Source organism: Archocentrus centrarchus, chromosome 4 (genome assembly GCF_007364275.1).
Source record: "Archocentrus centrarchus isolate MPI-CPG fArcCen1 chromosome 4, fArcCen1, whole genome shotgun sequence".
NCBI classification, from domain to species: Eukaryota; Metazoa; Chordata; class Actinopteri; order Cichliformes; family Cichlidae; genus Archocentrus; species Archocentrus centrarchus.
The window spans coordinates 12,856,981-12,917,346 of NC_044349.1; the positions used below are offsets into that span (position 1 = coordinate 12,856,981).

General features: G+C 40.6%; 2 protein-coding genes and 1 pseudogene across 3 annotated transcripts; 2 read left to right on the plus strand and 1 right to left on the minus strand.

Moving 5' to 3' along the window:
- The first annotated feature begins 4,709 nt into the window (after positions 1-4,709).
- Positions 4,710-16,694, plus strand: LOC115778842 (axonemal dynein light chain domain-containing protein 1-like; annotated as a pseudogene).
- A 207-nt stretch (positions 16,695-16,901) lies between these two features.
- Positions 16,902-20,632, minus strand: LOC115779487 (podocin-like). Its single transcript, XM_030728179.1, has 7 exons — positions 20,320-20,632; positions 20,104-20,207; positions 19,645-19,717; positions 18,270-18,352; positions 17,908-18,167; positions 17,507-17,585; positions 16,902-17,373 (listed from the first exon to the last, which is right to left on the minus strand). Exons 1-7 carry the CDS (start codon positions 20,630-20,632, stop codon positions 17,173-17,175), a joined length of 1,113 nt encoding a protein of 370 aa, XP_030584039.1. The 3' UTR covers positions 16,902-17,172.
- Positions 20,633-39,028: 18,396 nt separating this feature from the next.
- On the plus strand, positions 39,029-52,625 carry LOC115779388 (tudor domain-containing protein 5-like). Of its 2 annotated transcripts, none has more exons than XM_030728024.1 (17): positions 39,029-39,073; positions 42,731-42,974; positions 44,773-44,963; positions 45,336-45,621; positions 45,857-46,032; positions 46,317-46,400; positions 46,731-46,787; positions 47,053-47,215; positions 47,387-47,517; positions 47,780-47,994; positions 48,112-48,321; positions 48,451-48,517; positions 48,729-48,929; positions 49,195-49,320; positions 50,644-50,709; positions 50,888-51,065; positions 52,191-52,625. In XM_030728024.1, exons 1-17 carry the CDS (start codon positions 39,056-39,058, stop codon positions 52,217-52,219), a joined length of 2,442 nt encoding a protein of 813 aa, XP_030583884.1. In that variant the 5' UTR covers positions 39,029-39,055; the 3' UTR covers positions 52,220-52,625. The 2 variants fall into 2 exon arrangements, with proteins under 2 accessions (XP_030583884.1, XP_030583885.1); XM_030728025.1 differs by lacking the exon at positions 39,029-39,073 and adding an exon at positions 39,100-39,401.
- The last annotated feature ends 7,741 nt before the right edge of the window (positions 52,626-60,366 follow it).

Consider the following 60,366-nt stretch of genomic DNA (forward strand, 5'->3'; position numbering starts at 1 on the left):
AGCTCTGACCTGGGAACTCTTGACCTGACTGGATTAATGACTTTCTTAACACTCATGATTACCTCCTATTGTTGCCCAGTGCTGTGGGGGCAAAGACTACGGAACTGTTTACTGTGGAAAGTGTGCATAAAGGGCCCAGTGTCTACAAGAGAGCCCTCGGGAGCTTGAAAATTTGAACAGCTCTTACTGTCTTAGCAGGAAGTCACTTTAAAGTGAGTTAGCTCCAATACCTCCTGTTTTGGACACTGTTCCTGAATCAGCTGACATTTCCCCTGTTTCTGAGTCCAATGTTCCCTCTGTTTCCGAATATGATTTCTCCTCTTTTCTTGAGTCAGAGCCAGTTTGCATCCTCTCTGTTCCTGAGTCTGAATTATCCAACGCAAAGATTGTTTTGGAATTCCCTGCTCAATCTAAATTTTCCCTTATGCTCTATATCAAGCTTTCTTCAGAGTTCTCGCTCTCTCTCTCTCTCTCTCTTTCTCTCTTCATTTGCCTCGTTTTACATCAGTTCAGCTGTGTTTGGTGCCTCTGTTCATCCATGGTGCTCTGCCCCATGTTAGAGAAGCTATGGGCTCGTGCTTTTGGATACTTACTTTGGACTGTGTCTTCTGAGTTTTAAGTCTTTCTAAATTCCCATAGTCATAAAAGGTTAGCTATTTTTCTCTGTTTTTTCGGCAACAAGCTTGTCTAAACTCTACATTTGCATGCTGTTTTGAACTGAACCATCTCATAACAGAAGCTGGAGACCATAAATGCTGCTGGTATGATCACAGATTTTACAATAATCTTCACACACCCTTAAAGAGCACAATCAAGCTGAGAGACTATTAAGACACAGGAGAGCGCAATTAGGGTCCACTTGGCGCTATCTTCTCAAACTCAGCTATCAGTCTTCTGTCACTGGTGGAGGTCAATCAGTTTCACAGCCAGACAGCAAGGTTCTCCAGGAGCAGCTTAGACATGTCTAGACTTGGACTCAGTGAGACCAGGCTATGAGCTGCATGCGTCGGGGGTATGATCGAGATCAAGGGTATCAGTGGCAATTCTCTGACCATATGCCTGTATCATTACAAGAACGATCAACCTCTACACTTAGATCAGATTACATCATATATGTTACAGAAACCTTCACTCTGACTCACTCAGTTATTTCAATTATATTAAAAATATTACATAAGTATTATAATTGGCATGTATTTAAATGGTAACAGGTGGTTCCCATTCCACTCTTTATTCAATTCACTGTATTCAGAATGTTCCCTGAGGCAGAGTTCACAGTATTCAGAGCCATTTGTGGCTATTTGAGACACAGCTCCAGCCAACCGCACATCCCCTCCCACAGCATGTAAGGCTTTTTTCATATGCAAATCACATCTAAGGGTCTTTGTCTGGACCTATCTGTAGGCCTTTAAATGGCACATGCGTGGCACCTGACATCTCCTCGGGACTGATGCATGTTGCTGGTGTATATGTCTGTCTGTTTCGGTCGTGATAAGAGGACATGTTGTTACTGGGTGTTTTGGACAGCAGCAGAGACAAATAGCATTGCCTTTTGTCCCATTTTTTGTCCACCCCCAAAACCCACCCCCAGTCTTCCCACCCGCCCTCATGGGTCACTATGCTACCCCCCATTGTTAGAGCTCTTTTAGTCATCTTTAGCTTTTCAATCCTTAGAAACAGTGCAGAGATTAGTATTGTCAATGATGTCACCTCACAAGTCTTGTAATTAAAATTCTGAGCATGGACTAGTTGAAATGCAAGCCCATAACTAAACTTAAATGCAACACATTCCCGCCCCTTTAAAAAAATTAAAAGTTATTGAAAAGGTTTTTGGAAGTATTTACAATCATGCATGGTTTCTTGCAGGTTTCTGAGAATGTATTCTAAATGGATAAATACTAGAATGTCATTTTATCTGACTCTCACTGTGGTTTCAAACTGGACAAGTGCAAAAATCTGATTTAGTGTTTGCACTGAAACTTTAATGAGTGTATCATGAAATTAAACAAAATCTCAGGGTAAACTAAACTGAAATTCAACTCAGACAGCTAGAGATTTAAAAAAAGAGAGAGAAATAAAAAAAAAAAATCCATCACTTACCCTCCGTCACAAACAGTGATGAGATGAGTAGTGTGCAGGCAAGTAATTCAAAATGACGATAACGAATTAAATCCATAATCATGACAGGAAATCATCCTGTTCCTTGTGTTCAAGTCTAGCCATACGCTGTCCTCTTACTGCAGGTTGCTCCGCTTCTGCCTTGCAGTAACGCCGTTGTCAACTCCAGATCCACTTGATGCACACTTGTCCTGCTGGAGCACCATCAAGAGCTCCCATAGCTCAGAAATAAAAAGACAGCGTGCTGTTCAACGGGGCACAGACTGGGCTACACACCCTCCCCTGCAGAGCAGTGACGGATTACCACATGGGAGGGCAATTTCAGTACAGGAAAGGAACTTTTAATAAATTATCAGAAATAATAAATATCACAACAAAGATTAGGATTATAAATTTGTGGGTAATTAAAATCACCTATCAAATCATTTATTCATCTTAATGAGTCAAATAATGAGCAAATGACTTTCAATTTTATTTTATTTATTCATTGTCTAATATCAAGCGTTAGGCTATATTTGTGGTAAATTCATGTCAAAATAATTGATCAATTAAATGAAACTGTTCTCAATAAATCACCATTGTAAACAAACGCAGAAAATCTACATAAATAAGCAGAATATTGACCTGTATAACTGTACAATACGTGCTGTTGGGCCGTCACTAAATGTAGAAACACGCCAAATTACAAGAAATAATTTATGTATATATTGCTCACAAACGCAGATCCAGAGAAATGAACAAATTTGAGTGATCTAACCGCGCAACGCGTTCCCAAGGCGACGCGACCAGGAAGTAGAAGCTCAGAGGAGAAGTGAAAGAGGCAGTTTGTTCAACAGATAAAACTGGCTTCTCGCTTTCACCTTTTACTGTCAAAGTGCAGAGTCTCGCCTCCGAATTTAGTGCAACATCCTCACCGCGGCTCCAGGATGTCTGCGTCAGCGAGAGCCAGTTCAGCGCCACATTCGTCGAGGCCGGAGCAGCCGCTGGACACAGAGGTGACGCTAACAGGCGCAGTTTCAGTGAAAGGGGATAGCTTAACATGGCACTAACTACTGCCCACATAATATGTCATGCATACAAAAAAAAAAAAATTCGGTGCGAGTTTAGGATTTCTGTAGTAGTTTTCTGGTGGTTGGGGACCAGTAAATAGTCATAGGTGAAATAGAAAATTCCTCATTCAGAAATAAATACCAGTAAAACTGGAAGGTTTTGTCGTGCTCTGTTCCCTGAAACAGGGGGGATGACATGAAAATAGTGGGAAAAGTATTTGTTTACTATATTGCAAAGTGTTAGAAATAGTATGAAGACCCTTATATAACGAGAAATACTACAGTGTAAAAGTAAAAGTTGGCATTTAAAACTCTCCTTGAGCAAACTAAAAAGCATTTGCATCAAAAAAAGTCTTAAGTAGCTAAAGTATCCATTGATTCAATAAGTATCTATTATACATCTCAAACATATCTAAAACATTTACATTAATTAATCCAGTCACAGTAAACTTTCTCTTGAAGATCACTACAAGCTACTTATGCCTTATGAAACAATAAATTGAGCTAGTACTTTTATTCTTAGTTTAATAGAAATAGTACATTAGTGTAACTACACACCATGCTTGGACTAACAAGAGTGTCAAACACCCAACAAGGGTGCAAGTGGCCTATGCAATACCTCATAGCTACTTGGCATGATACGTGTGTTCCCTAAAGGCTCTTCTATCCTCTAGACAACAGTATATTAACTAGAACATTAGGCCAATGTTCTACTTTACAGTTATAAACAACAAGCAGTGTACATGTGCATAAAACTTAGTAGGTCCTTCCCTTGTCTATTACCAAATTTCATGAATTCAGCTTGTTGCACATCTGGCAGACAAATATTAAACAATAACTGTTACTGACCATTTTCAGAGCAATGATTTTGTCATGCTTTTTACTGCAATTACTGAACCAAAGAAGCAGCAGACTCAGACCACCAATAAAAGTCTTAAAAGGTTTATTTACAGAATGAATTGAATTAACAACAGGCAAGTGAGCGATTAGGTAGGAACTATTTCCTCCTATTTTTATTTTTTTTATTTGAAAGATAGCAGATTTACTTACAGATACTTATTTCGTTTTCCAGACATCTTCCCAGTTTCCAGTTTTAGTATTTCAAAAATAGTATCTAACCAGCCATCTATTGTAGGGGGGGTTGGGTTTAGCCATTTTCTTGTAATATAGGTAGGAATTTCCATCAGATGAGGGTTTGATGATGAGGATTTGCAAAGGTGTAACGATATTGAACTCTGAGGCCTTACTTGTTAGAATTGGTGTTTGCAGTGTAGGAGGGGTAACAGGTGGGCAGGCTGGAATACAGATAAGATGAAGGAGGCTCTGTAGAAAGTGGGCAGGCAGGTGAGTAGCAGGTATTTAAGTCCTTGTTTCCACAGAGCCGGCTGTGATCTTCAGACTTCTCAAAGAAACACAGGTAAGTTCTTCAGGGAACAAACAGCAAACTCCAGGCGGGGACCTGGGAAACAGCTGAGGAAAGAAGATTACTGAGCAAAGCACATGAGGGCTACAACTAAACTGGAAAGTCAATTTAGCACCACAATGGCGACAACAATTTGGCAGAGAATAGCTGCCACAGCTGGGCCTTATGTACACATCACTTATGAGGCAATCAGCCTCCAGGTGCATGAGAGCAATCCTGGGAAAGGGCAGGTCCACTTGTAGGTGCAGACACAGGTACAGCCCACCTCTCCACCTGATAAACAGAAAGAAAGAGAAAAACAGAGGAAAAAAAAACACACACGTCTGCCCAAACCCTAACAGTTGTTTGTCAACACGGACTTATGAATCATTAAAGGATTGAAAAAAGACACCTAACTCAAGGGATGAACCAGTGTTGTGTCTACACATAGCAGACAACTAAGCAAAGAAGGCAGTTTACTAACAATTTGAAGCAAAAACACATAATTTCTTTAGTTGAATCTACCCCCCCCCCAAAAAAAGCCTAACACAACAGTTTGGCAGCTATAAAATAGTATTTTTGCACCAACAAGATGATTCTCAAAGAACTATTACTGTAAAACTTGGCGTATCTCAGCATGGTGTGCAGTGTGTCCTTAAAAATTTTGAGGAAACTGGGCAAGTGGCAGGACTAAAAACCTATACAGTATATGAACAGTATCTGAAAGTCATGTCCCTGAGAAAGGAAGAAATCCAGCAAAGACCTGACACAGGACCTGAGTGATGCATCTGGCCCTTCAGTTGATCCATTTATTGTTCACTAAAGTCTGATCAGAAATGGTCTCAGTGGAAGGGTGGCTGTCAAGAAATGCCTGAGGTATACCAAATTACAAAAGAACTGGACAGAAAATCCCTGACAACACGTCAGTGAAGAATCCAAATTTGAAACTTTTGGTTCAAATCTTCATCAGTATGTACAAAGGAGGTCAGCAGAGAGCTAAGAGTGAGTGTCTACAGCCATCTGTAAACCAAGGTGGAGGCTCTGTCATGGTTTTGGGCAGCATTTTAGCCACTGGTGTTGGGGATCTTGTCAAAACCGATGGAATTAAGAAACCATAAATATACGGTCAGATTTTGATCCACCATGCAGTACCATCTGGAAAGTGTCTGATTGGCAACGGCTTCATTTTTCAGCATGAAAATGACCTCAAACACATTTCCAATGCAGTGGAAGCTTACCTGGATAGAAAAACACAATTTCTTTTTGTTCTTTATGCACAATGCAAGACAAGACCCTCTATTGTACATGTAAACAAATTGTGAGACCTAGGAGCTTCTAAAATCAGGTCAGAGACAGAGTTATTAAACACATATGATTCTGATGGTTTTGATTTATTTTTCTTAGTGGCAGAACTGAATTTTCAAGTCCCAGTGGAGAGCATCAAGACACAGCCCTCCCGACAGAACCAGATCGTCCCACACGAACTTCTGCTCAGCCTAACCTCCACTGTCTGCAAGAGGAGAACACTGGGGCAATCTGCACATGACCGACACTGCGAGGTAGCTTCAAACCCCATTTACATCTACATGATCATTCCTTATTGGAATATACATTGCTCCATTTGAGTTTCCCGTGCAACACAAGGTATGTGCTAATATAAAATGCATTGATACAGTGAGGTGCGTGTCTGAGAAATCTGGGTTTTTTTTTCTACAATACAATGATGTTATTTTATTTTTTAAAGGAACACAATGCCACTTGTCTTTGTAAGTGTCGTTTGTGACTGGTTCTTATCCAGGGGCTGTGGAATCAGACGCCCAGATTGCAGTCTGGCATCATCCACTTGGACGCAAAAAATACAAATATTTCTGGAGCAGCCAACATCCCTGACTGGAGCCGGCAGGTCAGTTAGACAGACACACACTGCTATAAACTGTTACTGCAGCTGTCGAGTTTCTACAAAATGCTTGGACTGGAACTCAAAAATGATGTTGTATGGTGTCTAATTCATTATTTATGAGCACAGTAAATATCATTTCTTAATTCTTACCTAGATATATTTAAAATAATTTTCTCTGACACTTGGTATTTATAACTCAGTTGAAGTCAGCTATAAATACTGTTTTGGAAAGTATGTTTTTCAGTCTGACAGTAAATCTAAATGGCAGTGACATGAAATGTCCCAGAAAGACTATTTTTTCGGCAATCATTGATAAACTAAGGAACATCTTTTTTTTCTTTTTGCATGGTGTCCATATAGTGATATTTCTTTCCTGTGTGATGCTGTGGTAACTAAAAAGAAGACAACGCCCCCTGCCACCGGTTACTGAAAAGAGTGGCGTTGATGACACAGAGGTGAGCTGCCTCAGCTAATGTTTCTTTGGGCAAAAATAGCATGTGCCTCAGAATGTACCTGTCCTCATTTTCCATTTTAACTCCTCATAGCATAACTGATTATGATCAGGTGGTATGACTGATTTCATACGCCTATTTGCTGCTATTCAGTAAGCATGTGCACAAATATACGGTATAGGTGATAATCGTGGCTGCTTTGTCTTTCAGAACTTGTGTGTCTCCGACAGGTTTATCCCAGAAGAATATCACATAGTGAAAAATAAAGGAATACGGAGCCTTGAGTTCTACGAGGAGTGAGCTTCACTGTGTTCAGTCTGCTTTTTTGATGTTCATTGTGTAATCTGATATTATTATCATTATTAAAGTCAAATTTTCTGTCAACTCTTCTCTTCTGCAGTGCATTCACAGTGCAGCTGAAGGATGATGAACAGAGGCTGCGGGTCCTCCCTTCACTGTGAGTTCATAGATTCAAATTCCTCTTTTTGATAGATAAGCTTAAGAGGTACAGTCTTCGCTGATTAATAATAGTAAGATGTTATACCATACCTGTGTACCATTTAATAGGCAAAGTGTTAGGTAAGGAAAAGGTAACGGAACCCTTACATGTGTAATAATATACCTTTCTGTGTATTTATTGTCTAGAGGCCCAGTGGCAGGCTGGAAGTGGTCCAGCTGATGAAGATGATGGATGATATGCTGGAGAAGGCTGGAGTGGATGAGCAGAATGAGGAGCTGACTGAGGTCTCCCAAGTAGGCAGATAGACATAGAAGGAGAAAGTACACTACCACTGCGCTACATAGAAAAATATACACCGGTACAACCTTTAAGTAGAAAAATGGACAAAATCTTGGAAAAATATTTACTATTTAAATAATTCCGCCTGCCTACACCTGTGAATCTGCAAGACGCTCCTCTTTTTCATGCTGTGTCTAATGTAATCTGTGTTAGCACTATACGGTGGATCTTGGTGTTGCTCTCTTTGCTTATGTAAAAGAAATGGCTTAAGAGGAAAGTGAAAATCTTCTTTTGCCAACCTGTTCCCACCTGAGCTTTTATTAGCATTGCCGTTATAACCGCAATAGATTTAAAGATTTGTGTTGTGTGTGAACACAGAAACGTCAGCAATTGTGGTAAGAATTACTTGGAATATCAGAATGTGTGCAGTGTGAGAACCTGTGTAATGACTTGTCTTTCAGCTGGAGGGTCTGCTTGAGCTCGTGAAGGTTGAGCAGAACATCTACAACATTGTTTTCCATGAACTGATCAGCAGGTCAGTGTGGGCTGTGCTGAGAGAGGACAGCTTCTTGCCAAACTCAGGTTAGCAGCCAACACATCAGAATGGGTGTGTAAGTGGTAAAAAAGAAAAGCCAGAACTCTTATGAGTCTTAAAACGGGTGTATCAAAATATGAATGTCTCCTATAAAATGAAGCACATGTCTGCAGTGGTATTTGTTATTTTCATTAGTATAAGTTAAATATGAAAATTATTTCTACAGAAGACTTGGAGGAATTGTGACATTTTCAGGGACTCTCTTCCATTAATGACCCCCTAGACCCCTTTTTGTCACAGCAGCTCTTGTGTGTGTTTGTGCAGACAGCGCTACCAGTCCCTGCTGGATCGAATTCCACAACGTCTGAAGGCTTTACACACTGAAGTTGTAGCCCAGCGGGCTCTGGATCGTCGGCTCACAGAGGAGATCCATCACATCAAATCATCCATTCAGCAGCTTAGCACGTACGCAAGTCACGATCAGCCGTCCAGTCGCGATAAACGATATTATCATGTGCTGTTAAGGACAAGAAAATGTTGATGGTTTTATTCTGTGTTGTCTTCACAGGGAACTGTCTAAAATCAGAGACCATGATGCCTTTGTTTCCCAGCAGGCGGAGCATGCTCACTGGCAGTTAGCTGAGGCACTCAAGCAGACTCACATCAACTCAAAGTTAGTCTATATGAACCAGGTTTTTGTGTTGTGAAAGAGATAAAAAAGTATTCTTTCTAAACATGGAATATAAGCATGCAGTGCAAAATCAGAAATTATGATCTCTCAAATGATATAAGTGCTCCTCTCAGTGTGGTTCCAGGCTTACCATGAGCTGTATGAGCTCCAGAGGGCTCGCCTGGAGGCTCAGCTGATCCACATGACTGAAGACAGAGACTGCTGGGCTCAGTTTACCCTCTGTCTCGCCCTCAAGGTGTGTGAGGCCATTGTGTAGGTTCATTTGGACTGATCTTGCGTATGTTCTCTCTTCTCTCAAATAATAGTTGCGACGACTTTAATTTAGAATGAGAAAGATGATTGTTATACCGTACTATGTGGTTAACTCTTGTTGAGGTCTAAAGCTAGTAAGATAAAGTGAGGAAGTGGATTGTAGAACACATTTTACTGAGTTGGATTTCACAATATGCTCAAATCTATTCCTAGGTGGTGAAATGTAACTTTGCATTTTTCCATAGTAATATTTAGTAGACTCGACCGATATAGCTGCAAGTCCGATATTAGCCATTTGCCAATATATCAGTTTCTGCATTTATAACAACCAATATATTTTTTTTTAAAAAAAGCAAAGAAGAGATGGGAGAAACTGCAAAGGAGTATTAGGGCCACGTTGAGAAAAAAAATTAAATCGTGCATTTTGAGAATAAGTCAAAATTTTGAGAAAAAAGTCTAAATACTATTTTGAGAAAAAAGTCATAAAAGACACATAAATAACTACACATAAAAAATGTTAGGGGAATCTGTTTTGTGTGTCTGAAAGAAAAAATATTGGTTGATATATAAGGGTTTAAAATCACTAAATATCAGTATCAGTCTTAAAAGTACTATATTGGTCAGTAGACTGTTCAGATTAAATTTCTGCTCAAAGATGCAAAGTCAGAAACAAGTTGGCCTGAAAGATTTTTTTTTTAACTTTTAATTTTTTGTCAGGTGATCAGTGTGAAGAAGCTGCATCTGGTTAGTCATCTGCAAATCTGTGAGCAAAGCTGGTTCAAGACAGCAGAACACTGCATCCTTTTCCTCACATCAAAGGTAAAAATACAGCCACAGGTGCAGATCTGTGGCTGTATTTTTTTTGGGGGGGGGGGGCTGGAGCCTATCGGGTGGCTCAGTTAGACTCAAGCTATAACAGTTCCCTTCCTGCTGTAGGACACAGAATGCCTAAACATTATCATGGACAACACAGACTGCTGGAAAAAGCAGTTGACTGCTTTCATGTCCCAGCTGAAGAAGACTGAACATGCCCACTGTGCACAGATCAGTGCCATCCAGCAAGGCATCAACAACTGGCTTTCCTTCTGCTCCTCAATTAAGAAGTAAGGGAAGTTAAAATACCCCCCAAAAAATAATGTTTTATGTTGTTTTATGTTATCCTAAACTGGCAGTAGCGAAAGAGAATTTTACTTTGATTTACTATAATTTGGCACCTTGACATCTTATATTCACTGTGTGTTCTAACAATGGTGCTCTTCTTTCTTTCTCAAGACATCCTGATCCAAAATACAACAAAACATCGGTGGAAGAAATTCATGCTGATTTGAAGCAGTGGTCAAATGTAAGGCACCACTTTTATTTCCTCTGTGTATTTTCCTTGTTGTCTTGGGTGTTAGTTATGTTACCATCCATCTGAAGGGTCTTATTTCCAGCAGCTTTCTGAATTATTACAGTAATCCCATCATGCGTTTTTTTTTTTTTTTTAGAAAAATCTAAAAAAAAAAAAAAATCTAATCACATAATTTCATCACTTTAGTCTTTAATCACATTTGCCTCTTTTCTCATAATCATCACAACTTGTCAAGTCTTCTGTGTATCATCTGTCATTGTCATCTGTCTGCTGCGTCTCACCTCTGTCATTTTTAAAAAAAATCTTTTCTAACTGGAAATAAACTAACAGCTTGGTGTTTAAACAGTAAGGGCCATTTTAGTAGTCTTTACTTGCATAATATTCCAAAAATCTAGAGGGTATGACACGACATGGTTAAGGCCAGACACTGTAACAGTAAACATTTGTTCTCTGTGTTCTTTTTCTCCAGATGCTGGCACTGCAGTGTGAGCACCACCAAGGCGAGAAACAGCTTAGCTGCCAGCAGACACTTAGCGAACTTGGTCGCATCCAGGAAAAGTGGCTGAATATGAGCCTTCAGCTGTTCAGAAGACACCCCGCTGCTGATGGTGTACCCCTTCAAGGCCAGCAGGCCCAAAGAGAACTGGATAAAATCCTATCTGAGCTCCTGAAAGAGCTGGACATTAAAGTTAATGGGGAGAATGGTGAGAGCCATAAAATGACACTGTCAGAGAAACAGCAATCACAAAATCTTCTGTCTATATCTGTTTCTTGTTTTCTTTGCATTATTTATTAATATCACTCATTTGAGTTAATAAACCTTGAATTATGGACAGACTACATTGCTGAACAATACTGTTGCAGGGTTCCATGGGAATTTGATGTCACTCTGCAGTCTCATGGAGTCCTGGGTTTCCAAACTTGCTGCAGTGATTGAACAGCCAGAACAGATGTCCGTCTCTGATTGGTTAGAGCTGGAGAAAGCACTGCACAATTGGCAGAGTTTGACTGAAGAAGCTCAACAGCACTTCTCCAACAAAAAAGACAACAATAAACCTGACATTTTGTAAGTTTTTCATTCCCTGGTGCAGTTAGGTCCATAACATAAACAGACTACTTTGAGAAAGACTAGTTTATTATTGTAAACTAGTAATACTAGGTTCATAATTTGATGGATACCATTTTCTGATACAATTTCTGTACTTTTGCCTCTGTGCACCACCACACTGGATTTTAAATCAAGCAATCAAGATGTGATTGAAGTGCAGACCCTCAGTTTTAATTCAGTTTTTTACAAAAATTGGAGAAACAGAACTTTAAATATAAGGCTTGTTAGATGAAATCCTTTGCAGTCAGTGACATCATGAAGTCTTGAACACAAATGCTGTTTTGTCCCTTGAGATGCTCCACTAGACCTTTACTGCAGCCACCTTCAGTTGCTGCTTGTTTGTGGGTCTTTCTGCATTCAGTTTTGCATTTAATAACTGAAAAGCTGTTCTGTTGGTTTCAGGTCAGGTGACTGACTTGGCCATTGAAAAATGTCCCATTTCTTTTTACTTGAGAAACTCTTGGGTTTCTTTGGATTTGGGTTGTCATCCATTAGCTCTGTGAAGTGCTGTCTGAGCAGTTGTGCAGCATTTGGCTGAATCTGAGCAGAGAGTACAGCCCTGTACACTTTATAGATCATCCTGCCACTTCTGTCAGCAGTCACATCATCAATAAAATCTAATGGACCAGATCCACTGGCAGCCATACATGCCCATGCCCATACCATGGCACTGCCTCCATCATGTTTGATAAAGTGGTGAGCTTCAGATCATGAGCTGTTTCTCTCCATCACAGTCTAACCAGATTGTTGATTTGGCCACTTGTAAAATGTTTGCTATATCTCTGATAGGTTTATTTTGTTTTTGTTTTGTTTTTTTTCAGTCTGATGAAGGCTTCACTCACTCCCACTGATATCTCTTTGTGTCTTATATTTAAAATTACAGTGAAAAGTGATAAAATACAAATTTCAAACTGTTGTTTTGAAATAACAGGGGAGCAGGCCACACCTGGCCATGAAACTCAGTCAGTTGTACAATCAATTTTGAGCCTCTGGAAATGGAGGACGGTGTATAAAATATCTAGAATATTGGTGGGAATAGCTTATTTGCATAAAGTATAATCTTCTTACTTATAATCACTTTAATTTTGTTCATTAATGCATTCTGTGGTGAGACTTTGAGTTCAACAGCACCCAGAGATGAGGGCCAATCACATCTTTTATAACCTAATTATATTTGTTGCTTGAGATGTAGATTTTTTAAGTAACAGATATAAAAAAATATGTAGAAAAATTAAACCTAATGTGTTTTCAGGAAATTCAAACACTTTGCTGCAGTTCTTTACAATGATTCTCAAATGCTTCCTTATGTGTGTTTGTAAAAGCAGTGCAGAGGCAGAAAAGGAGTTTGACAGCGTACAGGAGTTCATGACCAACCTATCGAACCTCATTGAGGGTGAGAACTTCAGACTCCATGAGGAAGTGAGTACCAAGCATGTTCAGTAATACTGTCAAGGGGGGTTACATGTTTTGAAAATGTAAACTGTACTATGTCATTTTCTTTTTTTTTTTCAAGAGTTTTGGAAATAGTATATGATATGATGCTCAGGTTTTGCACAGCAGTTGTTTGCTGCAGCTGTGTCAGTCGTGATTTATTTCATATTTAAGTCATTTGAGACTGATTTTTGGTCTTTCCAAGGATTTTTGTTTTTTAAGTTTAGCTGTTTTCTCTCCTGTCAGATCAGATCTGTTCACATGGCTCAGACGCGCTGGATGTTAGATTTATTGCTCTTTGTGGTTCCCAACCACAGCAAGGAGCAAAACCATGAACAGGAACTCCACCAGTACATTCCAGAGATTTCTCAAGAGACTCTGGATGAGGATGCCAAGATGCTCACTGAGAAGCTGGATCATTTGTCCAGCTACATCACCAGGTACCAGAAGCTACAGTTACAGATTTCTATAGTTTACAGTAACTGTGTGATAAAATAAATCACCTTTGTTCTCTTACACAAGTGCTAAACTGAATTTTATCACAGATTGTACTGATAATATCTCTAATATTAAGTTAACAACACATTAAACTGAAGCAGGTTACGTAGTTTTAAATGTAAAATAAATCACAGTGAGGGAGGATTAATAAAGAAAATGGTTTGTGAGGCCTTACTCATCTAAAAAATGTTATATTTAGCTCATGCACCCTGGTTCTGGAGGAGCAGGTTCACATGAACACACTTTCAGCTCAGGCTGAAAATGAGATGAATGAGTTCAAAAGGCTGCAGGTAAACAGAGATCCGGCATGCAAACAGTATCATTTGTAATATTGAGGCTTTGTTAATAACGTTTTTGTAATACCAACTTGAATTTGTGTCCCCAGAAGCAGTGTGGTGATTGGGTGGAGACCTGCATGATTCTGCTCACAAGGGTTCACGGTGCTCCTGAGGAGCTGCCTGTCAGGCCGCTTTCTTCCATTTCTAACAGTGATGTCTTAGTCTGTAGAGCAGATAGCATGGAGACTTTGGTGAGGACTCAACTCAAATCGAGCTCACACAAGTTTGGTAAATGTATTTGTTGCACATATAAAAAGGTATTTCTGAATTTACACTGATACTGCACTGATATAGCACTGGCAACAGAAGAGAAGAAGAGAGAGTGGAAGAGCAATTGTTCAAGTATCACATTTTATTAAAGTCAAGGTCTAATATTCACATCTGTGTGTGTGTGTGTGTGTGTGTGTGTGTCTGTGTGGGCACGGGGGTGGGTCGGTGTGTGTTTACAGGTGAATAAAGAAGTGTCAGCAGAATCTACAACAGACAACGAGGACAAAGAGGTCAAAGCAGATGCAGAGCCAAAACAAAGAGATGTTAGTTTCTAGTTAGTGAAATGCTGAAAGAAGAGAGCGGGCATTCGCCCGAGTAATGACAGAGGACAGTTTGTTCCTGTAGTAAGATGAGAGGATAAAGTTTTGGGCTCCTTATGTGCCTCTGATGAGTTAGAGAACTCTGTATTAGCATTCAGTAATATCATAAATAACATTTGTTCAAGTGGTTTTTGCTTTGTACGTGTAACTGAAAAAGCTGCAAATTGCAATACTATTTGCTATAATATTAATCGGTCATTGAACGCATATTTTTAACCAACTTAACAAATGAATCTAATTATGATAATGAAGATGAGGTGTTTACTCTTATTTTTTGACAGAGCCTTGTTGAAAGACACAAAACGCAACACAGGGTTTATCGAGTATTGATAGTTTCTCTGAAGTGTACTTTGTTGAGTACTACCCAGAATGCAACAGTTAATTGCACAGACCTTTATAATAGAAGCACATCTAGCTTCACGTTTGTCACATTAAGCAATATGACTAAAATTTGTGTTTTTCTCCTCCAGGGGGAGCTAGCGGTTTGTGAGAGCCCTGTGCTGAATCTGATTAGTTACGATGGAAGCATCACACAAAGAAAGCTTGGAGCTTGCAGTGTCCATCTACATAGGGTCAGACAATTAAAATCGCACATTTTAAATATTAGTAGAAGCCGCTTTCTAAAGAACTGGACAGCCTGTGTGTCTGCTCCTCTAATCATCTGTTTCTCCATGTCTATCAGACTGGTGAGCTGGTTGTGTCTCCAGTGACAGAAGATAACCAGAAAGCTTTCAGGGATCTGACCACAGTAGGATTATTGCAGCAAGAACTGCAGTGAGTTTATTTCCTAATTGTTGGGTGGAATAATTATGTTTCATGAATGTTACTGAAAATATGCCTTTTGTTTAATTTTGTTATCCTTTGCCTGTCAATGTGATATTTTTTTTGATAACCTCTTCAAATCAGCAAAGACACAAATGTATACAGTGCTGTGTAAAAGTCCTGAACCACTTCTCATTTCTTTATATTTTGCTATCAAAATGGGAAATGGGTGCAGCAATTTATTGAAGTGTGCAAAAACATGTTTCATTAAACTTAAATATGTTTGTACAATTCTAACAAGCTTGAAAGTCAGTTTTTGGTTATGCCAAATACTTTTCTTGAACCCTCTTAGCTTTACGGATGGCTGTAGACACTCACTGTTATACTTCTATCCCACCCTCCTCCACATGACCTTGTTGGTACAAAATACTAAACTTAGCACATAAAGTAAGGAAATTTGTGTTTGGTCGATTATTTCTTTGTTGTAACAATACTTCATACCATAAAGAAACAGTTTTTAGCAATAAATATTATACTAGAAAGCCTGTTTATTTCCCCTTAAATGGTGCCACATTTGTAAGGAAAATACATGTGTGGGTTGAGCAGCAGAGTTGAGTATGTGGGTTGCACCCATGAAAACTTGGCAGATCTTCTCTGCCAATGCCAAGGATGGATGAGATCAGAAGGATGTCATAGAAATAAATGGATGATGATGAATACTGAGAGATCTTTGACCTTTAAAATCCTAAAGGCCTCATATGTCTTAGTTTACTAACCTCAAAACCTACATCTAAATCATGCCCCCACTGAATGTTGTCCCCTCCTGACCTCTTATGTATCAGTATAATGCTTTTTCAATGGTTGAGAGTCTGCTTTCCTTCCCCCTTTAGTGATTCTGAGGTGCGAGTGAAGATTGCTGAGGAGCGAGCCCTCAAAGCTGAGGAGGCCCTGCAGGAAGCACTGAAGACAATAAAAGACCTGGAGAGACAACAGCAGTGCCGCCCCAGTCTGCAGCCCAGGAGTAACGAAGGTGCAGATTAATCAGCTGATAAAAGATAACAGCATATAAGCACCGAGGTGGTACATGTCTTTATCTGTTTATGTTTCAGGAAAAAAGAAACCACCACCTTCACCTTCACCTCCACCCGAAACAACGGCAACTCCTCCAAAGAAAAGCCCAACCACAGCCAAACCCACAAGCAGCACCAAAAAGACCAAGAAACGCTGATCAGATGACGCAGCAACTCTTTAGATTTATTCTGAAAAGTGTGAACAAATTTTTTGGTTTACATGTGAACAGAGGGGAAACCACATGCACACAAACACAAACACAAACATTGTGATGTAACTGATAATTATCAATGATAATTATCAGTTACATCAAAATCACTTCATGATATCATTTATATAAAGGTTTGCTGTGGCTTTATTTAACCTTATGGTGAGTGTTATTGTTGTGTTCTTCCAAAAATAAAAGTTTCTGCATTCATGTTGTTGCATGAAGTTACATTTTCCTGGATGGTTATTAAAACCTGATCAGGCTGAATTAAAATTAGAATTTTATAGTTAGATTATTTGCATTTAACAGGAAATTAAAAGAACAACTAGTGATGTTTTAGTGATCTTTCAAGACTTAAAACTATGTTCCTTTATGGTATGTTTGTGCCTTTCTTTTCAAGTTGGCAGTTTGAAACTAGAAGGGCACTCAGCAGAGCGCCTACCTCACCTGGTAAAGAATCCTTTTACAAAATCCTTGATCCAGATTGTGATGCATATCACCATCTAAATTTAATCAATTGTTCCTTGCACCACCCACAACTCTTCATTGAAGTCCCTTCATTATTTTCCAAGTTATCCTGCTAACAGACAGACCGCGACCAAAAACATAAACTCTCCACCTATCGCTGGGTGAGGTAATTATGAGCACAATTTAAATACAGCAGAAACTCTAAAGTTTCACATCATTTGCGAGTCTGTGTCTGGCTCCCCAGGTGTCACCCCACCATCGCCTTCCACACCGGGGGGAGGAGGGGGTGGTAGGGATGAAAGGTCAGAGTTCAGGTTTGGAGGGAAAGGCAGGACCAAGGCAGGTTGAAGATGACGGAGGGAAGCCCTAAATCCATCCCAGGCAGCCATCTCACTTTCTGCTGCTTTGACCTGAGAAGAGAAGGACTGCAGTTGAAGGCTGCTGTTTTACTAATGCTTCTACAAATACATATTTACTCAGAAAGGGATTAAAATAATAATAAACAATGATTCTTAGATTATAAAAACAGGTGCGGGCACTGACTTTGATCTGCTGTTGTCTCTTGGCCTCAGCCTCAGTAGCCAGACTCTGCTGTAACTCCACAGGAAAACTGAGCTCATCTCTGACAGAAAATCAAACACAAACACAACCCAGCCTGGTCAGCACTGGTCACTCCACTTTGCTGTTCATCTGAAGAGGAAAATCCTTTCCAGAAATTGATGCATTTTTCAGAGCAGCTACACCCTCATATTGTACTAATTGGTAACTCTTTTGAGCTCCTTAGATTCTACAAAAATCCCCTCGATTCACTGGAAGTCGAGACTGACTTCAGTGAAGAGTCATTAACAAAACTGAATAGATGCACTGCAGGAAGTTCATTTAAAAAGGTGAATTACAGAGGAAACACAACAACGAAATAAAGGAGACTTTATCTTTGGTCTTACATGTCCGCTCTCTCCACCTTGATGCCCCAGCGACAAGCAAAGGAGTCAACTGTTGTTTGTATCTGCTCCCCGATCCTCCTCCTGTGCAGCAGGACATGGCTGAATGTTTGCTGCGCCAGGACGTCTCTGACTGCTGCCTGAACCAGACTCTGCAGCACTGTGGTCAGACTGGATACAGCTGAACTGCACAGTGCCACGTTCTCTATTTGGTAATAACACACCACGCTCAGCTCTGGCCTCACCAGGTCTTTTGTCACCACCTGCAAACAAACAAATAAGAAAATGTCATGTCAAATGTCAAAATGTCATAAGATTAGAAATGGGAATATTTACACATGTGATGTGTGTGTCCATTTCTGTACCACGTGAGGAGGAACCTTCAACATTTTCAGTCGGATGTCAACTTTGTGACACACATCAAGTAGCGGGAGGTAGAAAAGAAGACCTGGAGGGAAAAAGACCGGGAAGGGGGGGAAACTGGATGTCACCCTAGTGAGTCTTCTCATGAGCTGTAATCCATAATACTCTATCAACCCTAATACAAACTGCTGGTAATAACTGTATTCTGCTAAGAGCTACAGGATATAATAATTAGAAATTCATCACCATCTCTGTGATCTACATTATTTCTATTTGTGTATTTATGCAAAAAATATTTCCCAGATACATTTTTTAATGTTTATTAGTGATAATCACTGCCCTCTTACTTTCCAGGCCAGAAAGTAATAATACAAACAGTAAAGCACACCCTTACATGGGGTTACTGTTATTTGTGTTTGAGGTACATGAGATTAATGTAAGAAAACAAAAAGATTGCAGTTTAATTAAGAAAATAAATGAATATAACTTTAATACCCTTTTTCAGCGAATGCATCCTCCTCTGTCACACCAACCCTCGGGATGTCCTTCACTATATCCATGAACCTTCTCTGTGGTCTTCCTCTTTTCCTCCTGCCTGGCAGCTCCATCTTCAACATCCTTTGTCCAACATCCACCAATCCCTCCTCTACACCATCTCAACCTCACCACCATCTTGTAAACTTTCCCTTGCTGCTAACCTTTCATCACAAATCACCACTGACACTTATTTCCACCCACTGCACCCTGCACTCTGTTTTTCGCCTCTCTTGCTTACTATGTCTCACACACATGTATTCTGTCTTGCTTCTGCTGATGTTCATTCCTCTTCTCTCCAGAGCATACCTCCACCTCTCCAGGTTTTCTTCTACCTGTTGATGCTCGCACTACAGGTGACATTGTTGTCCGCAAACATCATAGTCCACAGATATTCCTGCCTGCCATCACCACTGCAAACAAGAAGAGGCTCAGAGCAGATCTTTGATGTAATCCCACCCCCCAACTTGAACCCATCTGACACACCAACCTCCCCACTGTCTCACTATCCTCATACATCTCTTGCACCACCCTCACATATTTCTCTGCTGCTCCTGACCTCCTCATACAACACCATAGTTCCTCTATTGGCACCCTATCATCTGCTTTCTCTGGATCTATGTACAAAGACACAGGGCCACTCATTCTAACCATCTCTATACTTTTAAAGGCATCAGCATAATAGCATAGCAGGTAATTTAAGCCCATTTGCTTCCTGGAGCATCTCTTTCACTTAAACGATTAATGTAACTGAACCATTATTAATGAATTTGGTTAATATATGAGATTTTTTTTTTTGTAATCAGTGTCAACAGATGAGATTGAAAAAAAATCTGGGCTGACCTGGTCCTCTGGGTCTTCCACGCAGTAGGTGACCAAGTCTGAAGATCACAGCTCTCTCATGTTCCCTCACTACCTGTGAATCAACATGACAGCCTTCTGTCAAACAGTCCTTGTGAATTTGCTCAAGTCTCAGCTAGATGTGCGACCCAAAGAGGTGGACTTTTATTGAGCACTCCACATGTAGACATGCATTGCATTTCTAGATTAAAGGTATTAGGACAATAACAAACTTTAAACTGGGGCTTTAAACTGGGGCTTTAGTATGTACTAAAGCAATCATATCCATGATAGAATTAAACAAATTTAACTTATCCTTTAACATCCGTGCCCTCACTTTTTCATCACAAACTGTATCCATAGTTTTTCCTCTGTCGTGTCTTGCATCTATTTTTTTCTAAAGAAATTTCAGATCTCTGTCCTGCCATTTAGCTTATATTTGGGATGAAGTTTAGTCCATACTTTGACACAGAACCAGATGGAAAAAGGGAGGAAGAGGAGAACCAGAGCCAAGACAAGGACCATCACTAGCCACTCACAGACTCCCAGGTTCTTGTGCTTCAGATCTGTAAAGATCCACAGTATTTAATGTGAAGAGCGCTAACCAACATGTTCAGATTGCACAGAATGAATATGAAAAAATATATACATTAGAAAAATGTAAACACTTTGACTCACGGTCTTCCTGTTCTGCTACTTCCAGAAGCCCCACATTCTCATCCTTGACTTCATCTCTCACGCTGTCTATGTCCACCACAGTTGATTTCAACTTCACTTCTGTCTCTTGCCCCATCTTCACTCCATGTGTACCTAGCCTCTCCGTCTGCAGCTTCTCTTTCCTCACTGATGATGCTTCAGAGAGCTGATCTACCTTGGGTTTCCTTTGAGGATTTCTTCTTGGAGACACTGAGGCTCCCCTGTCCCTCTCCTTCCTGGGCATCATTCTGGATTTCAGTGGTTGATTGGATAGCTCATCGGAGGACTTCTCCATGCTGGTTGCATGCTCTGCAGCAAGAACAGATTAGTGGAGCGATTTCTTCCTTTTCTTCCTCTGGATTTAAAAAATAAAATAAAATAAAATAAAATTTGTGACTACTGGGAGATGCTTCCTTTTGCTGGATGACTGATCAGCTGTCAGCTGTGGTGATGGGACAGAGTGCATCAATGTAATTAAGGCTGACTGTTTGAGTGTGGGAGTACAACAGCAGTGGGGAGGTGCCACTTACCACCCTCTTTTCTTTAATTGTATGGTGGTAATCCTTTGCCAGTAAGACATCTAATGACTGTTACAAAAGCAGTGCCCCACCACCACCCCCACCCTGAAAGACTGCAATTAAAGAAAAATGTTAAGATATCAAAAATAAAACATCAAAATGAAACAATAAGCTTTCACTTTATCATCTTCTTAACTACTGTCTCCCTTTTTTTCATAGATTTAGAGGGTCAGTTAATACGTGGAATAAAGAAATGCTGGATGACTTCATTTTAACAATATTCTATTTATTTGTAAACTGGTTAAAAAAATGTTTATAGACCCCTAAAATTGAAATTCATGCCATTAATATTTAATCATCTAGGACATGCATTCAAATGCCATTAGACTTTGTATCCCTAATCTTTGGGTTTGCTTAGATTGTGTTTCTTCTGTGGTAAAGTCAGCACCACACAGAGACGTGTGGAATACAGGACCGAGGGTTTTACTGTTTGGACTAATTATGCCAGTAGAGCTCACACTGAGTGTCTTATCAAGGAATGTGCAGAGTCAGGTCTTAAAGAGCTTTCTTTGTTTGGAAAAGAAAATAATTTACTGTAACCTCCCTGACTTGTGCTAAATTAAACTGAATCTCTATTGTGTAGCCCTCCTGAAGCTCTGCAAAGCGCACACACTCACTTTATAAAACATATGCATATGTTTTATATTTTGTTTTATTCTACTGGCACACACACTTTAAACGGTTAGTAAGATACAAAGTAAACATTGAAGAAATTTAAATAACATGAGTGTGTGTTGCTTAAGCCTTTAGGTTTCTGCGTGTTCGTTTATCGAACAGAAATGACACCAAACAAACAGAATAAGGAGTCCAATTATTAAATTTAATTAAGCCATTTCAGTTTACAGATATCTGGGTCAGACTGAATGCCATGCCCGTGTGAGATGGCATGAAGAACTAGCACATTCTAATTCAGCTTACAGTTTCATATAGTCACAGCTTATCTATCTTGGTTACATCATTATACAAAACAGAATGTGGAAAACAGAGAATTTCAACAACAGGGTATTCAAATGACCTCGAAGTTGCCATTTCTATCATTGTGTAGTCTCCATCAGTGTGGTTCATTGTACAGTCAGAACACAAAGTTCATGATGGCACGGAACATTATACAGTAAGCTTCTGTATTTTTAATCAGTTATGTTTATTTTCCAGACAAATTTCTCAGGGAAGTAAATGTACATAAGATATATATGTGGCATATATCATGAATATTCCTATGTATCAGTATTTTCATGGCAGTATTTAAGTGCTGCGCAATAGAAATAGTTTGTCTGAAGCTGTCTGGAGTACGTTATTTGGCTGAAAGCCAGCTGTGTGCCCTGGTGAGGATTTCACCGCTTCACTTTCGGAGCTCTGCTGTCACTACATTTAGCAAACAGGAGCCCGCCCCGCGGATCGCTGCTTGCGCCTGTATTATTTCACTGCAATTTACAATCTACCACAGAGTACAGACAGTTGACAATGCGCAAATTTATAATTCATAATATCTCAGAAACGAAAGCAGCACAAACGAAAATTTTAATGGCACAAACCAGCACAAACGGAGCACTAACCGCAATTGCTGTAATTTTACACGATGGTGGGGTGTCAGCATCACGCAGCTCAACCGGTCTTGTGCGCAATTCTGTTCCCCTGTGAAAATCTGTTCGCCCTGTGTCGGCAGCGCGCACTGCAGCCAGAGAGGCGTATCCGACTTGATTAACGATTAAAAATGGACAGCTGGAGGTCCTTCATCTACCACCTGATCAGCAACATGAAGAAAAGAGAACTTTGTAGCTGTTCCATCCACCGTTTGTTTCACATAAAGCAGGGGTGTCAAACACAGTCACAGGACGGGCCAAAATTGAAGACACATTTTGAGTCGCGGGCCGAACAGGATTAAAAATAATTATTTAATATTTTTTATACTTTGATCCCTGATTAATTACTAAATATAGACCTGCAGTAGAAATAAATCTAGGAGAATGCTTGTGAATACAAAGCATTTCAACATTACGCTCTTGCAGCCCCCAGTTTTTCAACATAAACACTGATAACACAACAACAGCAATCAGCTGTTTTACGTGCAGTCTGTCTGTACAAGCGCAAAGAGGCGGAGCCGTCATAGAGACAATGAGCTCAAATGCAGCAGAAGGAAATGTTTCTTTAGTGTCCAAACAAAGCTTTTTTTCCCCTGTAAGCACCATTAAACCTTTACTGGGAAGCAGCTGGAGGTCCTTCATCAACCACCTGATCAGTAAGTGAAGAAAAGAGAACTTCGTAGCTGCTCCATCCACCCTGTTTGTTTCACACAGGGAAAACTGCAGTACGGAAGTTAAAATATGCAGGTGAACTGTTAATACGAGAATAGTATTTCTTATCCAGTTATTTAAGGAATTGATGAAATAATCGATAAAATATTCGATTACTAAAATAATCGATAGTTGCAGCCCTAATGAAATTTACAACATACCATAAGCCAATGCATCACCTTCTCACATAGGAGCAGCAGGCTTCAGGTGATAGAGTGATTGTTGTAAGTAAAGTTTATTTATATAGCGCTTTTCACAGACAAAGAGTCAAAAAGCGCTGTACAATAATTAAAACAGAATATCAAAAAAAAACCCTAGATTAAATACCATTTTAAAAACATATTAACATTACCATATTTAAACAAAAAGAATAAAAACAGAGTCAACAGAAAGCCTGGTTAAACAGAAAAGTTTTCAACTCTTTTTTTAAAAGATGCCATAGAGTCAGCTAAACGGAGCTGGCGTGGTAAACAGTTCCAGAGCTTTGGCGCCACTGCCTGAAAAGCTCTCTCCCCCTGGTCCTTAGTCTTGTATGTGGGACAACTAAAAGATTTTGATTTTGTCATGTGAGAGACTGTTCACTTATGTAAAATGTCTCCAGACATTTAAAAACAATGGGTTTTTAAAAGATCGGCTTTTATCAGTATCGGCAAATGTAAAATAACGGTATTGGACATAAAAAAGTGGTTTTGTGCATCCATAAGTAAAACATCATGGCTCTGTCACAAAATTGGCATCCAGAGCAGTATAGGTCACAAACAAGGTTAAGGAAGGCTTCTAGGTGGTTCAGAGGTTGCTCAGCGAAGGATGGCGTTTCCTCAGATTTAGAAAGGTGTTGGTCAGAATAACCTTTGAAAATCTAATGTTAGCCTTTATTTTAAAGAAAGAAAAGGTTTTTTTTCTTTATTTAAACAGTTAATTTTGAATGAATATAAAATAAAGCCATAAACTCCCTGCTTTGTTTGACAGTGTGTAGAATAAACCTGATGACACAAACACCCAGAAAGTTTAAAAGTCAACCAAACACATCCAAATATGTTTTATCTAAGGCTGGCAAAAAACAAAGCTAACTGAGGCTAAAGACAACTGTGTGGCTATCACAAAACAGCATCATACACACAAAAACATGAGTTTGTTCTACCTATAGCCTCTCGTGCTGCTGTATATACTGAGAGAAACAACTTTTGTTTAGTTTGCATTTATTTATGCATATAAAGAGGACAAAAAAATAATGATACAGTTCAATAGTTCAGTTAAAAATTCAAAAGTTCAATTAAAGTTCAATTTCAACAGTTCAAATAAAATTCAAATTTAAAAGTTCAAATTAAGTTCAAATTCAAAAGTTCAAATAAAGTTCAAATTCATGGACTCCGTCAAGGACACAGTTAAAAAAGTGGAAGGATATTAGTGTATAAGCCTTCCTCTTAAAGATCGGTCTGTCAAACTACCCAGCAACCATGAGTTAGTTGTGCAGAGAGCAGAAAGTCTCAAAAGAAAAATGCTGAAGAGAAAAGACTTTCATAAAGAGTACACAGTGTTCATGTCTGAACTCATAGACAAGAAGTACGCTGTTGCTGTGCCAAATGAACAACTTGAACGTGATGATGGAAGACTGTGGTACATACCGCATCATGGCGTGTACCATCCACAGAAAAGAAAGCGCCGCGTTGTCTTTGACTGTGCCGTCTCATTTCAGGGAAAGTCACTAAACTAGGAACTTTTACAAGGTCCTGATTTGACAAACACATTAGTTGGTGTTTTATCTTGCTTTAGACACGACAACATTGCTTTAATGTCAAATATTGAGGCAATGTATCATCAGGTAAAGGTCCTGCCCGAGGATACAGATATGCTTCGATTCCTCTGGTGGCCTGAGGGAAATCTGGATGAACCACTACAGGAGTTCAAAATGACATTTTTTTGGTGCAACATCGTCACCAAGCTGTGCCAACTTTGCCTTAAAGAAAACAGCAGAGGACGCTTCACATGAGGTGTCACCCATGGCCATTAGTGCAGTGCAGAATAACTTTTATGTAGACGATTGCCTTTTATCTGTGTCAAATGAAGATGAGGCCTGCGCTATGGTAAAGGAGCTAACAAAACTATGTGCAAGTGGAGGTTTTCATCTTACAAAATGGAATAATAATAGCAGAGTTGTTCTTGCCTCTATTCCTGAAACAGAAAGAGCATCTGAAGTTAAGGCATTAGACCTTTGTCATGACAACCTTCCAGATGAGCGAGTCTTAGGAGTAAATTGGTGCATTGAAACAGACTCGTTCAAAATCAATGAAAAACAAATGACACAAACTAGACGCAGCATTCTGTCATTTGTGAGTTCAATCTATGATCCGTTAGGGTTTCTGTCCCCAGTTATTTTCCCAGCCAAAATGATTCTGCAGGAACTGTGTGGAAAGAGATTCTCATGGGATGAGGACATTCCAACTGACATGGCTAAGAAGTCACAACAGTGGCTGTTGGACTTGACAAAACTACAAGGATTTATAGTGGACAGGTGTTTTAAACCAGTTGGATTTAGAAATGTAGCATCTGCACAACTGCATCTTTTTGCAGACGCGAGTGAGAGAGGGTATGGTCTTGTTGCATACCTTCGTGTCACAAATGAAAGAGGTGAAGCTCATTGCTCATTTTTGATTGGCAAAACATGAGTATCACCTTTGAAGCAACTCACTATTCCTAGATTAGAGCTAACAGCGGCTGATGTAGCTGTAAAAATTGACAAAATGATGAGAGACGAGCTAAGGATGCCACTTGAGGAATCCACATTCTGGTCTGATAGCACCACAGTGTTGAGATACATTGCGAATGACTGTCAGATTTAAGTCTGCGAAGAGCTGCTGCTGATGGAGAAGTGCACTTTGGAGAAGATGTGTGCAAATTCATTCAACGGGATTTCTACGTTGACGATGCATTGAAGTCATTTGCTACAGAAAAGGAAGTGGTTCACATCCTAAAACAAGTGCAATACACTCTTGCATCCTCTAACCTCAGGCTGCACAAAGTCACCTCTAATAGGCCAGCAGTACTGGAGGCCTTTCCCCCTGAGGACAGAGCTAAAGATGTTGAGAAGTTGGATATCTTTGCTGAGAACTCACCTATTCAATGTAGCCTGGGACTGTCTTGGAACATAAGTACAGACAACTTCACGTTCCAGATTTCAGATAATCAGAAGCCCTTCACACACAGAGGAGTCCTCTCTACAGTGAATAGTCTCTATGAGCCGCTTGGATTTCTTGCTCCCATTACAATCCAAGGCAGACTATTACTGAGAGAACTTAACAGTCTAACAGAGGACTGGGATGCACCTTTTCCAGAGAGCATGAAGGCTGAGTGGACTAAATGGAGGGATTCACTCCAACACTTACATTGTCTCCAAATACCACGACCTTATACTTGCCTCTCCACAGCAAATGCCCAAAGGAGAGAGCTTTGTGTTTTTGCCGATGCGTCAGTAAAGGCCATTGCTGCTGTTGCCTATATAAAGGTCTCAACAACGGACAACACAGAAGTTGGTTTCATGTTTGCAAAGACAAATTTGGCTCCTCAAGCAGGTTTGACAGTCCCGAGATTGGAGCTATGTGCAGCAGTACTCGCAGTTGAAGTTGCAGAGCTGATTTTAGCAGAAATGGACATTACGTTTGATGACATTGTGTACTACACTGACAGCAAAGTTGTTTTGGGGTACATATACAACCAGTCAGGCAGATTTTCTATGTGCACAATGATGATGATGATGATGATGATGATGATGATGATGATGATACTTTATTGATCCCACAATGGGGAAATTACAGTAGGGTCCAACGCATCCTCCAGTCAACTCGCCCTACTCAGTGGAAACACGTACCATCTGAACTCAATCCAGCTGACCACGGGTCTTGATCTGTGCCAGCAGGACTGCTGTGTAGTACTATGTGGTTTCAGGGACCACCCTTTCTCACTAACTCCTCTGTGCAGTCTTCATCACAAAGCACGTATGACCTTGTCGACCCTGCACTAGACATTGAAGTACATCCTGAGGTGACCGCAAGCCTGACACACGTTGTAAGAAGCACCCTAAGTCCTGAACATTTTGAAAGATTTTCAAAATACAGTACTCTCAAGAGAGCAATAGCGCATTTGAGCCACATTGCCCGTTCATTCGCTCACTCCAACCAGGCTGCCAGCTGTTGTGGCTGGCATATCTGCCGACCTACAGAGGAAGAGATGTTAAGAGCGCAGGCCTGCATTGTAAAAAGTGTTCAAAGAGAGTACTACAAGGAAGAGATCAAGTGCATACTTGAAGGGCCCAGGATCCCTTCCTCAAGCAGTCTTTGGAAATTGCACCCAATCCTTGACAGTCATGGTCATATAAGAATCGGAGGCCGGATAGCACAGTCAGAACTGGATATTGACACCACTTATCCCCCATCATTCCTGGTCGACATTACCTAGCAACGCTGCTTATACGCCACTTCCATGAGGCTGTGAAGCATCAAGGGAGACGGTTATGTTCTCATGCATGTCCACAAGAGCAGTCCACATTGAGTTAATTGAGTCAATGAGCACTGACAGTTTCATTAATGCCTTGAGACGTCTTTTTGCCATTAGAGGCCCAGCAAAGCAGATCAGGTCCGACTGTGGTACGAACTCCATTGGTGCTGCCCGGGCACTGAAAATGGATGAAACGAACCTTGCTCTCCAGGACATTAAAAACCACTTAAGTAAGGAAAACTGCTCCTGGGTTTTCAATCCACCCCACGCATCACACATGGGAGGTGCCTGGGAACGGATGATCAGGATTGCCAGGCGCATCCTCGACTCCATGCTTCAGGACTGCACGAAAGCGCAGTTGACCCATGAACTGCTGTCAACATTTATGGCTGAAGTGTCTGCCATTATGAATGCACACCCCCTCGTCCCAGTGTCATCTGACCCTGAGTCACCTCTTATTCTAACACCGGGATTGTTGCTCACCTTAAAGACCGGGTCTTCACCCCCCTCCTCCTGGCGACTTTGGAAATGGGATAATGTTAAAAGAACAATGGAAAAGAGTACAGAGTCTTGCAGACACGCTCTGGTCAAAATGGAAACGTGAGTACCTCAACACTCTGCAGCTTCACCACAAGTGGCAGAACAAGAGACCAAGCCTTAAGGAAGGAGACATAGTTTTGCTCAAGGACACTCAAGTGAAGAGAAACGAGTGGCCTATGGCTGTCATCTCAAGGACTTTTCCAGGCCAAGACGGACTAGTCAGGAAGGTCGAGGTAACAACTTCAAATGAGAACTGTAAAAGAACATTCTGCCGCCCAGTGACTGAGGTGGTTCCGCTTCTGTCTTCAGAACAATTTAGTGATTAAATGTTACTGTGGGACTCTTATGGTCCCAGGTGGGGAGTGTTATGTTCACCGTTTTGCTGTTCAGATGAATATTGTCTTGTCTCTGGAGCTTGAAAAAGGCGACTGGACTTCTTTTTGTTTCTTGAAGACGTTTCACCTCTCATATTGTCTTGTGTTTTTGCTAAACTATGCCCTCTAGTGGTCACTTTTGGTTAGTCATCTAAATGAGCAGTAGAAGAAGCTGTAAACAGGAAGCACAGCACAGTCGCAGCTACTTGGCAGCTCCTCAGCCTTGCTTACATTGTTTTCTTGCTTGCCAAAGCATCATCTGTGAATATTATAAGTTGAATTAATGGCATGTGAGAATAGTTATTGCAGACACCTTTATTTGGAGAGAAAATATGCATTTTTATGTTTGAAGTAAGCTTGGTTTTTTGCTAGCTAACTATAAGGAGCACCTGTCTGCGTATGAAAATGGTGTATGTAGTGATTTTTCACATTGTTATTGCAGCAGTCATACTTATATGTATTCTTGTTTATCCTGTTACAGTTTCACAGAAAAACTGATGTCAGTAAACTCTGCAAGATGTCATCCCTGAGTCTGTGGAGTTTCTGCATTCATTCTGTTTAGCTGTTTGGATAGCTAGTGGCATTGGCTGACGAGGCCTATACACAAAAGTTCAAATAAAGTTCAAATAAATTTCAAATTCAAAAGTTCAACTAAAGTTCAAATTCAAAAGTTCAAATAAATTTGGAATTCAAAAGTTCAAGTAAAGTTCAAATTCAAAAGTTCAAATAAAGTTTTAATTCAAAAGTTCAAATAAAGTTCAATTTCAAAAGTTTAAATAAAGTTCAATTTCAAAAATTCAAATAAATTTCAAGTTCAAAAGTTCAACTAAAGTTCAAATTAAAAAGTTCAAATAAAGTTCAAATTCAAAAGTTGAAATAAAGTTCAATTTCAAAAGTTCAAATTCAAAAGTTCAAATTAATTTCAAATTCAAAAGTTCAAATTCAGTTAAAGTCAATTATAAAACAGACTAAAGTCTGTAGCAGCCTTCCAGTCTTTAGTAAGCACCATCATTCTGCTCCCTGATACAGAGGAAAATTAGGCTTTTTTCTTGTTTATCTATTTACTTATTTCTTCCTTTTTTTTTTTTTTTTTTTTTTTATGTGTGTAATGTGTGTGAATGTATGGATGTGCGAGTTCATGTAGCATTCCTATGTATAGTTAGAGAAACTGGATCTCTGCTAGATATCAATCTTGTGTTTGGACCTAGAGTGGGAGTGTTCAGGGTGGGGGTAGCTTACATCTTCTTCTTGTTTTTCCTCTTTGTGACTATTGCTGTTTCAGTGTTCTACTGATTAATATTGTATGTTAAGCTGTTAAAATTCAGTAAAGAAAGTTGAAATAAAGTCTGTAGCAGACAGGTCTGCATGAATAAAGGAGGGATCCATCTGCCTCAGCAGTGACATCATATCATTAGCCATGGGTTCAATGGGTTTAAGTGAAGGGACCACTGATGTCGATGGATGCAAATCCACAGGAGTAGTAGGACTGGTCTGGGACCCTTCAGGAGCAGTGCAGGGGTCTGACTGAGAAGATAAGGGCTCCTGAGGCTGAGTTAGAGGAAGGAGGGGACTGAGGTTTTCAAGCACTGATAGAAGCTCCTCTCCAGTGTCACCAAAGAATTTTGCCTGAACAGGTTGAACGGGTCCAGGTTTAGAGGCAGATGCTGCAACATCAAACAAAAATGCACTGAATCTTCTGAGACTTTTAAAAACACCTTCAAGACACGATGTTGATTCTTAAACCCACAGTGAGCAACATTTAATGGAAATATTGAATAAATTGATATGAAAGTCAAAGTGAGGTCAGTTCTTCGGGATATAAGGAGGTTCTGTACGTCAGCTTTGTTGTTTTGTCATGGTGGTAAAATTTACAGTGTTTTGAACAGCTGTAATAACCCTGACCTTGAGTGAGCAGGTTTCTCTTGTTTTAATTTGAATGTTCAGTGTAACTCAAACTGCTAAACAATTCTCAGTGAGGCCTAAAAATATTTCACAAACATATTTGTCATCTGTTGAAATGCACAGAATTTACAGTCTTCGATTTGATCCAGTAAGATTCCATTTTTGTCTCGTTTTCATCACATTTCCCATGAAAAAATCGCTGTGCTTCCCAGAAATCTCCTCTTACCTGTGCTACAGGTGGAACTGCGCACTCTCCTCCTCTTTTCCCCTAAAAACAAACACATTGGACTTTTCATGAGCTGATACAAGTTGTGCAATGACAGTGTTTCATCAGCTTCAGTGCAGTGAAGTGGACATGTATGACATAAGTTTTCACTTTGGACTTACATAGTTGTCTTGGCAGGACCAGTTTGGGTGCTGCTGGGCATGGCGCATTCTCTCCTGATCAGCCTGATGGTAGTATTTGGACTGCTCTTGTTTTGACAGGGACTTCCACTGTGGGCAGAAGAACACACTGTCAGCATCCAAACTGCTACTACATATAACTACAGGACAGCTGGTACACATGCACAAACATGAGTATAAAGCATTAACAGATGCATAAATCTATGTAGAGTTACACGCTTACCCTCTCTCCCACAGCCGCATTCACTGCTGCACTCCCATTAATGTTCATTTCAGCCTGCACCATTGGCCTTTGCTCCTTCAAAAACAACATGAATGCATTTGGTGGCTTCTTAATATATGGTCGGCCCTCTTCCTGCTCGTCCTGACGCTTCCTCTTCCTCCTCTTCCTTACGAAGAGTAAAGCTGTATAGATGAATTAAAGCTCCATTAAAGGAGACTGATTACAATAATTCACGCAGGCATCTGCAGATAAATGACAGATAGCTGCAGATCATGATCCAGTCCCACTCAAAAAAAAGTCTAAAAGCAGCAGAGCAAACTTACTTTGGAGTGGGTGTGTTGAGTGGAGGAGCAGTTGAGGTGAAGTCACACACCAACACACAGATACAGAGAAACAGATATGAGATAACAGAGTTTATGAAGATACAGATGTTCAGCAGCTGTGTTCACTTGTGTTTGTGTGTTTTACTTACAGTACTCCAACAGGACGCATGTACTGCACCATGCTATCAGGAATCTGGAGTATGTTACACCGGAAACACAAAAACCACAGAACAGGTGATCACACAAGATGCAATAGTATCATATATCCACCAGATGACAGAATTTTTCTCTCTTTTAGATGCAACAACTGAAACTGAACATGTGACATCTGTGAGATGAAAACACATCTGGAGGACCGAAAGGTGAATAATCATAATGTGCCTGAATGTTTCTGCTGAGGCTCATAGAGGTCAGTAATATGTGTGAGAACAGGAGCTTACTGGGTTTGCAGGGGTAGCAGGAGCAATAGGAGCAGTGGGAGGCGCAGTGGCTGCTGTGGGAATGCCACTCACAGGCCAATGATACAGGAAGGTCTGTGGAGGGATGGAGAAAGTTCAAAATCCATAATACTGACACTTAGTACAGCATTTCAAAGACCACACGATGAACACCACAGAAACATATAGTATGTGTAGAGAGACTGAACCCTTGGTAATCTAATCCTCACCAGATTCAGTGAAGATTACATGACCAACACAGAGTACAGTGATCAGTGGGAGGAGAACATCTGCATAAAACTACATTCATCCATAGTTTTCATTGTTCTTGACAGCTTTGCTTGTCTCTCCTGAATTATTACTTTTGAATTATGACTCACTGGCAGTGATTAAATTTACTGATCAGCAAAGCATCACACCACAGTTATACATGGCTAAAATACAAGGAAGGTGACAGCAGAGTTTTTTCTTTCATTTGGCCTGAAGCATCCAACAATTTTAAGTACCTTTGTCAATAAATGTCTAATGACACCTGTCACTACCTCTGCATGTCTTACCTGTCCCTGGCTACCTGTCACTGGCGGACTACAGAGGTGAGCTGGCACTGTGGTGGGGGGAGCAGTTAACTGGGGAGCTTGCTGCAAAAGTGCAGGAGGATTGTCTGCTACTGGCTGAGGGGGGGTGGTTGGTCCAGCAGGTGAAGAAGGTGGAGTTGGACGATTTGATATTTGACCCTACAGGTCATTTATGGCACCCTCAAGCATGGAATCCAGCTCTTTCCATGTGAACTCCTCAATGGCACTTTCAAGTTCTTTGCTTATGTCCATCTCAATGACAGAGGGGGGGTTATGTGCTACATGTCAGAACAAAAGAATGACAAACTCTGTCTGTGATCCTGTGGCACACATTCAGTTAGTTTTGGAGTATTTAGCAAAAACTTTTAAGTATTTAACTTTAAATAAAGAAGTGAAATACCTTTAAAAGTGTCATATTTATGAACTAACTGAAACCAAGCTATAATTCTTACTTTGTACTTTGTTATATAACACAATCAGAGTCAAATATAATGCACTGTTACACATGCAGTTACCCAGTTACAGTGGTGTGAAAAAGTGTTTGCCCCCTGCCTCATTTCCTGTTTTTTTGCATGTTTGTCACACTTAAGTGTTTCGGAACATCAAACCAATTTAAACAATAGTCAAGGACAACACAAGTAAACACAAAATGCAAGTTGTAAATGAAGGTGTTTATTAGTAAAGGTGAAAAAAAATCCAAACCATCATGGCCCTGTGTGAAAAAGTGATTGCCCCCCTTGTTAAAACATACTATAACTGTGGTTTTTCACACCTGAGTTCAATTTCCCTAGCCACACCTAGGCCTGATTATTGCCACACCTGTTCCCAATCAAGACATCACTTAAATAGGAGCTGCCTGACACAGTAAGGTCCACCAGAAGATCCTTGAAAGCTACACATCATGCCGAGATCCAAAGAAATTCAGGAGCAATTGAGAAAGAAAGTAATTGAGATCTATCAGTCTGGAAAGGGTTATAAAGCCATTTCCAAAGCTTTGGGAATCCAGCAAACCACAGTGAGAGCCATTATCCACAAATGGCGAAGACATGGAACAGTGGTGAACCTTCCCAGGAGTGGCCGGCCGCCCAAAATTACCCCAAGGGCGCAGCGACGACTCATCCAAGAGGTCACAAAAGACCCCACAACAACGTCCAAAGAACTGCAGGCCTCACTTGCCTCAGTTAAGGTCAGCGTTCATGCCTCCACCATCAGAAAAAGACTGAGCAAAAATGGCCTGCATGGCAGAGTTCCAAGAAGAAAACCACTGCTGAGCAAAAAGAACATTAAAGCTCGTCTCAATTTTTCCAAAACGCATCTTGATGATCCCCAAGACTTTTGGGACAACATTCTGTGGACCGATGAGACAAAAGTGGAACTCTTTGGAAGGTGTGTGTCCCATTACATCTGGCGTAAAAGGAACACTGCATTTCAGAAAAAGAACATTATACCAACAGTAAAATACGGTGGTGGTAGTGTGATGGTCTGGGGCTGTTTTGCTGCGTCAGGACCTGGAAGACTTGCTGTGATAAATGGAACTATGAATTCTGCTGTCTACCAAGAGATCCTGAGGGAGAGTTTCAGACCATCTGTTCGTGTTCTCAAGCTTAAACGTACTTGGGTTCTGCAGCAGGACAATGATCCTAAACACACCAGCAAGTCCACCACTGAATGGCTGAAGAAAAACAAAATGAAGACTTTGGAGTGGCCTAGCCAAAGTCCTGACCTGAATCCTATTGAGATGTTGTGGTATGACCTTAAAAAGGCCGTTCATGCTCAAAAACCCTCTAATGTAACTGAATTGGGACAATTCTGCAAAGATGAGTGGGCCAAAATTCCTCCAGAACGCTGTAAAAGCCTCATTGCAAGTTATCGCAGACGCTTGGTTGCAGTTGTTGCTGCTAAGGGTGGCCCAACCAGTTATTAGGTTTAGGGGGCAATCTCTTTTTCACACAGGGCCATGATGGTTTAGATTTTTTTTCACCTTTACTAATAAACACCTTCATTTACAACTTGCATTTTGTGTTTACTTGTGTTGTCCTTGACTATTGTTTAAATTGGTTTGATGTTCCGAAACACTTAAGTGTGACAAACATGCAAAAAAACAGGAAATGAGGCAGGGGGCGAACACTTTTTCACACCACTGTATACATAATATGGTGATTTGCTTTCCATTGTTTACATATATGTATATTCAGTTCAGTTGTTTATATATACATAGTCACCCCTCTTATTATATATAATCTTTATTCATTCAATAATACTAACAAGCTAAAAGAGTATTTATATTTTGATTTGATTCAACAACTTTTTAGTTCAGCTTCAGCTCAACCAGTTACAACATTAATACAAATACTAACATCTATGATTTGGTAACTGATTAAACTGAAATATATTATTTTGGGAAATATAGTACATTTATTTAACAGCTGTAGTAACAAGTTACTCTGCAGATTAAAGTTTTACAGGCATTCCTGTGACAAACTAATACTGCTTTGCTGCACTGTTAGAGATGAAATCCTCCCAAAAGTTGATTAATTTGTACAAACATTTCTGCAAAATGACTTCATTCACTGCTCTATCACACAACATCTCAATAATTCAAATTGAACTTTTGACGCTTTGTGTTCAAGATGAAGGCAAACAGCCAACGACAAGATTTAGAGAAAATATTTATGTAGAAACACAAATTGTGGATGAAAAGAGTCAAGTGTATTATTTCCACTGTATAAAGCTAAATTACCTTAAAACTGCCTATGTAAGTACTTACCAATGATGTTTGGAGATGCTTCTGGTTTTTATTGTAAAATGCTGTTTTAAAAAACTTCTTACGGTCGTAGCTCTGGAAAGTGTGTGTTTACTCGCTGAAGTTGGTGAAGTGAATCATATCAAAGTAAAAGTCTCTCCTTATGAATCAGGTTCTATAGAATGTTGCAGAGTAGCTACACTGTCACATCAGTTCTGAACATTCCATTCCACTCCTGTCTGTTTCCAGCATCTCCTCATCCACAATCTTCATCATGGCTGGATCAACCTCCTCAGGGGCCCAGCTGGTGGGCCTCGACTGAGCCCACAGTACATATCAGAATTCTTATGAAGACCAAATTATATATAGTATATATTATTATGTAGTATATGTATTACATATATAATTATATATATTATTATGAAAAAAGAAAAGAAATAAATAAGTTGAGGTGGTTCGGGCATCTGACTAGGATATATCTATACATTTTATATGTATATACTTTACCTACTTTAAACACTGATAATTAAGCTTAAGTCCAGTATTTGTCGCCTCTCTCCCACCTCCTCTCACTTTCATTTTTTTTTCCCCAGTCTTAATGTTGCTGTGAAGCTTTTGCTCTCTACTATCCACAGCGCTTATCTTCCCAGCCATACTGTCATCGCTGCTGGCCCACTGCAGCACGTGTATACACACACACACGCACGCACACACACACACACACACACACACACACACACACACACACACACACACACACACACACACACACAGTTAGTATGCACACTCAGATAAAAACACACAAATCATCTCCCTGAAGGCGGAGTTACAGTCCACTCCTGCTTATTGTATAGTCAGGCTGTTGGAAGGTCACAGCTTTTTGTTGGACAATAAATAAGATTGCAGCCAATCAGTGGGCTGTTTAATGGACACTGGATTGCAAAATTGTCACTCTCATATTTATGAGTGGCGAGTTGTTAAATTGAACATAGGGGAAGGAGATGTGACCGTGTTTCTGTCTGTCTTAAGTTTGATATCAGAAACGTTACACAGTTGGGCACCGGGGTGGCTCAGTGGTAGAGCAGGCAACACTATACATCCTGCGAGGCTGTCCTCTTTGCCACATGTCTTCTCCCGCTTTCCTGTCATAACCTGCACTGTCAATAAAGCTGCTGTAGCCAAAAAAAAAGTTACACATTCCAAATGGAGTGATGTGCGTTTTAAGAAGAGGTTATTGTGGAGCTGACATTTAAATCCCAGTTGGTAGATATCAGAATTGAAACTAACCTGAACCGTGCTTAATATCAAAAATGGAGGGATACTTGTACAACATGCTGCTCCAAAGATTTAATAAATGACAGCATGCAATGTTTCCAACTGAGCTAAAATTCACTCTGATTTAAATATTTTATATGTGAAATATTTTAATAGTTTCTAAAGCTTCACTGTAATCATAGTCAGGAAATTAATTGAAATGTTGTTACCTAAAAAAAATTGTTTGTCATTTCAGTCAGTGAGCAGATTCAGCTAAAAATGCGTCCATAAAATAAAATTTCGTGTTTTCTTGATTTGTCAGGTTGAAGATGATGAAATGCCCGGCCTGGAGTATATCGGGGATAGTAAGGTCATCTATAACATCCAGGTATGAGCACCTGACACTGACCTCATCTACTGCTAATGTTTCCTGTTATGACTTGTTCAGGGTGAGGAGGCAAACCCATTCAGTCTTCCAATTTTTTTTTTTTTGTCTGTTAATAAAATCTGTTTCCAGACACCAAGTGTGACTTCTCCACCAATTCCACCCGTCAGTAATCCCACGTCAGTGACACCAGAGGAGGTGCTGTGCCAGCCTAAGGATTCTGCCCCCTCAGTGGCCAGACCACCTCCAATCCTGAGCATCCTGAGCCTCCACACTGCTGCCCTGGGCCAAATAACTTTTTCACTGATTGGCAAAAGTTAGCATATTAAACTAGTTCATAAATGTCAGCACTGGTCACTCCACTTTGCTGTTTGTTGATTCTACACAAATCCCCTCGATTCACTGGAAGTCGAGACTGACTTCAGTGAAGAGTCATTAACAAAACTGAATAGATGCACTGAAGGAAGTTCATTTAAAAAGGTGAATTACAGAGGAAACACAGAACAACAAGGAAATAAAGGAGACTTTTTATTTTTGGTCTTACATGTCCACTCTCTCCACCCTGATGCCCCAGCGACAAGCAAAGGAGTCAACTGTTGCTCGTATCTGCTCCCCGATCCTCCTCCTGTGCAGCAGGACTTGGCTGAATGTTTGCTGCGCCAGGACGTCTCTGACTGCTGCCTGAACCAGACTCTGCAGCACTGTGGTCAGACTGGATACAGCTGAACTGCACAGTGCCACATTCTCTATTTGGTAATAACACACCACGCTCAGCTCTGGCCTCACCAGATCTTTTTTCACCACCTGCATACAAACAAATAAGAAAATGTCATTTTTTTCAGGGCACATCAGTGACATCATAAGATTAGAAATGTAAATATTTACATGTGATGTGTGTGCCCATTTCATTTTACCAATATTATATTTATTTGTAAACTGGTAAAACTGAAGCAGTTTTCAAGGGTTTGTCTCTGTTCTCAACTTGTATTTCTTAATCTTACACATCCCCACATTTTCCTCTTAAGATAATAAAGATCAGTAGAAATGGCCCTTTTAAACATTTGTTTGTTTATAGACCCCTAAAATTACACACCAAAGTCCACTAATTTGTGGTCTTTGGTGTTAAACTGAAATTCATGCCATTAATATTTAATCATCTGGGACATGCATTCAAGTGCCATTAGACTTTGTACCCCTAATCTTTGGGTTTGCTTAGATTGTGCTTCTTCTGTGGTAAAGTCAGCACCACACAGGGACGTGTGGAATACAGGACTGAGGGTTTTACTGTTTGGACTAATTATGCCAGTATAGGGCTCACACTGAGTGTCTTATCAAGGAATGTGCAGAGTCAGGTCTTGAAGAGCTTTCTTTGTTTGGAAAAGAAAATAATTTACTGTAACCTCCCTGACTTGTGCTAAATTAAACTGAATCTCTATTGTGTAGCCCTCCTGAAGCTCTGCAAAGCACACACACTCACTTTATAAAACATATGCATATGTTTTACATTATATGTTTTATTCTACTGGCACATAAACTATAAACAGTAAGAAAGATACAAAGTAAATATGTATCAGTATTTTCATGTTTGATCAAATCTATTAGTAAAAGGGGCAGTATTGGATCCATAACCGCTGACGTCTTTAGGCAGCAGGTGTCCTGTTAGTCTCACAAATGTGACAAAACTGGGGGGGGGGGGGGGGAAAAAAAAAAATTGTTTTGGTTAGTTATTATTCATAAACAGACTCAAGAACAGTTTCTTTGCCAAAGCAATCACCACCTTGATCTCACCAACTCTAACTGTGCAATACCCACATCTCTGTGCAATATTATATTATTTATACTGAACAATATCTATCACTCTTCTAATGTGCAATATCCAATATTCATTCACCAAAGTGCAACACTCGCCATCTTCATTATTATATGCATATACTTACCTATTTATTTAATTTTTTATAATGTATATTTTTCATACATTCTATTTTATTTTCTGTATATTCTTAGAAGCTTTATTTTACATTTTTATAAAGTGGGTTTCTACTGCATGGCATTTAACAGGAGTGGCCCTCCAATCTCATTGTACATTCTGTATAATGACAAATAAAGGAATTCTATTCTAGTCTATTCTATTCAAAATGTGTTGAATTATCTGAATATATGGGCGGGGCGATCACGAAGCCGGACCGCGCTTGTTTTTATGGTTGCTGTGGGAGCGGTAAGTGATTTGTGCAGTGGCAAGCTAATAAGGGTTGACGAATTTGAAATTGCAATTAATTAGCTAGGGTGCTAACTAGAACAACAGGTTTCTACAGAATTAAACTAGTCTTGAGTTCTTCGAAAAGTGAACTTGTTCAGTTCGCACTGTCCTGCGCTAGCAAAAGCAGAGAGCTGTTTTAGCTAACTTTAGCTAATCACACCGGTTTTAGGCTGGCATGTGGACGTTCGTGCAAACCAGCAGAGGGCCACTCAGGTTTCCTTGATATTTATTAGACTGCTTAAAAATCCGTTTCAATCAGTGAAGTGAGTTTTGTGTTTACAGAAAGGTAAGTTGTCGCCAGTTTTCCACTATATTGCTAAAAGTATTTGCTTGTCTGTCTTCACACTGATATGAACTTGAGGGAGATCCCATTCTTAATCCGTAGGGTTTAATATGAGAGTGTGTTTGTGGGAATATTTCACCATTCTTACAGACACTGAGAAAGCCTGGCTCGCAGTCTCCGCTCTAATTCATCGCAAAGGTGTTCTATTGCAGTGGTCCCCAACCTTTTTTGAGCCACGGACAGGTTTAGTGTTAGACAACATTTCCAGTGTTACGTCGAGCCGCGTTTCCCCATCAGATACGGTTTCCCCAGCGTCTCTGCGCCGCCCACCAGCGTCTCTGCGCCGCCCACCAGCGTCTCTGCGCCGCCCACGCGGCAAAAAACGCGCGTGCTTGTTCAGCGCTCTAACCAGCGCACCGTGCTTGCGCCGCAAGAAAACTACGGACACCGTGAAAGCTCAAACAACGTGTTTCGGCGAAGTTGTCCCACTTTTTGCAAATGCGCTCCCATCAGATACGTGCGCTCTCTCTCTCTATGTTTAGATGTTTATCGATAGATAGATAGATAGATAGATAGATAGATAGATAGATAGATAGATAGATAGATACTCCATATAGCCCATGCGGATAGCTCTATATAACCCAAAACTGGGTAAACACATCTTGATAGCCTAATAACAGCCATCAGATACCGTTCCCCCTGTTTTAAACTGGGGAACGTTTCCTGATGGCTGTCCCTGGGCCATCAGGACGTGTTCCCCCAGATTAACACAGGGGGAACGGTATCTGATGGCTGTCCCTGGGCCATCAGAATGTGTTCCCCCAGTTTAACACAGGGGGAACGGTTTCTGATGGCTGTCCCTGGGCCATCAGGACGCGTTCCCCCAGTTTAACACAGGGGGAACGGTATCTGATGGCTGTCCCTGGGCCATCAGAATGTGTTCCCCCAGTTTAACACAGGGGGAACGGTATCTGATGGCTGTCCCTGGGCCATCAGAATGTGTTCCCCCAGTTTAACACAGGGGGAACGGTTTCTGATGGCTGTCCCTGGGCCATCAGAATGTGTTCCCCCAGTTTAACACAGGGGGAACGGTTTCTGATGGCTGTTATTAGGCTATCAAGATGTGTTCACCCAGTTTTGGGTTATATAGAGCTATCCGCATGGGCTATATGGAGTATCTATCTATCTATCGATAAACATCTAAACATAGAGAGAGAGAGAGCGCACGTATCTGATGGGAGCGCATTTGCAAAAAGTGGGACAACTTCGCCGAAACACGTTGTTTGAGCTTTCACGGTGTCCGTAGTTCTCCTGCGGCTCAAGCACGGCGGTGTGGTTACGAGCGCTGAACAAGCACGCGCGATTTTTGCCGCGTGAGCGGCGCAGAGACGCTGGGGAAACCGTATCTGATGGGGAAACGCGGCTCGACGTAACACCAGCTTACACTTGCCTCCCGCTTGCCATAATTGTCTCCGGTGAAATGAAATGTTATGATATGATAGACACTAAAGCGATCTCCAGGCGTTGTGAGTGTGTGTAGCTGTGCATGAACGAGCCGATGCATGGAAGTGGCTTGCAGGAGCTGAGGATGGCTTTAACGCTAAACTCATCCGCCTTATGCGATCATGTTTAATTGGAAATGTATTACAATGGGACCCGATTTTTCATCCGAGGTAGGCGAAAATCCGACTGATTTAGGTTATGATTTTATGAGAGGAAAAAAAAAATCAGGAGCTGTAGAAGCCATCCGACTAGAGCGAAAATCCGATTTGAGCGACTTCAACTTAGGCGATTTTTACTCTATAAACCGCATGAAAAAATACAACTCACCATAACGCTGAATCAGTGTGAGCCCTGAGCTTGTTTCTCTGCAACTCATTCTTGCTAGCTTGTGGGTTGACTGGGTCTACTATAGCCTCACTTAGTATCAGCCGGCACACACCAATACAAGCTTTGATTTGAGTTTTGGATGCAGAGCCGCGGTGTCGACCGCCGGAGAATCAGCTTGACTTGGCAGGGTCCGCCTCACTGCTATCCCCGGTGTTGCTAAATATAAATGGTTACTGGACTAGTTCTTATATAGCGCTTTTCTTTTTCTGGTTGAGCACTCAAATATTTAAACGAGCGTTATGTTGGTCAACCAACCAATTTCTTTAGTGGTAAGGGAACCAGTGACGCTTGTCGATTTAATTGACGTGACCAAGACAAGCGTCTTGACACGTCAAGAGGGAGTCATAGACGGATGTAACGGAGAGAATCCGCCCATTTTTCAAAGTAAAACGTCGTTCAGCCTCAGATAATAAATAAAACTGAAATAATGTAAGTTATTTATTATTTTAGTGCGGCCCGGTATGTTCTTCCACACTAAACACACTCATCCATGTCTTTATGGACCTTGATTTGTGCACTGGTGTGCAGTCATGTTGGATCAGGAAGCACCATACCCAAACTGTTCCCACAAAGTTGCGAGCATGAAATTGTCCAAAATGTCTTGGTATGCTGAAGCATTAAGAGTTCCTTTCACTGGAGTTAAGGGGACAAGCCCAAATCCTGAAAAACAGCCTCATGCCATAATCCACCCTCCACCAAACTTTACACTTGGCACAATGCAGTCAGACAAGTACCGTTCTCCTGGCAACAGCCAAACCCAGACTGATCCATCAGATTGCCAGAAGGAGAAGCGTGATTCGGCACTACACAGAACATGTCTCCACTGCTCTAGAGTCCAGTGGCAGCGTGGTTTACACCACTGCATCCAACACTTTGCATTGCACTTCGTGATGTAAAGCTCGGATGCAGCTGCTCGGCCGTGGAAACCCATTCCATGAAGCTCCCTATGGACTGTTTTTGAGTTAATCTGAAGCCACATGGAGTTTGGAGGTTTGTAGTGATTGACTCTGCAGAAAGCTGACCCTACTCTGTGTGTATCTCTTCATGGCTGAGTTGCTGTCGTTCCCAATTGCTTCCACTTTGTTATAATACCACTAAGAGTTGACTGTGGAATATTTAGTAGTGAGGAGATTTCATGACTGGACTTGTTGAACAGGTGGCATCCTATCATGGTACCATGTTGGAATTCACTGAGCTTCTGAGAATGACCCATTCATTCACAAATGTTTGTTGATGCAGTCTGCATCCCTAGGTGCTTGTTTTTATACACTGGTGGCCATGGAAGTGATTGGAACACCTGAATTCAATGATTTGGATGGGTGAATGAATACTTTTGGCAATATATAATGTTGATTTTGTGGCTTCACATGGTACAGTATGTTTCTGTTTTTTTTTTTGTTTTTTTTTTTCTTTAGCATTTGACTACTTGCTGTGTTTTTCAGGCATATTCAGGTAAAATGAACCAGGAAGAAATTTTGGCTCAGCTGAAGAAGGATGTTCGCTCCTTGCTCGTTTCCTCCAAGAGGGGTTTGGAGCCAGATGAGCTCAAGCGAGAATACCACACCATGATGGGGCAGCCAATGCCCCTGAAACTCCTGGGCTTCAGAAACATTTTGCATATGGCTGAGGAGATGCCTGACGTGGTGTCTATTAACTTTAGATCAGATGGCAGCACATTCTTTAAAGGTAGATGCTTTTTTTTTCTTTTTGTGAAACAAAAACTTAGTGTGTGAGGCATTATTAGGGCCCGAGCACAACCAGTGTGAAGGCCCTATTGTAATTGCTTTGGACATTTAGGCAAATTAATTGCTTTTTTGAGGGCCTAAACATGCTCAACAACTCATGAAATTTTGCATACATGTCAGGTCTGGTGAAAATTTAAGTATTTTAATGGTTTCAGGCATGACCCTTTCAAAATGGCTCTACAGTGCCACCTTTAGTTCAGTTCCCACTGCTGTGTTTCATGTACATTGTTACATATGTGTAACAAAAAAGACCACAGGGTCCAATGCCCTAAACACAACAGGAAGACTGCCATTTTGAATTAAATGGGTGATTTTAGTGATTTACTGCCCTCATACTTTCTCTAATAACTCATAGGTTTCGGATGTTATCAACTTCATATTTGTTTTTTCTTATCTACACACCAGGGGGAATCTAAATTTAAAAAATGGTGAGTTTTCACCAGAGGGCGTGGCCGTGACACCCCAGTGAATTTCAATCATTCGCCAGGAAATTTTGATTGCCTCTCATTCAAACTTACATTCTCCAATCTGGATCAACCTTCTTCAGTAGGATGACCGTCTGCCCCTGAACCCATACATATGATATTTACTGACAGTTGCAGCGCCACCTAGTGGGTACAGGAAATGTCATATTTTACACTTTGAGGTACAGCTCCAAGGTGGGTGAGCAGAACCATCTCAAATTTCCCCTGGAAAGCCTTAAGGAGTTGGTCTTACATTGTTTTCAAAACTGTGAGTTTTCACCAAAGGGTGTGACCCTGGCAGGATGGCAAAGTTCGATGTTTCGCCATGAACACAAAAATGGCAGTGACTCAAAGCCACATTGCCCACTCTGCATCAAACTTTAGTGGTTTGATAAGCCTCCCGCCCTAAACACAATGATATGTATAAAGTCCCTAAATGTTAGAACGCCACCTAGTGGGACCTGGAAATATCATGAAATACCATGTTTTTTGCGTAGCCCCGGAGCTACATTTTATCTACATATCTGAAATTGTGCAGGCTCATGTAACATCCTAAGATGTACAAAAAAGTCTCTTGGACCCATACCCGAAACCCTACAGGAAGTCAGCCATTTTCAATTGACGGTGTCAGTTTTTGCCATTTTCAGGCCTGCTATTTAAATCACTCATGTACAAACTCAGGCTGAATCCATAACTATGGAGTCAAGGCTATAGATGCAATAGCTCCCCCTACAGAAGCAAATGAAAATGTGTATGACAGCCCACAGAATTAGTTTCTCTGAATTTAGTTCCTCTGAAATGCATGAAAATTTGTTTCAACGTTTCTGACATCATTCAAAAACGTCAATGAGACCCGTACTCTATTTTGCACGCCACAGCCGTGACGACACCCCAAAAACTGCATTGGGTTTATATGGACAGCAAAAGATTTAGTTTCCTGGAAATTTATGAAATGGGGTAGAGACATTCTGTACACCATCACGATCCAAAAAGTCAATCAGACCAATGCCCTATTTTGCACGCTGCACCCCCCAAATACGGTGTTGTGTTTATATGGAGAGCAAAAGATGTAATTTCTCCTAAATGTAGGAAATTGGAAACATATATTCTTGAAATCATCCTGATCGAGCGCGCCTTGGCTCCAGCGTGCCACGGGTTGACCAGCGCCGGGTGCGAGGGCCTGATCATCGCCGCTTGTGGCTTTAATTTCTCTTGTCTTTGAACACTGGGATAAATTTTAAATTTGATGTTTTCACCCCGGTTTCCCCTTTGCAGCTATCAGCGACGAGTTTACTCGAAACATTGAGGAGCTGGTGGCCAAGCAGCGCTCTAAGCCAGTCAAAAAGGTCAGAAGAGGAGGTGCCAGCTGCCTTTTACCCCGCCCTGTGATTCTCCCTAGAAGAGGTCCTGTGCCTCCATCTGTCCCTGCACAGCTGAGGGCACAGTTCCGAATCCTGCTGTCCCAGGTAGGACTGAAAAGTATTTACTATTTCTCACCCAAGCACAGTGTGTGTAATTTTAATGTCCTTGGCTGTTAAGGCCTGCTGAAGATTTTGCAGCGGGTTTATCTACATGGTACAAGCCGAGCGTCCTTGAACTAAATAAAATATGAGCAAAGTGAGAGCACAGATTATTGTTAGTCTTTTATTTTTGTACACTTCATAAGGTCTAGACTTTTTACATTCATTTTGAAATGCACTGTTCAAGCACATCCTTCTAAAGAGAATATACCTGACATGCTTTTCTTTTTCCAGTTTTTGATTTAAAAATTAAAAAAAACCAACATGTCGCTCTGTCACTGTACTTTCGATGAAGTAATAATGTAGCTCCTCTCTCAGGGTCCCATTAGGTTGTCTGACTTGGAGTGCTGTTACTTGCGCTGCTTCGGCCAACCGCTGCACTTTTACAACTATGGGTTCTTCTCCACTGAAGAGATGCTGGGGTCAGCGGCAGACCTGTTTGTCATTAAACAGAGCAGGTTTGGCTCACTTCTGTCCCTGAGGGATCATATGGTCCCTAAGCCACTGCTCAGACCATCCAGTTCATCAAAGAGGACTGCACTGTTAAAGCCAGCATTACTGAGGACTGGCAGTCCAGATTCCAAAGTGCCAACGAGACCTCCAGGTGTGTTCTTAGAGAGTTGGTGTTATGCAGGCATGAAATGTATCAGTTTCTTAACGTTTGTGTATCCTCTCTCTTGTAATTTTGTTTTGCCCTGTTTGCGCTTTGCAGTCTTTGTACGCACTTCTAATGGTGGGATTTGGTGTTATATAAACTAAAAGAAACTGACAAATTGAAATTGTGGAGGATGTGTGTTATTGCAGTAGTTTGAATTTTGAGACACCTTTGTTCTCCTCAGCTGAAGTTCCAGAGAAGCCGACTTCTCAGAACCAGTCATCTACGCAGGCTTCTTTGGACTCTGTCCATAATGAGGCAGCACCTGTCAGCAGCAAGTTGGTGAAGGCTGAGAAGAATCAGGAAGCCAAACCCCAACTTCCCCCAGAGGGTCAGCTCTTTGATAAATGTGTCCTCGAGGTTGGTTTTCATTTGAGGAGAACCTTCAAATGCAGCTGAAAAACATCAGTTTTTTAATGCAGTATGAAATGTCCAGTGTTCCATTTCCTCTTGGTGGTCTGGATAAACTGTCATGCCTACATCTTTAAGACTCTTGCTTTGGTCAAACATTCAGATTCACAGCACAAAAATAAGAAATAGTTTTGTCATGAAATCATGCAAGCAAGTAACGGTGAGAAAACACATTTGGTGTGCCTTGTATCTGTTAAGTACAGGTTCTTCTTTCTCCTTAAATTTAATATTAGCTGGAGGAACAGCTTCGTCAGCAGATTCTGGAGAATGGAGTTGCTGGCACCATTAGTCAGGAGCTGAAAGACAAGCTACGAGCGGTGAGTCTTCACGCTAGTTAATAATCATATGTCTTAGAGCCCTGTTTTAATCATGCGGGCATGAAGTGCAAAGCAGTAGTCTCCAAGTGCAGCTGCTTTTATAGTTAATCTATGTGAGGAATAAAGAGCTGTATGAATATGAATCAAAGAGTGTGACCATTTAACGTGTCACATCTGTGACCTCATTGTGCTGAAACTGCTTTGTCAGTAAGAGATGACAGTAAGAGGTCAACAAATGGAACATTTGTTAACAATGCTGTTCCACATATTAAAAACACAAAACAAAAATGCAGTGTCATGAAAAGTGTTAACATATTTACAACTCTGCAGGTTGTAGGTCAAACAGATGGTGGATTATCAGTTCACAAACTGCCGACTGAGTACAAGGTAAAAAAAACAATGGTTTTCATGTATGTATTGTTAACAGAGAGTCTTAAATGAGAAAACTGATCAAGGATTTTTAAAAGCAGATAGATCCTAATCATTAACTCTTTCTTGTTTATTGTGCGTTATAGATCTAGAAAACACACACAACACACAGTTACTTCTGCTTGCGCCTGTAGGTCATTTGATATCAGAGTAGACAGTAATCAAAGATGCACACTGATCTTCTTGGGAATCTTAAATGAGTTGCTTTCTTGCTTTTTTTCAGAGGCTTTTTGGTGAGGACTTGCCTCTGCAACAGAACGGCTTTGTTAGTGTCACCGAACTTGTCGATGCGATGGGTGACACTTTCCAGCTGAAACCAGCAGGGGGTGGCAGTGGACAAGACTGGATAATCAGGAACATACATGGCAGTGCCAATATACAGTCGGGTGTGTATTCATCATTAGTGCCTGGGATTTTGTTTCATTTTCATTCATCTGTGTTTGTTCAGTTACATATTGTAATAAATAATGTTGTCTTAGATATCATTTTTCAGGGCATTCTTGAAAAATTCTGACTTTCAGCTAAGCAGAAATTTTTTTTTTTGCCTTTGTTTCTAGACTCAGAAGAGAGAGAGAGTTTTAATGATGCTCAGAAGTTGCCATTGAAGAGCTGGCAAGTAGACGGTGATCACGTCACAGTAGATGATGAGAGCAAGGAGCTGGAGACCAGTAATAAGACCAAAGAAATGGTCAGGCAACATCCTTTGTTTGTTTTAACCACAGCCACTTTAAAGTAATTAGAGTGCCACTTGCTGCAATGACATTAAAAGCCACAGGCTGTAAAAGCCACGATTTTACAGCCTGTGATTGTCTCTGTGTTGTGTAAAATATAGATTTTTATCCACCTATGAAGTTTAACACTGAAATCTAGCAATAATGAGGAGTAGCTGAATATTATAGAAAACCTTTTGTTTTTTTGTTGTTTTTGTTTTTATATGTGTCTTTCTGTAGATATCTGAAATGTACACTATGATTCAGGGGCGTCACAGCCCTGCTGTGCCCCTCGATGCCCTCCAAAACCAGCGTCTCAAACCACCAACGCGCCATCCTGCTCGAGAGCTGGTAGCAGTCTTGGTGGAATGGGTGGAGTCGCCTGGACATTTCTACATTCGCTTCAGTGAGACTGAGGAGGCCCGAGCTATGGAGGACATGATGTTTGAGATGAGGTGGTGCATGTGTTAGTAGCAGCTTCCGTACTTAATATTTAATTGTGCCTGCTCCTCTGATCAATAACATCTCACCACCACCACCACCCCCCACCCCCACCCCCCCCGGTCCTCTAGACGATGTTACCACTACCCTCAAGTGTTGGAGCGCTATCGCCTTCCCCAGCGATTTGTTCGACGGGGTCAGGTCTGCTGTGTTTCACCAGCTGGAATGTGGTTCTATCGGGTAGTGATCCACAAGGTGATCAACCCCACTCAGGTGGAAGTGTACTACGTTGACTTTGGTGATGTGATGGTTGTGCCAACCGCCAACCTCAAGTTTCTCAAGTAGGGGCTTCTGAAAAATCTTTAAGTTAAAAAAACAAATTAAATGTATATATATATATTTTTTTTTTTTTAAAGTTGGTAGGTGTATGAGATATGATGTCCTTCCCACATTGAATGTCTTTGTCCCAGGTCAGCTTATTCGGTTCTTCCAGTGCAAGCTGTTCCATCTTCACTTGCTGGAATTAAACCCACCTCTGTGAGTCTGTGGCTTATCTTATTTAATAATCAGTTTCCTTACAAATGCAAGCCTTTCTATAAACTGCTGCACGAGTGTCTTGTTAATGCCATATTATCAGCTGTCTTGTAATACTATAAACAGGATTTAACTGAATGTTTTGGGCAAGCAGTGAATTTACTGCTCAGTGCTCTTACGTTTGGATTCATAAATGAGCCTTGGTTTCTTGTAGGGTTGCTGGACTCTTGAGGCAATAGCTGAATTCAAGAAACTGTCCTGTGTTCGCACCCTGGTGGGTGCCCTGGACTGTTACAGTGGAGATGTGCTTCAGCTCTACCTGTGTGACACACATACTGATGATGACATTTATATCCACTCTGTCCTGCTGAGCCAAGGCCATGGGACACCCTGCAGCCCTGCAGATACTGCAGCAGTGAGTGACACACACAAAAACACCTGCTGGTCTTGTGCCATGATGATCGACAGTTTTTGACAAGCTTTTAGTGTTTTTTCGTATTTGAGCTGTACCAGTGCATATAAAGCATTTGTAGTTGGCAGTTTTTCTAGTGTACAACTGCATAATTAAGAGTGGAAGTACAATAACACATGCATTAGTATTTCTTTTTTTTTAAATTCAGGATAGGTTCTGAGGTCATTCATTCCTGCTGTTTTTTTTGTTTTGTTTTTTTTAATGTCAGGTGTCTGTTCAGGACACACTTGTGAGTCTCTACTTGGGAGAGGGAATGTTTGACCTGCCAGATGTGGAGGAGGAAATGATTTCATCCCACAAGCAAGGAGATGCTTCCATAATGGACGCACTAAAGGTAGCACAGACAGACACCTATCATAGTTCATCAGTTTAATTAAGATTCATTTCTTCATTTTGTGAGCCCTTCCTCTCAAAAGAGCACAGATATTTGCCCTACTTTAAACACTGATAATTAAGCTTAACACCAAGTCACTGCTGTGCTTTGTACAGCATTCTTAAAGATTTTTACAGATGACCAAAATGTTCCCCGTATTGGTCATTTGTTTTTCATGGATTTACAGCTTTACGTCTCTGGTTCTATCTATGAGTCCAGTCTTTGTCGCCTCTCTCCCACCTCCTCTCACTTTCATTTTTTTCCCCAGTCTTAATGTTGCTGTGAAGCTTTTGCTCTCTACTATCCACAGCGCTTATCTTCCCAGCCATACTTTCATTGCTCTAGGCCCACTGCAGCACATGTGTACACACACACACACACACACACACACACAGACACACACACACACACACACACACACACACACACACACACACACACACACACACACACACACACACACACACAGACAGTTAGTATGCACACTCAGATCAAACACACATCATATCGCTGAAGGCGGAGTTGCAGTCCACTCCTGCTTAATGTATAGTCAGGCTGTTGGAAGGTCACAGCTTGTTGTTGGACAATAAATAAGATTGCAGCCAATCAGTGGGCTGTTTAATGGACACTGGATTGCAAAATTGTCACTCTCATATATTTATGAGTGGCGAGTTGTTAAATTGAACATAGGGGAAGGAGATGTGACCGTGTTTCTGTCTGTCTTAAGTTTGATAGAAATGTTACATAGTCCAAATGTAGTGATGTGCATTTTAAGAAGAGGTGATTGTTATCGTGGAGCTGACATTTAAATCCCAGTTGGTATATATCAGAATTGAAGCTAACCTGAACCGTGCTTAATATCAAAAATAGAGGGACACTTGCACAACATGCTGCTCCATAGATTTAATAAATGACAGCATGCATGCATGAGCTAAAATTCACTCTGATTTAAATATTTTATATGTGAAATATTTTATTAGTTTCGAAACTGAGGATATGTTTGTTGGGTTGTATAGTTTCTTTTTTCCTGAAGGTTTTTTTTTTTTCTTTTTGTAGCTCATCTTCACTGTAATCATAGTCAGGAAATTGTAGAGTTAATACATCTATAGATTGTATATTTTTATTCATTTATTCACACAGTCAAATCTGCAGCGGGCCTGTTATGTTGCTTGAAATGTTGTTACCTAAAAAATTGTTTGTCATTTCAGTAAGTGAGCAGATTCAGCTAAAAATGTGTCCATAAAATAAAATTTCAGGTGTACTTATATTTTCTTGATTTGTCAGGTTGAAGACGATGAAATGCCCGGCCTGGAGTATATCGGGGATAGTAAGGTCATCTACAACATCCAGGTATGAGCACCTGACACTGACCTCATCTACTGCTGTTGTATTGACAGTGCTTTCTGTCCACTGAGGTTAATGTGTAATGTTTCCTGTTATGACTTGCTCAGGGTGAGGAGGCAAACCCATTCAGTCTTCCAATTTTTTTTTTTTTTGTCTGTTAATAAAATCTTAAATCTGTTTTCAGACACCAAGTGTGACTTCTCCACCAATTCCACCTGTCAGTAATCCCACGGCGGTGACACCAGAGGAGGTGCTGTGCCAGCCTAAGGATTCTGCCCCCTCAGTGGCCACACCACCTCCAATCCTGAGCACCCTGAGCCTCCACACTGCTGCCCTGGGCCAAATCCAGGATGGTACTTGGGGTACAGATACACACATTGTTTTTTTCTCATGAGATAAGTTCACAATTGGCACATAAGTCATGACCAAAATAATCCCATCTCCTAAGTAACTGTGCTACATTTATATAAGTAAATAAACTGACTTTTACTGTAGAGTTTGATTTAAGGGGGAAACTGTTAGTGATCTTTAACTTTCTCTCATCACTTTGTATTTGAATGTTAGATTACATTTTTAAACTCATTCATTACTTCTTATGAAGAACTACAGCTTTATGGCGTTTATAGCAAGAACTTGTCTTTGGAAAGAACAGTTAACAAATTGTCCTCATGATAGAATAACATTATGGAACAAAGGTCCTAAAAAAGCCTCGTCTGCTCTCCTGCACGTACACACATCTTGTAATGGGATTAAAAAATGACCTTCATTAACCTACATATGTACCTCATTTGCTCCATCTCCCTTTCATTCTCTACCATACACACACAGAATAGCCTTCAATGAAATTAGTGTGTTCATGGATGGAAGGAGGGGGTATTGATTTACATCCTGGTGCTTGCTGTGGTGGATGTACCTGCAGTGAGAACCTGACATAGATTCAGTTAGACCTGTTACCAGAGCTATTTGACCCAACAAGCTGCTTTCATTGCATTTGCCCTGATATTGATACACCACTGCTCCACCATGCTTCCACTCGCGCTATGTGGAGAGAGGGAAAAAAATAAAAACAAACTTAGTGGCTCGAGGTAGATTTATCTACAGATTGTTTTTGCAAACTGTAGCATGACAATGTCCACACAGCTGCACAAATAGAGAGAAAAAAAAAAACTCAATGAGAATTAATATTTGACAGGTTAGAGGATATGTTTAAGTACATCCTAAAAATGTATAATGGCAAAATTTGGCAACTTATTGATGATATACCCTGAAGATTATTGAAACTCTTTCCCATGGATCTACCTTGTCCTGACTTGTCTGGTTCCTCCCTTTACTTAATCCAATTTAAAAAAAAAAAAACATGAGTCAGGAAAACTTGTACTCATTATTTTCAGTGTTAGTTGTTTTTTTCTTAAATACTGGAAATATGTTGAAAGCGTAATGACAGATGTTTTTGTATTAAATGTGAGTGACTCTTTTTTTTTTTTCAGGTGGACCCATTTCTCCCTGTCACCCTTGAAACTGTGGCATCATGTTTCCTCTGTTTGGGACCGAATAGGCTGAGACTGTTGGATCCAATGCAAAAGGACTCAACTGACTACATAAATGACTCAGAATAAATGTGGAGCATTTCTCTCCTAATAACTATACATGTGATAATCTATCTTGTCAGCCTTTATCAGCAAGGACTTGAGTTTATGTACTGACTTGTACAACTTGTGGGCAGTGTTATTTTTAATCCAGAAAAGTTTAACTATGTTTGCCTTCGTTTAAAGGTTTGATATTTGTGTAACTGGAATAGTATGGTATACACATACAGAAAGTGGATGGATCTTTAATATATGTGAATACACTTATATTAAAGCACTTAAAGTAAAGTTCTTATTTAAAAAAAAAAAAAGTTTTATAATTTTCTCAACCCATCATTAGTGATGACATGTTAAATGCTTTGTTTTGTTTAATGTGAAAGCATTAAAGCATTTCAGATGCTGTTGTAGTGAACAAAAAACTTGACAAATTTTATTTGGGAAAATAAATTTATTTTTTTTTTTGGACTGCTTTATTCAGTTTTTATACATTTTTTTAAAAATTGTAGTTAAAAGAAAAAGAGACCAGAGAACACAGTTCCTGCTGCCCTGCAAACAGTCACTAAACAGATAAGAAATCAGTGAGAACTGGCAAAGTGCATTAAATTCACCTCAGATACTGGATGTTTCAGAAGATGCTGTCGGTGGGGAACATTGGCTTCTTTCCAACAGTAGATGTTTGGTATATGTGCTCTGCTAAGTAACCAGCAGGTGGACGTTGGTTTTTGGTTGGATTACATATTTGGTGAAGGATACACTTCCTCTGGAGGCTGAATTGAAATGACTTTTTCACAGATTGTCAAAAATTAGCATATTAAACTAATTCATAAATGTTCCTGGTCCCTTTCCTAGTTTCAGTGTTTGGCCTGTAATTGTGCACCTGTAGAGCTTTCCTCATTTCTGGTTCTCCCCAATGTCATTGTGACCTTCAGCACAGCATTTAATCTGTACTTGGCCTCATCCTGCAGACTCACACAATTTTTATTTTTTTGTTTTAATACCTGTTTGCATCAGATGTGTGACTCCAGTGAGGCTGAATGCACCAGCACCTGAAACTTGTGCTTCACAAGGAATAAATATGACTGAAGACTAAAATAGCACAGACAAGTTATGAAAAGAAAAAAAAAAAAATCTGAACTTAATGACGCTCATAAGTCAAGACCTTTTACTGACCAAAGACAATAGTTATGGGGAAAAAATGTATTTGCATCTTAGCTAAGCTGCACAACACAATTTTCAGAAAGGGCAGGAAATGAGCTAATAATGAACAACATGCATCCTTCTAAAACCTAGGGAAGAAGCTAGAGCTTCCCTGCCAAAATGTTCCCAGACGTGTGAAGGTCAAAGCTGAGTGTAGAGTTCTTGATCACTGTCTGCATCCTGCTGGGCTTCCTGACCTTTACTGGCTCACCTAATTATCCTTTTTAAAGGCTACTAATGAGAATGGCTCATCCTCTCACTGAAACAAAATCAGTGAATATTAACGTACATAATTTATAAACGCACACATTTTATGTGTAACTTAGAACTTCCATTATACTTGATACATAATAGTTTTGTCGACATTAGCTCCAGTTTAACGTTGGCAACACAAGACCTTTTTTCTGTATTAAGATCTGTTAAAAAAAAAAAAAAGTCTAGACAGAAATTCACACATGCATTTGATGACACATTTCAAACTGGGCAACATTTGCCTTCACACACCGAAATGTTTCTGTATGCGCACAATCACATGCACAATGCTCATTAACAAGAGCACACTGCAAGAAGCAAAGGCACATGCTTTCGTCAAGCTCCATTATGATGTTTGTGAGGGTGGAGGAGGGTGCAGCTTGGGAAGACAGACCCTCAGTAAACCTTATTAGGGAGGAGAGTAATGTGGTTGCAGCTGAATTAGCAGCCGACAGCAGCACAGCATCCCTGTGCTGAATGAAGCATGAAGATCTGATGGCTTTGATTTACAGTCAAAACCTGAAACCAGGCTGTCTAAAGAAAACTGCTTTGTTTCACAGGCTTTTGGTTTGGTAATTAGACAAACCAAATCCAAATCTGTTGATAATTTAGATGTCTGTCTCCACATTTTACATCTACTGCCAGATTTGGGGAAGTTTGATAGACTAGCTCTCTTTATGGAAAGAAAAGCCAGAATCCAAAATTGTATTGTCCTTACCGGGTCTCAGATGAACAACACATGACACATTACACCATGGCATTATTTATTAACCAAAACTAAACCAAAATGCAGATGCGGTGTGTGGAAAAAAAAAAATCTGAGCACACTCCTTGAGACAATAGTTTGTAGAACCACCTTTAGCAGCAACAACTTGAAGGAATCACCGATACTGCTGTGATTCAGTTGGTTGAGTAGGTGACCCACGTGCTGAAAGGCTGCAGGCATCAGATGCAAGAATGGCAATAAAACAAAGTGGGCTCTGAAGCAAGACTCAAGGCAGACAAACAGTTCAATTAATTTATTGAATAACAAGTTTGCACAGGTGGAGATGCCAGCTGAGGGAGTGCCAGAGGACTGTACTGGGGGTGAGCCACAGAGAGAGAGAGGAGAGATAGGAGGGTCCACAGAAATGTATGTGGTGAGTGAGACGGCTTACTTGGTTTTTCTGGGTAGAATTCTCACTGTTTCCTGTATGTAACCCCTCCGGGAGGGGGGCCAATGGTCTGTTTTGCACTGCTGAATGGATTTGTAGGAGGGTGATGAGTAGATGCGTTGAATTCTCCGGCGAAGGATTCTTGAGGGAATGGTCCAGCTACTCAAACAGGTAGGTTACATGCAGGAATCACTGAGAATCAAGGAAACTTAGACATTAGGCCCACGAGCTTGCAAAAACACAGGGGAGTCATGAAGGAGCCTGATTACAGTTACGCAGACAAACCGGCTGAGACTGGACGTTGGAGCTGCTTAAGTACTGGCTGAGGATGAGACTGATGAGCAACAGGTGAGGCAAGATGAAGAGCCGGTAACCAAAGCTCCACCCACAGGTGGATCCTCACCTGCCCAACCCAACCAAGACTCGTGGAGAGTTGGAAGGCCAAAATAGAAAACAGACCAGTGTAGGACTATGACATCAGGGGCCTGGATTTGATTCTGAATTGGTCTGTTTGCTGCATGTCATGCACCTGCACTCTTTCCCTACTTTCCTGTCTGCTCTTTGCTAGTGTCCTGTCCAAAAAGGAAAAAATACCTCAATAAAGACATAAAGCAGTTGTTTTCTGAATGACTTTGTCAGTTTCTCTCATTGTTGTGGAAGAATTTTGGCCCACTCTTCTTCATGTTTCTTCAGTTCATTCAGGTTTGTGGGCATTTGTTTATGTACAGCTCTTAAGGTTCTGTCACAGCCTTTATATCAACTTGAGGTCTGGGCTTTGACTGGGCCACTGCAACACTTTGGGTCTTTTCTTTTTCAGCCATTCTTGCTGCAGATTTGCTGCTACAACTGCTTCTTGGGATCATTGTCCTGCTGCATGAATGGGCCAAGCTTTAGCTATCAGACAGATGGCCTCACATTTGAATCTAGAATATTTTGGTACACAGAGGAGTTCATGGTCAACTCAGTGATTGTAAGGTGTCCAGATCCCCCCCCCAAAAAAAGCCCAAATCATCACCCTTCCACCACCATGCTGACAGTTGGTATAAGGTGTTTATGCTGATATGCTGCGTTTAGTTTTATCCAAACATGGTGCTGCAATTTATAGCCAAACAGCTCCTCTTTGGTCTTGTCTGTCCAAAGGACATTGTTCCAGTCCATCATGGGGTCAACACAGAGAAACCAGAGGAAATCCATGCAGGCACAAAATTCCTGCACACAGAAAGGCTCAGTTGATCCGTAAACTTCTTCCTGTTGAGCCCTAAATTGCCACTCCTGGTCAGTTGATTTGATAGGGTTAAATATGTTGGAGAATTTTTAAAAAATTTTATTCATTTTAGGACAACTGGAGGAAGCTAGGGGAGAATCATCATCGTCCCGTTAATCCCTCAGGCTATTTCTTTCATACATACCAGCAGTATCAGCACATAGAATTATGCTTTATAGAGGTGTTTTTGAACCACAGGAACTTTTTAATGGTTCTGGTAACTGTTGGAGATAGTACCTATTTTTTCTATTCTTCACTGCAGGAACCAGGGAACAACATAGAGTAGCGCTCCAATTTTAGGGACTTTATTAGCTACCGCTGTAGTAGGAAGTTTCTGATATGTGAGGAATTTTGAGTGACATAGGTGTATTGTGATTGGTTTGTCAAACACAATGAAAGTGAACAGGTTGGTAAAACCAGAGAATTTCTAAAATAACACAGAACTCCAATTCTGTGGTTGCATAGTGCTTGCAAGATAGTCCAAAATCAGAGGGGCTGTACAAAGCTGTAGACCAAAGGTATTTTTTTTTAAGTGTATTCTGTTTATAAAAGTGTTAAATATAATAATATGGTGCATTTCTTTCCTTTCGGCTACTTTCTTTAGGTGTAAAGAAGTCAGGAGTGCCTTTTTTGGCATCTCATCATACTGTATGCTTCCTGTAGATCCACAAAGACACAGTGCAACTCCTTCTGACTTTCTCAGTACTCATATCTTCATAGTATGGCTCAAATCTGCTAATATGGTGTACACTGGAATTAATATTTTTGTTTTTTTTGTCTTCACTGTTGTCTCATTTTGGAAATAAAGACATGTTGCCTAACTAGCACTTTGTTGAGTGCATTATGGTCAGCTATAACAGGTGGCATTCTAGTTGTGGCTTTAATATCTGTTTCCTGTAGTTTTTTTTTTTTTTTAATTATGCCTTTACTTACAAAAACATGCCACATCCAGCTCTTCTTAAATTATCAGCACTGACCTCTGCCAGTTTGAGTCATATAATTTATGACTCAGTGAAAAATGATGGGAGCCTTAAAGACACTCAGGGGGAAATAGGAAGGCTGCCTGCTGGAAGGACAAAAGGATGAAAGGACAAATGGATGGAGGAAAAGAAGATGGATGAAGGCTAATGCTGCACTGCTTTTCTTTTCTTGCCCTTGAAGCCACCCCCTATGACTACATATATAGTTTAAATGCAGTGAGCTTATAGTTGGCACGGAGTCTTTTCTCTCTTGCAGCAAATCTGACCTTTAGGAGGATCGGTTTGGATCATCCTTTTTGACCCTTTTTTTTTTTAACCTCTGCTTAGTATGGAGGAATGAAGGAAGTGTTTTTAACACTTCTGTGGTTCAGTGGTTATTAAACACAACCTCAAACATTAACTGTTTTAACATTAATAAACACATAAATCACTTTTGTGAAAAATTGGCCAAGTCTTTATTTGGATTTAAACTACTACAAACATTCATTTCCATAAAACCACAAGGCTGTTGAAATGTGGAATAAAGTCAATGGATCATGATTTCTTTCCTTATATGTAATGGGGGGGGGGGGGGGGGGGGGGGCTATCCCAGCTGTCATAGGGAGAGAGGCAGGGTCCAGGAAACCTGGAAACCTGGACAGGTCACCAGGGCTAACACAGAGAGACAGACAACCATTCACACCTATGGGCAATTTAGAATCACCAGTTAGCCTAATCCCACTAATTGCATGTCTTTGGACTGTGGGAGGAAACTGGAGTACCCAGAGAGAACCCACACAAACATGAGAAGAACATGCAAACTCCACACAGAAAGGTCTGCCCAGATGATGGATTTGAACCCCTTGCTGCGAGGCTACAGTGCTAACCACTGCGCCACCATGTGATCTTGTTTTGATAATGAAAAAATACATTAATGGACAAGAACATTTTTATACCAATAACATACCTCAAATTATGACCACTTAACATGTAGTGGAAATATACAGCACAGTTGTTGATTAGAATCCCCCCCTCCCCCCAATCCATATTCAAGTCAGTACAGGTCCCTTAAATCAAGTGCCACACTTCCTGCTGTTCTCCACCTGGATGCAGATGTGTCCAGTTTTGTTTGCCAGCAGCAACCAGCTGCAGCTGAGCTCCAGGTTCAGTTAATATGCAATGGCACACACTGACAGTTCCATTAAACTGTATTTATGGCAGCCACAAATAATTGATATGCAGATATGGCAGACTGTTCGCATTCACAATTCGCAGAATTGTCTTTGGTCCAGCAGTGCAATGCATCAAACTGCCATGCTCAGTGACAACAGACACAACATGCACCATCACTAGGCATTGTTTGTCCCCACAGACATTTTTTATTCTCTGTTGGTTGTCTTGTCTTTCCCTGGCTGTATCTTCCTCATGTATCCTTTTTGTCTCATTTGCCATTCTTATCTATCTGAAGAAACAACAAAAACCCCAATCATTCCCTAAAATATAATGTGCCATTATACCCATGAGGTAGAAAATGCTTCTGTAAGGAGTAAGTTTGCCCTCCAGTAAGTAGTGTAAATCTCTGTAGTTAAACCCCTCTCTGCTCATTCTGCCAAAGTCCCTTTGGTGCTTTAGACAGGATTTGTACAACAAAAGACAGTCAGCTGTACAACATATCTGGGATGAACAGGCTCAAATCCACTCGTACAGACAACGTCAGGAACAGAGCAGCAGTGTTCTGTCTTAAACAGTCACAGTGGCAGGACTCGACCTTCACTACAGGCATTTGTTGCATTAAGCTACAGTATCCAGCTTTTTCCTTGTACAGTAGCATGCTATTGTACAACATGATGGCTGTGGCATGTTAAAGTCCTAAAACAGACAGAATAGTGATGTTGGATGAGATTATCAATGTAGCACATTAAGCATTTCAATACAGAGAAGGAAAGAATACAGATGTACACAAGCTTAAGTAATAACAGTACTTTGGTGATTAGACTCTGATCAAGCATCACAGTAAGCCGAGTCCCAAATCATAACAGGAAATAGGACAGGACCCTGGAGTGTAAACAGCGGTGGTGATTGTGGTGTGGAGTTAGCAGCTGTTTGAGACTTGCATGGAAATTACCTGGCCATGAACGATGAGGTGGAGGTGAATGCGGGATGAGGAGGGCTTTAGGAAAGATGGTCTCAAAGGCAGAATGACACAAAAGCAATGAATTTTTAAAGAACAGGGACTCATTAAACCACAGCAGAATGATGAAATTGAGAATGAGGTGAATCTGACAGCGTGGGAAAGTGGAAGTGACAGAGAGAGAACCGACTAGCAGGAATCGCCCATAAACCAAGGGATGAAGGTAGATGTGAGGGAACAGAGCATCCTTATTAACAAAAGCTTTATTAATTTATTATCACTTCACCTACAGCATCCAAAGTTTGTGCATACGGTAAAATAGTAGCAGCTCAGACAATTACATCACAGTAATTAATTATAGTTTTGGCCATTCATCATTGTCTTTTTTTTTTTTTGAAACAAGACATCATGAGAGAAATCTGTCTCTCAAACCTAGGGACACTACAGGCTCAAGTGGTAGCGATTTGTCAATCTCAGGGTAGGCTTACCCTAAACATACCCTGCTGTGCTGTCTGTTCTAAATTGGACCATAATTAGTAAACTCAAGATTATCTTGTATCCGGTAAGACCTAAAACAACAAGAGATTCAAACCATATATCCATCTGTAAAGTGTTTACTCATGTGACTCCAAATGTACATTGCCCATTAATTAGAATACAAGTTTTAATACACTTCTGCTTTACTATGCCAGAGCACATCTCAGGTACATCTGTTCAATCAGCCAATCCCATGGCAGCAACTCAGTGCATTTAGGTATCTAGACATAGTCAAGACAGCCTGCTGAAATTCAAACCGAGCATCAGAATGCGGAAGAAAGGTCATTTCAGTGAACAAGGGATGGGTGTTGTTGCCAGAGAAGTTGGCCTGCGAATTTCAGAAACTGCTGATTTCCTGGGATTTTCCCACACAACCATCTCTAGGATTTACAGAGAATGATCCTGTCATGGCGTGTGTGTGGCAGGCAGAATTGGACCCCAGGATGCAGACTCAAACAAACGGGATTTATTGGAAAAATACAAAACAAACCTATACTGGGAAGGGACTAAACCAAAACCTGAGGAGGAGCAGGGAGACACACAGCGAGGGAACACTGAAGACGACGCGACAGAGAACAAAACA

Bases quoted from the DNA above. Each gene is read 5' to 3' on its own strand.
- LOC115779487 (XM_030728179.1), bottom strand. From the start codon at position 20,632: ATGGAGAAGTCCTCCGATGAGCTATCCAATCAACCACTGAAATCCAGA. The intron at 20,208-20,319 runs GTGAGTCAAAGT...GGATCTTTACAG, and splicing joins AGTAGCAGAACAGGAAGACC to ATCTGAAGCACAAGAACCTG. The intron at 19,718-20,103 runs GTATGGACTAAA...GTTGATTCACAG, and splicing joins CCATCTGGTTCTGTGTCAAA to GTAGTGAGGGAACATGAGAG.
- LOC115779388 (XM_030728024.1), top strand. The intron at 44,964-45,335 runs GTAGGACTGAAA...CTCCTCTCTCAG, and splicing joins TCCGAATCCTGCTGTCCCAG to GGTCCCATTAGGTTGTCTGA. The intron at 46,033-46,316 runs GTTGGTTTTCAT...ATTTAATATTAG, and splicing joins TTGATAAATGTGTCCTCGAG to CTGGAGGAACAGCTTCGTCA.